Below are 72,089 nucleotides of genomic sequence, written 5' to 3' on the forward strand. Positions count from 1 at the left end.
TAAGTTGGCCCTAGGATTATTTGACTACTGGCCAAAATGTACCTAAAGGTCAAAATATTTTTCTATAGACAAAGTATGCCCAAGAGGTATAGGGCAAGTTAGGTAGAAAATAACCTCTCCGATCACCTCAATGGAACATTCCTTCAGAAGAAAAAAAAAACTAATCTTTCCTGATATACTGATTAATAAGGTTGTTAATGCAGCTGTTCCCAAATATATAAAAAGAAAACCCAAGATTATAAAGAGGGAACAAAAAAAATCTGATGGCATAATTTTTCAATAGTACTTCTGTAATAATTGAAGTTATATTGGTATACTGAAAGAATACGACTTCCATGAGTTCATCTATTCCAATCTATGTCTATGGAATTTACTTTATAAACTCTCAATAAACTGGTTTTTAGGAATTTACTTTTCACAATAAATCTCTTTTTAGAAGACAGTTATTCCCAAACCAACTTTACTCTGATTAAACAAAACATATGATCCCTAAAAATGTTTAAAGTACAAAAACAAAAACAAAAATTGTATAATAGGCAAACAAGAAAAATGGCACTAGCAGTCTTACTGCTATATAGCCCTCAATTATATCTAATTTTACACTATTATCTATGTTGTCTTTTACTTCAGTCTAAAACTTTAAATTATGTATCCTCAAAAGAGCTAGTCTTCTGAGATATAGCTTATAAACTGAAATAACAATTTATATTATAAACTGAAATGTTATGACCTACAACCACATATACATATATAAAAATAGTCCCACTGAACGTTTGACATGTTTAGATTATGCAGCTCAAATAATTTGTTATAAAATATTTTAAAGCTTAGTTTCATGTAATTAAGACAAAACTCTCTATTTTTATCACTTCTCCCCACACAAGTATGTGTGTCCTTTACTATGACACGAGCAGGCTTTCCAAAATGAGGTGTCCAAAGGTGCTGCTTTAGAAAAGATAAGTGAAGGGCTCAGTCATTATTTCACAAATTATAGGAACACTCACACAGAGTGGAGCAATGAGGACACAGAGAAAGCTGTCTCAAGAAAACTAATTCTATTAAGCATTGCTTTTCAAAAAACCAGTAGTATTTCTTCCAATACAAAACTTTCAATGAGAATTTTGACTTTTTGAGCATATACAATGTTTATCAACAAAATTCCAAATGAAGCACACAAAAACTTGAAAAATTCTATGAAAAAATTTTCATAGTTTAGTATAACAAAAATAAATCTCTTTCAGCAATTAAACCATAGTTGTAAAAGGGAATGTAATTACGAATTTAAAATAACCTACATTAGCACTACATATAAACAGATGTATTTTCTCATACATTCAGAACCCAAGCAATAGCAACTATTTTTAAAGCTCAAAACTGATAACAGCTAACATCAGGTCAGACATGACTTACGTGTGAAGCTGAACCCAGAGTTAGTTCAAGTTAAGATTTCACAAATTTTCTAAAACATGATGTTGAGCCTTGGCCGTGTGTCTTTAAAATGGAAGACCAAGAATATTTCACTTATTTGCCCAAATCTTAGCCTAACTAGGGCTAGGAAGTCATATGTAAGCAATTGAAGAGAAGCACCACTGGAGTAGATATAAAGCCTCTCATAGGTCTTTGACCGAGATCCCATCTCGGTCTTTATTAGCAAAATGACAACGATGGGGAAAATAACAAAAATGTTATTGTTATTTTCTTTAAAGCAAGAAAGCACATATATACTATGCTCAATAAGGTATCAGATAAAAGAATGACTGGCTAACTGAATGCCTAGTTTTCAAAAATAAAATTATTAAAAACAGTTTTAATGTAGAAAACATTTACCTATGTGTATGGAAAGCAAAATATCATATTTTATTTTTAGAAACTGAAAGAAAATGATAGAACATCTGATAAAAATTTGTGTAACATACCCAAAAACGTTGTGGACTTGATTTCCAAAATCCTATGCCAATATTTTTCTTTTTCATAAACTACCTGTGTATTTGACTAAATCTTAAATGCCTTCAGTTTGGGACTTTTTAAACCAACTTTTATTTTGTAGTTGTCTAACTGCGAACAAAACCATAAAAACAATTCTTCACATTTCCATGATTTCAATCTTCCATCTTTATGTTCAGTGATGACAGCAGCAAAAAAAAACCCAAAACAAAAAATTAAACAAACAAAAAAGTGTAACAAAGATTTATACAACAGCCATAGAGAAGGCATTACAATATTGCACTGACATTCTAAAGATCTGGCATGTTTTGCCAGTGTAGTTTTCTAGTCTGCATATACATAGACTTTTATTTGCTCAGGAGAAAATGGCACCCATTTGAATGATCCACTCCCCTATCATTCTTAATTTGTCTATATTTTTCCTTTCCTGTTGAAACAGTTGAAAGGTACAGTAAATCCTAAAAACACTTATTAAAAATGCTTTTTAAACTGCCCTTTTTGATCCATTCTTAACTTTGGGGTTACCCTCCTTCATACTTGTAGGTCTCAGTAAATGAAACAAAAGCTGAGGGTTTTATACCCCTAGTGCCACTAAGTATTTTGTACTAAACAAGTAGGTATGACCAGTTAAGATTATAATTTTATTCTTTACTTGTATGTCAAAACTGAGCTCAAATTTTCATGAATTGCTACTTTCCATTCAATAACAGATGCAGCAGCCTTATTGAATGTAAAGAATGGAGTTGCACTTACTTTCAAGGGGCCTTTTAAGGGGTCTGATATTACCTAAATTCTCTTTAAAAGTGCTTGCACGCTGCAGGGCCAGGGCTTGTCATATACCATTCCAATTCTCACTAAGAACAGGGTAACATTAAACAAATTGCAAAGAAAAACATTTTCAAAAACATAAAATCAATAAGGAACACTAATGTTTACATTTGAAAATAAAATATAAAATGTTAGTTTTCATTCATTTCAGGAATATAGGGAATTCACATATTACTGAATTCGGTATGGACTGAAGACAGGCTTTGATACCAAATGAGGACTCCAGTTATTTTAACTTTCTAAAAACGTTAACACATGAAACATTACATCTAAAATTCAACAAGTATGGCAAACTGTGTGTGCAAGTGCACTAGCTTAAAAATATAGAATCCTAACCACGAAAAGGGGATGTGCCTTATATATTTATAAGATGTATGCAAGTATGGATATGCTTTCACTAACACAATGCAGATTAAGAGAAGGCAGCTTAGAAATAGTGTTCTGAATATAAAAAAGTTACCTTTGTAGAAAATTTATATTTTTGCATTTTCAGCAAAAGCCATGCAAAAAAGGTAAAGAATTTTAAACTTAATAAAATCAAAAGGTCTAACAGACTGAACTATATTGAAGTCTTCAAAAAGATTTCAGATAGAGATAGGAACTGAAACCGCATCCCAGGTCTTCTCTCAGAAGATGCGTACCTCCTACACTGATCTGAAAGAAATGTTTAAAGCATAAAATCAACTTCCCAGGTAAGTGGATAATTCTATTAAACTGCTTCTGGAAGTAGATTCAAGAGCTAGTGCTTAGAATTAACTTATTGCATGAATTTGAGGCCACTAAAAAGAAAAAAAGAATGCTAGCACAGAATGAAAATTTATGATATAAGACCAATGGCTTTGATAGTAAAACTGGTGAGGTTTTTCTTTTATGTTTTCAACTACTTTGTCACAAACAAATGTTTTTGTTTGGCTTCTTTTTTAAGTGAGAAAGATGTTTAGTTGCAACGTCTGACCTCATCCAGTATATATTCTGGGAAATGCAGGTTGCATACTTGTAAACCATCCAGCTTGCAGGGCATCCGTGGATACTCATCTTCCTTCCATTTGTTTTCATCAGGATCAAAAGTGAGAATGGAATCACTGTAATGACCGTTGTAGCAAAGGCCTCCAAGAACCATTATTTGTTTGTCCAGCACAGTCACACCATGACCACTTCTACCAATTGGCATGGATGCCAATATGGTCCACTGATCAGTCTCTGGGTTATACACTTCGGTGGATGGGCATCCCTGAGATTCAAAAGAGGCTCTCAAGATTACACAGACACCACCAAAGACATAAAGCTTGCCGTTGTAAGAAATCATTTTGTGAAAGCATCTTGCATAGTTCATTTTGCTCCTATTCTCCCAACAGTTGGTAACTACTTGAGTTCTTCGGGTTCGTTGCTCGATGGTTCCTTCTTTACTGGGGTCAAAAACACACACTTGCTTGGAGGTGGAAGATGAGGTGATTCCACCAGTGATAAACAGCTTGTTATTGAGCACTGTCCCTTCATGTCCATATTTGTTCACAGGGTAAGGATCCACAAATTCCCATTGGTCGTTGGTGATGTCGTATCTCTCAGTAGAATAGAAAGTCTCATCTCTTGTTCTGCCTGCTACCGCATAGATGAACTTTCCAATGACACCAACTGCAAATTCTGATCTTGGTACAGACATGTCTGCCATTCGGAGCCAAGAATTTTGTCTCGGGTCATATCTGAATACTTTGGAGGAAGCATGAAATTCTCCATCTGGGCCTAGTTCTTCTCCGCCCAATAGGAACACAAAGTTATTGACAATGGCAAGGCAGTCTGGGCGCAGAGGAACTTGTGGACCCTCCAGCTCCCACCAGACTCTGGGTTTCTTTAAGAGAAGTATTTTACTGTTAACCATGCTATGTCCAATCATTCCTCGGAATACTGTAGTCTGGGGTTTGGCAGATCGAATACGGCTTGACTTCATATCCAATAAAGGTTGCTGGTGAACGTTCTGAAAGTAATTCAATGCCTGGTCAACTTCATAGCGTAGCTGTCGGGAGTATCTGTAAAATTCTGATGTTTTAACCTAAGAATACAAATTTAAAAAGAATACAAAAATTATTAAACCAAGAAGACCAGTAGTGGCAAACAAAATATCAAAGTTCAATAAGGCAATTTATGTTTAGACAACCTTTACAAAATTTTTTTTCTTAAATTAACTTGAGGGGGGGGGGGCACAACCAGCGGCGCTCGGGTTATTACTCCTTGCTTTGTGCTCAGAAATCACTCTTGGTACCCTCAGGGGACCATTTGGGATGCCAGGGAACAAACCTGGGTTGGGAAATACCCTATTCACTGTGCTATTGCTCCGGACCCTCTGTTATTTTCTATAAAAAATGTTATGCTTTTTATATTTCTAAGCTTTTAAAAGCAAACAATTTATCTCCCAGGAAAAAGCTAAATTCCTCTAACTAAATGTACTCACTAATCACCTTATCAGGGCTTCTCTATAGACAAATTTCACAGTAGAGGGGAAGTCATGATGGTTTTCTTTTTTTGTTTTGGGGTCACACCTGTCAGTGTTCAGGAATTCTTGGCTCTGCTCTCAGAAATTACTCCTGGCAGTGTTCAGGGGACCATATAGAATGTCAAGGATCAAAGCTAGCTCAGCTGCATGCAAAGCAAACACCCTACTCACTGTACTATCTCTTCAGACCCTAGTAATGGTTCTCTTAAACACAAAGAAAAGTTGTAAAAATAACCACCACTGAATAATTTAGGGGTTTTGTTAGTGAGTTAGTAAAACATTGAATATATAAAATATTGATTTTAAAATGATCAAATATCATAGTACAGTAACAATTCAGATGATAAGAAAAAAGCATATCTTTTTAAAGCGTTTACACTTTTTCCTTGTTTTAACAGTTGAAACTACCTAATTATGGCAACAAGATCTTATGATATACCTTTAAATTTTATGTCAAATACCATGAGATTAAAAAATAAGTAGATGGTCCCTCAAAGACATGTCTTCTCAAAGAAATTTGAATATATTTGGAGAAGTGAATAATACATTTACCAAAAAGTAAATGTGTAAGGACAGGTATGAAGCTGCAGAGTCCATTTAAAAATGCAGTAAAATTCAGCTATATAACTCTAAAAGGAACTCTGTGAAAGAGGATTAGGTTATCCACTGATTTCCTACCATAGTCCTAAAAAATAATTTGAAACGGGAAGTACCAAATTAAGTATTTTATATATATTTTAATAACTGCATTTCAAAATTAATTTTGCTACCTATCCTCTATCAATCACATCCTTGAAGGCATTTAAATTTATTCTGAGAAATAACTTTGTGATAGTATTAACAATGAAAAAAAGAAAAAGGCCTTACTCTTTTTATTTCCATTCTCAGCTAAAAAATGTTTTATTCTTTCAAAGACCAAATACTATGAAATTTTCTATAAAACAGGTAAATGGCACAAAAAAACAGAAAGAAAACTTGGGGCTGAAGCGATAGAACAGAGGATAGGACGCTTGCCTTGCACAAAACTGACCCAGGTTTGATCCCCAGCATTTCATATGGAGTGAGCCCTTAACACCAGAGTGGCCCAAAAACAAAAACAAAAAAATCAAGAGCCTTTCTACATGAAAGAGAAAACTGACATTATTGCACCAGTTGCTTTATATATACAGCTCATGTTATTCTTTCCTTCAAAGACTAATAATTGTTCCTACTTTCCTAATGAAAAAAGTTAGGAGACCTGGAAAGATAGTACAGCTGGTAGGGCACTTGCATTGCAAGCGGCCAACCCGGGTTTAATCCATGGCAACCCTTATAGTTACCCAAGAACTGCCAGGAGTATTCCTGAATACAGAGCCAGAAGTAACCTCTGAGCATTGCCGTATATGGCCCAAACCCCCAAAAAAGAATTGGGATTTTTAAGTGATTCACCCAAATTACAAAACTGAAACTAGTAGAGTTGAGATCTAAACCTACAAGTTGAAGTGTGTTGGAATACAGCTCCTTTAGAAAGCTTTTTAGAAAAGCTCTTTACAAAGGTTTAACATCATCATTCAAAAACTTCAGAATACTATATACACTCATTAATAATCACTGAGCATTTATTAACACAGAATGGCGCTCACAATATATTCAAGGGTTTGGGGGATTTTTGTTTTCCTTTTTTTTTGATGCTGGGGATCAAACCCAGGGCCTACACACCCAGTTTTGCAAAACCGGGATTTGAAAAAGCAACAGTAGAGAGACAGATATGGTTAAGTGGAAGAGCTCATGCCTTACATGTGTGAGGATCTGGGTTCAATCCCGGCACTAAGGAGAAAAAAGCAGCATTACTCCTGTATCTTTATTAAATTTTGTATACATTTGCTTTGTTATTGATTATCTCTGGGATAATATTATCTCTGTATCCCCACAAACATCTAGTGCATTTTTCTAGTATCATTCATAGGCAATTTTATTATGGAAAATTTTTATTATGAAATTATTTGTTTATATAATTTTATAAATAAGATCTAAATAAATTATATATCTTTGTAAATTTATAAAACTCTATAAATAAAAACAAAATTTTATTATGGAAATATTTATGTTATATAAATCTACATGCTATCACCCTCAACATACCTGGAATATATGTAGGGAGTATAGTTCACCACTGACCCAAATATCATTATGTGGCATGTGAATGAATGAATGAAATTCTATAAATAAAAACAAAATTTTATTATGGAAATATTTATGTTATATAAATCTACATGCTATCACCCTCAGCATACCTGGAATATATGTAGGGAGTATAGTTCACCACTGACCCAAATATCATTATGTGGCATGTGAATGAATGAATGAAAACTCATAAACATGAGTTTTCCCAGTGAAAATGGGTCTAAAATAATATTTAATTAATAAAACATACCTGATTATTTAAAAACATTTTCATATTTTCACTTTCTATTAATTTCTAATGAATTGCCTAATAATGTGAGTCACTCATTTTGTTCTTCTCAAGAGCTAAAAGGCAAAACCCTGAAAATCAGCAAGAAATATAAACCTCAAATTAAATAGTTAAGTGCCTACTGTGCACAGCCAGTTGTCTGTGAGCTACACAGGTTTTGAAATAATAGAATCTTGTCCAGCATAGTAATTAAGCACCACATCTAGCAGCCCAGTATGGTGATTAAGAATCTGATTTAGAAAATATTCAGCTTTGGAACTCACAAGCTACGCAATCTTGGGTAAATAACTCAACATCTTTCAGCCCATTTCCTCATCTGTGCTGTTGGGAAAATAGGAGGAGTATCAACACCCTTATGAACCAAAAGTAGGAGACGTGTAAAATAATCTATGTGGAAAGGAGAGCGTGTAGTGCCTATCATGTGGCAGTGTGCAAAAAATGCTCTTACTTTTATTACAGTCAGGGAACATCTGAGCAAATATACTCTGCTTCAGTCAATGCAGCTAACTGTGTGCTTTTGGCCTGTGTAAAACAAGGTAGGCTCTTTTGTACCTTAGTCCTTAGCAGTAAAACATGACTGGTGACACGAGTAGGAGGAAGCTTTAGAGAAAGCAGCAGTGTTATCTGGAAATCAAGAACGGAAGGAGATTGTTGCACATACTGGATAGGCAGCTTTTAGGATAGGTTCCTATCCTAATCCAAGATCAGAAACTATAAAGAAGCTTGGAGACTCTCAAAAGCATGATAAATGTAAAATTGCAAAACACACTGATGAGAGGGGAAAAAGGGGAGATGTATCTAAGAAAACCCTCTTGCTGCAGAGAGCATTCTGGGATTAGTATGGGCTTTAAAAAAATTTTTTTTTCTTAATGGTAAAAAGACCCCAGAAAATAAAACAAGTATAATAAAAAATAAAATGATGAGTTTCATTTTATATATGAATATTATGAATTGGGATGGAGAGATATTACAGTAGGTAGAAAGCTTGCCTTGCATGCAATTGATCCAGGATTGATCCTCTGGGATACCATATGGTTTCCCTGAGCACTGACAGGATTAATTCCTGAGTGCAGAACCAGAAGTGTGGCCCTATTTAAAAAAAAAATTAACAGGGCTGGAGTGATAGTGCAGCGGTAGGGCGTTTGCTTTGCACGCGGCTGATCCAGGATGGACCTCGGTTTGATCCCCGGTATCCCATATGGTGTCCCAAGCCAGGAGCGATTTCTGAGTGCATAGCCAGGAGTAACTCTTAAGCGTCACCAGGTGTGGTCCAAAAACAAAACAAAACAAATTAACACACTAAAGCCACAATATTAAACTGTGACTTTACAATGTGCCAGCTACTGAACAAATAACATAGAAAAGGATAAATATAGGAAAGTGTATGATAGTTTTAACAAGGAGAAAAAAGAAAAAAGAGCCTTACTCCTATTTTATTTCCATTCTCAGTTAAGAATGTTTTTCATCTTCCAAAGATTAAATACAGTGACTAACAAGAAACTTAAATCCAAGACAGCTCAGGGGGGAAAAAAAGAAACAAAAGGAAAAATAAGCTAGATATTTTGAGTTCAACTCACTTAATCCCACAAATCATGTCCTGGGATTCTGAGGGGCCTATGAGAGAAATACTGTTTAATTGACTTGTGGAATACTTGTGGAATCATAAAGAATGGAATGGAAACAGCCAGACTGACCAAGTGGAAGCAAAGATAAGTAAAATGGGACTACAGTAAACTGAGAAGTTTCTGCATGACAAAGGAAACTGACTAATATACAAATTCTACCGACAGAATGGGAGAAACTATTCACCTAATAAATATCCATCAGATAAGGCTGAGAGCATTCTTAATATCTAAGATATTGAGATATTATACCTAATATATATATTACGTAATATCTAAGGTACTGACAGAACTTAGTAAGAAAAAACATCTAGGAGCCGGTGAGATAGCATGGAGATAAGGCGTTTGCCTTTCATGCAGAAGGTCATCAGTTCGAATCCCGGCGTCCCAGATGGTCCCCCGTGCCTGCCGGGAGCAATTTCTGAGCATGGAGCCAGGAGTGGCCCCTGAGCACTGCCGGGTGTGACCCAAAAACCACAAAAAAAAAAAAAAAGAAAAAAGAAAAAACATCTAACCCCATCGAAAAATGGGGAAAAGAAATGAACAGACATTACCTCAAAGGAGAAATACAGATGGCCAAAAGGCCATGTGAAAAATGCTCCACATCGGGGTCTGGGGAGGTGGGGTGGACAAAAGAAATGCTCCACATCACTAATCACCAGGAAGATGCAAATCAGAGCAACAAAAAGGTATCTCACGAGGCCAGAGTGATGGCGCAGCAGTAGGACGTTTGCCTTGCACACGGCTGACCCAGGACAAACGGAGGTTTGATCCCCCGGCATCCCATATGGTCCCACAAGCCAGGAGCAATTTCTGAGCAAGGAGTAACCCTTGAGCATCACTGTGTGTGGCCCAAAAACAAAAACAAAACAGAATTTGTTTTGCTACATGTTCTCCCAATTTCAGTACAAGAGCATGGCCTTTCAAGCATTCAAGTCTAAAGCTGCATAAATAGTCCAGCAGGTAAGGAGCTTGTCTTGCACATGGCCAACTGAGGTTTGACCACAAAGCCACATATGGTCCTCTGAGCACACAAAAGAGTGATCCATGAGTCACACAACAGGATTAAGTCTTTAATATGGTTCAGTATGCCCCAAACCCAAAATAATTAGTGTACAAGTCTGAGAGAAAACAATCTTTAAGAAAAATCTTTTAGGGGTCGGGCGGTGGCGCTAGAGGTAAGGTGCCTGCCTTGCCTGTGCTAGCCTTGGACGGACTGCAGTTCGATCCCCTGGCATACCATATGGTCCCCCAAGCCAGGAGCAACTTCTGAGCGCATAGCCAGGAGTAACCCCTGAGCGTTACCGGGTGTGGCCCAAAAACCAAAAAAAACAAAAAAAACACAAAAAAAAAAACAACAGACTTTTAGGCCTTAGGGATAGAACAGCAGAAGAGCAGCCAACCCAGGTTCAATTCCCAACACTCACATATGGTCCCGGAAAAGCCCCCCAATAAGAGTGATCCCTGAGAACAGAACCAGGAATAAGTCCTGAGCACAACCAAGTATGCTTTGACAAGTTCTTTTGATTTTCCCAACGTCAAGAAAAAGATCTTGAAAAAGAAATGCTACTCCACTTATTAAGGTCATTCACACTAACTGTACACAACATTTCTAAATTCAAAAGATGGGGGCCTGGCGAGGTGGCGCTAGAGGTAAGGTGTCAGCCTTGCAAGCGCTAGCCTAGGAAGGACCGCAGTTTGATCCCCGGGCGTCCCATATGGTCCCCCCAAGCCAGGGGCAATTTCTGAGTGCTTAGTCAGGAGTAACCCCTGAGCATCAAACAGGTGTGGCCCGAAAAACCAAAAATAAATAAATAAATAAACAAATAAATAAAATAAAAAATAAATTCAAAAGATGGGTTAAACATGTGACCATGGGGGGCCAGAGAGATAGCATGGAGGTAAGGTGTTTTCCTCGCATGCAGAAGGTCGATGGTTCGAATCCCGGTGTCCCATATGGTCCCCTGAGCCTGCCAGGAGCGATTTCTGAGCGTAGAGCCAGGAGTAACCCCTGAGTGCTGCCAGGTGTGACCCCTCCAAAAAAAAAAAACATGTGACTATGGGCTGTTGATTATGAGCATATTCAACTCCCTTCCTGAACTTCTAGAGTGGCACTATGCAACATAAATATAATCCAAGTCATCACAAATGAGAGTCAAAGAGAGATTGCCTTTTTAGAAGCCACATTTTTTAAAAAGTAGAACTGGGCCCGGAGAGATAGCACAGCGGTGTTTGCCTTGCAAGCAGCCGATCCAGGACCTAAGGTGGTTGGTTCGAATCCCGGTGTCCCATATGGTCCCCGTGCCTGCCAGGAGCTATTTCTGAGCAGACAGCCAGGAGTAACCCCTGAGCACTGCTGGGTGTGGCCCAAAAACCAAAAAAAAAAAAGTAGAACTATTTTTACATTGGGAGCAAGCCCTTATGTACCAAACTATGAGTAGACTCTGAGCACTGTCAGGTGTGAGCCCCCTTCCCAAAACATAAAATTGATTTTAATGTACTTTATTTAACCCAATATACCCAATTATTTCAACATATAAAAGTTATGAAATAACTTAACATTCTTGGGAAGGGGCACACACAATATTGCTTAGGGCTTACTCCTGGCTCTGTGCTCAGGAGTCACTCCTGGCAGGGATCAGGGGATCATATGGGTGTGAGGGGTCAAAATGGGCAAGGCAGGGGCCGGAGTGGTGGTACAAAAAGTAGGGTTTATGACTTGCATTCACTAACTTAGGATGGACCAAGGTTCGATCCCCTGGCATCCCATATGGTCCCCCAAGCCAGGAGTGATTTCTGAGTGCATAACCACGAGTAACCTCTGACCGTCACCGGGTGTAGCCCAAAAACAAAAACAAATAAAAGGGGACAAGGCAAATGCCCTACCTACTGTACTATTGCTCCAGTCCCCCTGGTAACTTAAATTGTTAGTTGAGCTTTTAAATTTTTTTGTTTTTTGTTTTTGGGTCACAACCAGCAGTGCTCAGGGGTTACTCCTGGCTCCACACTCAGAAATTGCTCGTGGCAGGTACAGGGGACCATATGGGATGCTGGGATTTGAACCAATGACCTTCTGCATGAAAGGCAAACGCCCCACCTCCATGCTATCTCTCCGGCCCCGAACTTTTAAATTCTAAATTCAGATTTAATACATTTCAAGATTTCAATAGCAATAAACTGAAACCATCTAAAGTGACATTTTAGAGTCATAAATACTTTTGGGGAGTGAGGGTGGAGGTTGAATTACACCTGGAAATGTTTAGGGAACCATATATGGTGCTAGGTAGGGATTAAAACTGTGGGTGACCACAAGGAAAGCTAGTGCTGTATGTCCTGACTATCTCTCTAGTCAACCCTACACATTGTGCTGAGTATTCCCCCGTGCTCAGTCAAGTTGTGACTCCAAAACAAAACCCCCCAAAAGGATAATTTTTTAAATTTTGACTTTTATTAATTTGAATCCCAATAAAGTGAGTGTGAGGGCCATAATTTTTTATTTATTTTGGGTTTGGAACTATATCCAGGGATGCTCAGGGTTACTCCTGACTCTGCATTCAAGAATCACTCTTGCTAGTAATGAGGACCATAGAGGATATGGGGAATCGAGCCTGAGTCAGCTATAAGCAAGTCAAGTGCTGTGCCCACTGTAAATTCAGCAACCCCCATATAACTTTTATTTTTAAGAAAAAAAATTTCATGAATCATATTCAGAATTTAGATTTTATGTGGCATATTACCTGACAGACACTGGTCGTTTTCTTTGAACAACCTAATTCAGCTTTATATGACACAGAACCTGTATTAAGAGGTAACACCTTGGTGTTCTGGATAGACTGGTATAATAAATATCCTACTGCATTTCAGGAGAAGTCTCGGCATGAAGTGAAAAAAATATTTGCCAAGACTCCTGAAGGGCTGGAGAAGGAAAGCAAAGACAATTTACATAGAGCACTAAACTGGACCAGGACTGAGTATCTTGTCACAGTTTGTAAGTTGTACAACTATAAATTCACTTAAGGAGCAGACTGGACAAGTATTTGCCAAGTATAATAAAACATTATCATGGTAATTAGAGTATTAAGTAAAAGTATCTGTATGCTTGAAAAAATAAAAAAGCCTACCACATAAAATTGTGAATAAAATTTTTTTCACTATTTTAGTTGTGAGATTGGGCATTATACTGAGTACAGGAAAAATAGGCCGATTTTTCAAGAATTTGGTTTCTAAAGCTTGATTTCTAGAAAGTGAGTCTCAAAGATGCCTAACATAGTAATTCTAAACATCCTGGAAGCCATAGATTCCTTCAATAAACACTGACTCTAACCACTGTAAAAATCACTGACTTCCTTCCATTTACTGTAACACTATTGCTAAAATAAAACAGTATTTTATTTTAGTAAGTTTTCCTATAAAATGAACTCATAAAGGAAGCCTTAACAAATTATTCTCGGGCCCGGAGAGATAGCACAGCAGCGTTTGCCTTGCAAGCAACCGATCCAGGACCAAAGGTGGTTGGTTCGAATCCCGGTGTCCCATATGGTCCCCCCTGCCTGCCAGGAGCTATTTCTGAGCAGACAGCCAGGAGTAACCCCTGAGCACTGCCGGGCGTGACCCCCCCCAAAAAAAATTATTCTCAAAAGATTCCCAATACCAAATGATTACGTAAACTCCTACAATGTATATGCAAACTGAATCCCTTAGATCAGGGGTCTCAAACTGGCAGCCTGCGAGCCATTTGCGGCCCTCCGTACAACATTTTGTGGCCCTGCCCTAGAGGAATCTTTTTTTGTTTTGTTTTGTTTTAGTTGTTTGGGTCACACCCCCTAATGTTCAAGGCTTACTACTGACTTTGCACTCAAGGATCACCCCGACTTTGCCTCCTGCAGCCCCCAGGTAAATTGAGTTTGAGACCCCTGCCTTAGATAGTACAACTCACATTTGCAGAAAGAAGAGGACAGGTATTCAGGTGAACAAGGACCCCACCTGCAGTTCTGTGCCAACTAATCTGGCAGTTCAATGCTGCAATTGCAAGGACCTGAGGATGTGGTGCTGCTCAGGCTGGCCCTATAGGGCCAAACCTGGCCTGGGAGCCTCCAAGGTCACACCTGGCGAGGCATGTACTATTTCCTAGCCCCTACAACTCATGATTTATCCAATCTATAAAATTACCTTATGGAAATTCTTAGTCACTCACTAGTAATCATGAACTGATCACTGATTAGAAAGGCTTAGAAAAGGGGACAGAGAGATAGCACAGCGGTAGGGCGTTTGCCTTGCATGCGGCCGACCTGGGAGGTTTGATTCCCAGCATCCCATATGGTCCCCCAGCCTTCCAGGGCTGATTTCTGAGTACAGAGCCAAGAGTAACCCCTCAGTGCTTCTAGGTTTGCCCCAGAAACCAATCAATATTTAAAAAAAAAGAAAAGGCTTAGGCTAGCTCAGCACCAAATGTCACTTACTGCTATTAATTATTCCATCTCATAGAAAATCCTATTTTTATATCATAATTATTTCCATCTATACTGAAGTAAATTATATTATTTTAGTAGTGAGAAAACAGTCGCATTTAAAGACAAAACAGGATTCCCCAGGGAAAGAGCAAGAAAAAAATAAAGGGAAAAATCAAGAGAAATAATTTACAGTTTATGTGGGGTTGAGTTATCACTGAAAAATAATTATGAGGGCCCAGACAGATAGCACAGCGGCCTTTGCCTTGCAAGCAGCCGATCCAGGACCAAAGGTGGTTGGTTCGAATCCTGGTGTCCCATATGGTCCCCCATGCCTGACAGGAGCTATTTCTGAGCAGACAGCCAGGAGTAACCTCTGAGCATTGCCGGGTGTGGCCCAAAAACCAAAAAAAAAAATTATGAAATATACTTTCTATTATTATTTGTAATAATAGTATAAGATTCCATAAAACTGACTTGCTATTAGAAGTTAATGGCATTTCACAGCATTCTGAAGGGGGGAAAGCATGCCAAGTTGCTGAGTATCATTCAGAGGTGCAAATTTGTTTATTTTCAAATGGTGTAAACAACCTCCTTTGCAAATATTATATAATCACCAGATCTGAAAACTAAAGCTGAGAAAATATTTAACATGAAGGGTGTCGATCAAAGATTTAAGTGTGCTTTCTAGAAAGAAAAAAAAGATGCAAGAGGTAAACAGAGCCCCAGAGGTAATCATGTGATTAGAAACCAATTAAGTTAAGCAATTACTGAAACTGCTTTCTCTCCTTTGGGCAACAAGGGATCACAAATGAGGCTGATATAAAAATGAAAATGCTAACACACATAAATGACTATGGCTATTTTATTGGAGAAAAGACTATTTTAAGATAGCAGAATATGGTATATGTGCTGAGATGCTTAATCTATGTTGACAGGGCTTAGTCTATTGTTTAGAAATGGCAAAATGATGGTTTTTAAACATAAACAAGTTTTTTTTCAAGGCTAAACTTAGTATTTAATGAAATAAAGGAAGAGCTAGGAAAGAAGTTTCTTAGAGCTATTTTGTGTATCCTTATAGTTTAGAGTAATACAAAACTGTTACTGTACATTATTCAAAACTATAAAACTAATGTCAACTAATTTAAACAATCAATTTTTAAAAAGCTAGTCCGGGGGCCGGTGAGATGGCGTTAGAGGTAAGGTGTCTGCCCTGCAAGCGCTAGTCAAGGAAGGACCCCATTTCGATCCCCCAGCGTCCCATATGGTCCCCCCAAGCCAGGGGTGATTTCTGAGCGCTTAACCAGGAGTAACCCCTGAGCATCAAATGGGTGTGGCCCGAAAAACCAAAAAAAAAAGGAAGGAAGGAAGGAAGGAAGGAAGGAAGGAAGGAAGGAAGGAAGGAAGGAAGGAAGGAAGGAAGGAAGGAAGGAAGGAAGGAAGGAAGGAAGGAAGGAAGGAAGGAAGGAAAAGCTAGTCCGATCTACTTCAGATTTACTTTATTTCTGAAATGAAAAGCTAAAGCAAATGTACTATTTTGTATTAGAGGTTACTATGCTCCACCATTAAAAGTAACTTTATAAATGAATCTACTTTACTATCTCCCTAGTTCATCTTTCATCCACAAGATCGGTTTCAGGTTATTTGGTTTGTTTTGGGGCCACACCCAGCGATATTCAGGGGTTCCTCTACTCCTGGCTCTGCACTCAGGAATTACTCTGGTAAGGTTTGGGGGAACTATATAGGATACTGGGGATCAAACAAGGAGTGGCCATGTGCAAGGCAAGCACTCCACCTGGTTACTATTACCCCAGCCCCACAAGTTTTGTTTCTAAAAACCTAAAGGCATAAGCTATAACCAATTTTATGTAGGCATGAACTATTATTATAGCCTAATCATTCTCTTTGTGATACCTGACCAAAACTTCTAATCTTATCTGTCAAGACTTTTGTATTAACTAAATACTGAGTTTTGTCAATGCTCTCAAATATACTAACCTTCTCAAAAACGCTGGATGGAGTCATCAAACAAAACCTGACGTTCTGAATGATGGTATCAGTGTGTCGCCAGCGTCTTCTGTCATGTCGAAGCCATGACTGTACAGCCTCGTACAACTCTATTTCTGGAAACCTGCTCAGATGGTCGTTATCCAAATAAGACATGAGCTTCTCAAAGCTCAGATAGGAGAGAAAGTCGGGCCTGGACATGAGAGGAACAAAATTGTCTAGGAGAAAGGTGTCCAATTTCTCCCTTACTCCTTCGATGTTAACACCAAAATCATCTAGCAACCTCATTATTTCTGCGCAATTTTCTAGGCAGATTTTTGCTAACAAAAATGAACAGCAAAATTTCACCACCTCTATAAGCTGAACATACATAGCTGCCTGAAGAATCTCGTGAACGGTATTCATGCTCAGTTCTATAGTGCCATAGTACATAAACTGAAGGACATGGCTGAAACCAGTAGCAGTTAGACCTTTTAAGTGAATTTTGTCTTGATCTCGCTCTCTCATATCTGCAGTGAACATAATTCTGAAGTAGTCACTCTGGGTGGCCAAGAGTGCTTTATGGGCCTGGAACTGATGATCTTCAATAACCAGAGTGACATCAAGAAGCAATCCCTCCTCATACAGTGCTCTGAACCCAGCAGAGACACTGGTGTCATGGATGGAAGAACAGAATCCTTCCACGTCCCCTGCCATGAATCACCTGGAAAAAAGTAATCAAAAATAACATGTTAACTGTGGAAAATACATCTTAAAATTTTACATAAAAAGAATCGTTATTCATTTTCATGCACTCAAAAGACATTAACATAGAATTTAAACACACTTTAATGACCTAAACTCTACTATCTAAGTCCTAAAATGTGCAAGTCCTTTGGGGAAAGACAATTTAAAGGTTAACTTTCCTGGCTCCCTTGCCTGGAAACAATCTTTTAAGTATCTACCAAACCATAGTAAAGAGTTAACTTACAATATATGCCTATACATGCCATTAATTTTATACTGTTCACAAACATATTTAAACATACCTCTGTATTATCAACACAGAATTTCTTAGCAAAATGTTAAATCAGTAAAGAAATTAACCAAAAGCAAAATTGAACTCGAAGACTCTTAAACTTATCCAAAGAAAGTAAACAGGTAAATATGCCAAGTTGTATACAGTTTTTCTTTCTAGCCTTTATTTTAAAATAATTAGAAAGAAAGGTGCCTTTTTAGAATGATTACCGTCACAACTGAAAGAACAACAGTAAAAATCTTATTTAGTCAGACTAAAGCATTGTCATATAGAAAACTGAATTCAAATGAGAAAACGTCTGGAGAATTATATACCAAAACTGATGTCCCGGAATATTGAGCTTTCAAGATATTTGCAAGCTTATCTTTTTCGTATAATTTACCTTATTTTTAAGAAAAATACCAACTATCATGTATTGCTTATAAACACATAACTATAAAGAAATAAAACTTATTTTTACATATCATAGAAATGAAGCCAACAGTAGAATTATAATTAGGTCTCCTAAGCATGCGGAATAAATTTGAGTTTATTAAGACTATTTATGAAGTAAAGCAGCTTCCTCCTTTTCACAAAAGCCTCTTTTCCAGGCCATCTATCCTCTCCTAAACACTCTTCCTCACACAGATCCAAGCTTCCTCCCTAACAAGGCACCCTCCCTTGTTTGAATTCCCTCCCAACCCACCCACTGTACCCTGTGGAGCCTTGTTGGATATAAAAAAAAAAAAACTTCCCGGGCCCGGAGAGATAGCACAGTGGCGTTTGCCTTGCAAGCAGCCGACCCAGGACCAAAGGTGGTTGGTTCGAATCCCGGTGTCCCATATGGTCCCCCGTGCCTGCCAGGAGCTATTTCTGAGCAGACAGCCAGGAGTAAACCCCTGAGCACCGCCAGGTGTGGCCCAAAATCCAAAAAAAAAAAAAAAAAACCAAAAAACAAAAAAAAAACTTCCCTACAGGCGTGTGCTATACACAAAAAGTTCTCTGAAGTCTGATCCTTATTTTATTAAAAAAAAGTCTATTTTACAATCTTACCTCCTCTCAGCTACCCTAGTTTTCTAACTATCCTTTTTCTAAGCTATAGCCTTTTGTTCAAACAGAACTCCATCTTCTTTTGCTTCTAATCATTTAACATATATGAATAGCAGTCACCCTCTTATATTCATCAGTAACTTTGGGACCCTGTCTAGAGTCATGTCCTCCTCTCAAATATCCACAATGAGATCCTTTAAAAAATAATCTGGGCCAGAGAGATCATGGAGGTAAGCTGTTTGCCTTTCATGCAGAAGATCATCGGTTCAAATCCTGGCGTCCCATATGGTCCCCCATGCCTGCCAGGAGCAATTTCTGAGCATGGAGTCAGGAGTATCCCCTGAGCACTGCCAGGTGTGATCCAAAAACAAAAACAAAAACAAAAAAAAAACAAAAGAACAAAAAAAAATCTAATAATCAAGGCTGGAGCAATAGCAAAGTGAGTAGGGTACTTGCCATGCACCAGGCAAACCGGGTTTCGATTCCCAGCATCCTATATGGTCCCCTGAGCCTTCCAGATGTGATTCCTGAGTGCAGAGTCAAGATTAAGTCCTAAGCATCACCAAGTGTGGGGGAAAAACCTAATAATCAAAATTCTTCTATCATCCTCAATTCCTACAAACATCCCCCTGCCCACCCTCCTACATTTCAAAACTTGATTCCCAAATCCCTGGGCCTTGTTACAACCCAGAAGTGGCCCGTTATCTAAAAGCTTTGATTTTAGTTTGGGCATCACACCCAGTGGTGCACAGATATCACTCCTAGTGGTATGCAGATGACAATGAGGTGCCAATGATTGAATCCAGACCTCCAGCATACAAAGCATGTATTTAGCCCATTGAGCTATCCAGTCTATATCTGAAATACTAACTAACAACTTGCCAATCTCCAGCTTAACCTTTTTTAGTCTATCTTGCTCACTGAGTTAAGGACATTTTACATTATGGGAAGCCTGGGCTTAATTTCTGACAATGGCTGATCCTAAGCACTGCCAGCAGCAGCACCTGAGCACCATCTTCTCCTATATTGTGGTATCAGAAAAGCCCTCTCTCCCAAATTCTTCTATTCCCTTAGGTGAGCTCCTCTGTAATATATAATGGTATCAAAGGCAATTTGAGTTACTTCATTTCCTCTGTCAGGGCATCAATCAGTGCCATCTCACCATTTTATTACCAATGCTTCCCCTTTAGTTACTAGAATGAAAAGCACCTCTGCGACAGGCATTATGTGAGGTATAAACATCTGCTTTTCAGGAATCCACCTCTTACCCTATTTAGGTTTTGTTTGAGGCGGCACAACAGCGGTGGCCAGGAATTGCTCCTAGCTTAACAGCCAGAAAGCATTCCTGTTGATATCCGGGGAACCATGAGATGCCAGGAATCAAACCTGAGTTATCCTCCCCTCTGTGCTATCACTCCAGCCCCCATGGTACCCCGATTAAAGTAAAAGAGCTGTTACTATGAAAATTAAGGCGGGGCCGGAGAGATAGCATGGAGGTAAGGCGTTTGCCTTTCATGCAGGAGGTCATCAGTTAGAATCCCGGCGCCCCATATGGTCCCCCATGCCTGCCAGGAGCAATTTCTGAGCCTGGAGCCAGGAATAACCCCTAAGCACTGCCGGGTGTGACCCAAAAACCACACACACACACAAAAATAAGGCACCACTCTTATGAGTAGGCTATCACCAGATTTTACTACTTTTTCTTATCAGTGTCATTTATGACTTAATTTCTTCACATACTAATTTGTTTATTCAGTAGTTACCCAAGCCTGAGGCCATACACACACATATGAAGATGGAGCAAAGGGTTTGAGCAAATGTTTTGCGTTATGAAGATCCATTCAACCTCAGGGTTCATCACATTATTAGGCATCCCTAAGACTATGTGATATAGCCCCAAAATGTAAAAAGAATGTAAAACAGAGAAGTTTAGTTAAGAAATAAATATGAATAGATAATATACCAAAATATTAAAAATGGTTTTCTTAAGAATATTAAAGAGCTCACTTTTCCTTTTTGCTAACTTGTTTTCTAATCTTATCTACAGTGAAAATTTACTGTTTTTCCAAAGTTCATTTAGGGGGCTGAGAGGTAAGTTCAAAGGGCCGAGTGCAAACTTTGTATACAGAAGATCAAGGTTCCATCTCTAGTGCTACCTGGTTGCTCAAATTCTGCCTGCGAGTAAGCCATGGGCTTAGAGCAGTGCTTCTCAAATAGTGGGGCACGAGGCTCCTAAAGGGGGGCACGTTTGACCTCGGCAAACACTGTCCTAACAAGCTTAGCCCCGTGTTTATGTCTCTGTATGTCTCTGGAGCTGAAAGTTGCTGTGTCCTGCTTCAAACCCCGCTTCAAAAAGCTATGCATTGCAAAACGTGCTCATTGTAGCCATTAATCCAGACATCACCTCTGATTAAAAAATCAGCTTAAATTATTCTATATATGTTTTGCAGGTTAAAGATTATTAATAAAGACACTACAGTCGCAAAGGGGGGCATAAAAATGTTTTCTTTTTCCTGGGGGGGGGGCTTGACAGAAAATAATTGAGAATCACTGGCTTAGAGCTAGACGCATCCTCCCTCATGCAAGGAGAGGCTCCAAAACCAAAAACTGAACCCCAATGGTTACAGCTTATTTCCAAATTTCTCAGGATCCTTTTGCAGCATTGACATCACTCTGCCAGCTTCAAGACACTCCTTTCCTGATAATCTTCTGACCCTTGGTTGGCTATTCAATCTCCTACCTAGGATCATTTTTAAAAACTATCTCTTGAGGCCAGAGTGATAGCAGAGGTAAGGCATTTGCCTTGCACGGGGCTGACTAGAGACGGACCTGGTTTCGATCCCCAGTATCCCATATGATCCCCTGAGCCTGCCAGGAGTGACTTCTGAGTGCAGAGCCAGGAGTAATCCACGTAGCACCAGATGTAGCGAAAAAACAAAAATAAATAAAAACTATCTCTTAAATTGTGATGTTCCCCCAAGATTCTGTTCTCATCCTTATTACTGTGTCTTTCTTTTACATGATAACATCTAAAAGCCTTTCTTTTAAATCGTTTGAGGGAAGGAGGGTTGGACTGTATGTGATAGTGTTCAGAGACCATTCCTGGTACTATGCTTACGGTTCACAGTTTTGGATGTGCTCAAGGGACCTCATGTGGTGCTAGGATCAAACTTGGGTCAGCTACATGCAAGCACCTCACTTCTGCATCTCCAACCCCCAAAAGCTATCATTTTACCTATAGTTTTTATTAAACACCCCTTCTCCGAATACTCCAAAAGGAATCTTTAAATCATGTCTAAACAACAGTACCTGACCCTCCAGTTTTCTTGTGTATTAACCCCATCTTTTATCAAGAAGTATTCTTGGTGCCTCTTTCTACCATTTGTTCCTAACTTACCTTTAAATTTTTTTTGTGGTTTTTGAGTCACACCCGGCAGTGCTCAGGGGATACTCCTGGCTCCATGCTCAGAAATTGCTCCTGGTAGGCACGGGGGACCATATGGGGCACCGGGATTCGAATTGATGACCTTCTGCATGAAAGGCAAATGCCTTACCTCCATGCTATCTCTCTGGCCCCTTTACCTTTAAATCTTACTGATTATACCACATATGTTCACTTATGTAGGCTAAGTACATGCAAGATGAAAGCATATCAATTTTAATTTGTAGTCCTTTTTTTTTTTTTTTTTTTTTTTTTTTGGTTTTTGGGTCTCACCCGGCAGTGCTCAGGGGTTACTCCTGGCTCCAGGCTCAGAAGTCGCTCCTGGCAAGCATGGGGGACCATATGGGACGCCGGGATTCGAACCGATGACCTTCTGCATGAGAGGCAAACGCCTTACCTCCATGCTATCTCTCCGGCCCCAATTTGTAGTCCTTTAATATAAAAGCCATATACCTTTATTTTTGTTACAGTCTAACACAAGAGGACTATATGTAATTTAGAAAATAGACATATTTTACAGTATTCAAAGATTTGGCAGTGGGGCCGAAGAGATAGCACAGCAGAAGGGTGTTTGTCCTGTAAGCAGCTGACCCAGGACCAATGGTGGTTCGAATCCCAGCATCCCGTATGGTTCCCCGTGCCTGCCAGGAACGATTTCTGAGCAGAGAGCCAGGAGTAACCCCTGGCCCAAACACACACACACACACACACACACACACACACACACACACACACACTTTGGCAGTAATATTTTACTAACAGGTTCAAGATTAAAGACTTTTCCTGAATTGAACTTAAGTGTTGAATCAAATAATTAATAATGGGGCTGGATGAAAGTGGATGGCATCCCAGGCCAAGTGGCTCCGCAACCCCCATCAGTCGGCGGGTCCCAGGTTAGGTGAACAGTTGAATCAGAATCAGACTCATCCAGAGACAGGCATCAAGAAGCATCAGCTTTATTCATCCCTATTCACCACATGTGTGGTTTCTATCATAACCTTTCAAGCACAGCCATTCTTTGCTAGCCCTGCCTCTTAACTCCTTACAGCCATCTTCCCTTTGGGCTTCATGCTGGTCAAAGACCAGAATGCAGAGACCCAAAAACCAGAGAGCCCAGCAGGGCAAACGCCTAATCCCCTGGCTCAAAGGCTTATCTACCTTTTCCAAGACCCCTCCCAGGAATGGGCGGGGTCTTGCAGGTAAGGTCACACATAATATCTGGTTCCCAAGACCCCTCCCAGAAATGGGTGGGTCTCAGGTAGCTACACCTAAATCCAGGGTGGAGTTACATTTCCCCCTTCTGTGAAATATAAAAGAGCCTTTTGTAATTCTGACTCCACCTTTAGCCAAAGGTGGGTTAATATTTTCATACAACAACGTAATAGAGTGAAAATTAACATACCAGCCCTTTTCAAAAACATAACATTTTTGCAAAATATACTATACACCTGTAACTTAAAATTCTCTTAATGCTTTCTACCAAGCACGATTCCGGAACTTTCATGTTCCTATACTTTTAAACTATATTGGGGGAACTTTCTGTTCCTATTAACCTTCTCTACACACAAGTACTACAGCATAAATGCATAACATACATTTTAAAAACAGGCTAAGTACATTAAAATACACACAGTAAAACATTTTGCAATTGAAAATATTAACTGGAAAACAAAACACATTTAAATTATGAAGAAAATGTCTAATCAAGACAAAGATGCAGGCGGTTAGAAATCAGATTTTTAAATGGGCTAAGCTGTTATTACTCCTTTTTTTTAAAACCACTAACTAAAACTTATCCCATCACCAACTATGAGTAAAATATATGACTACCCACTTAGTCCCTACACCAAAAGTCCAGATGATTAATTTGTCCCACGCTGTTCTCACCACGTGGATTACTTCCATAGTCCCAGGCCCCGCAGATGGCTTGCTCACTGCTGTTGGCCATGTGGTCCCAGGTTCCGCAGCCGGATCGTGCTGTTTCACCTTTCAGATTTGGAGGGCGGATCCCAGGCTCGCCTCGCCACTTTTCTCCCCTCCGGGCAGCAATTTGCAAACAGGTTCCAGCTTTTTTGCAGGGGGCTTTTGGATGTTCAGAGTTCAAAGTTATTTAAACTAAAAGTCCAGTCCGAAATTTTCAAAGTCGAAATCCAAATTCAAGCCAAAGGTTGCTCTCAGAAAATCAGTCCACTTTAAATACAGTCTTTTTTCTCCTCCGTTTCCAATCTAGGCTTTTAATTAGTCTTTGAGGAGGCCGAGGTTTTTGTTTATTGTAACAAAGTTTCAGTCCTGGGCCTGGGCCTGGGATGGAGGTGATACAAGCTTTCATCACCTTTGTTTCAATGGCCTTTGAGCCCCCAGATGGGGTGTCGGCCATCTTTGAAAATTGTGGCACGTGGCCCAGGGTTTTGGGCTTAGTGCATCCGAAAAGAGCCAAAATGAAACTGAAAAGCAGAATTCTCACCATCATCGCTGTTTTCTTGGGTCCAGGATTCGGGCGCCAGATGTTGAATCAAATAATTAAAGATGGGGCTGGATGGAAGTGGATGCCATCCCAGGCCACGTGGCTCCGCAACCCCCATCCAGCTGGCAGGTCCCAGGTTTAGGTGAACAGCGGAATCACTCATCCAGAGACAGGCATCAGGAAGCATCATCTTTATTCATGCCCTATTCACCACATGTGTGTGGCCTACTCATAACCTTTCAAGCACTAGTTATTCTTGGCCCTGCATCTTAACTCCTTTCAGCCATCTTCCTTTGACCTCCATGCTGGTCAAAGACCAAAAGAGGCAAAGACCCAAAAGCCAGAGAGCCCAGCAGGGCAAAAGCTTATTATCATTCATTTATATTAAGGGAGTTTTTCTTTACATTTTCCTGTGATGCGCTAATGCAAACAGCCGCTCTTTTATTATTGACTAGTTTTTCCTTTAATAATTGTAGACAATATTGTTTGTTTACTAAAAACAAACTGGGGAATTGTTGTGTATGTAAATATTTTAGGGGATTATTATGTTACTGACCCTACTCTGATCCAGTGATTGTGCCCTACCCTAGGGTGTGACCTGGCATTCTGCCCCCACCCTAGGGTAATACCTGAGTCTGCTCCCACCATTGGGTGGTCTCTGATTCTGGAGGATAAAAACAAGGGTCTGTGGAAGGCGGGGGGCTTTTTGCTGGAACTAAGGTTGAGTCTTTGGGCTTCAGTCTTGTCCACCGAATAAAGCTAATATTTCCACAAGCCTGACTGTCTGCGAGCTGTTTACCCGATGTTTCACCTCAGAACCGTCGGCTAGACAGGGTGGCAGACTCGTGATCTGAGCTGAAGGGGAAAGACCTCATCCTCCATCCCTCCATCAGTCAACCTCTTCAGGGACTGACTTGCAACACTTAAAGAGTTTTCCAAGTGATATAAATAGGGATATGCACACAAATACCTACTGTGAACAAATGGAATATTACTTTGTAGTGTCTAAATAAAATATTCTCTTTAATATGAGGCTAGCAATATCATACTAATTATCAATTTTCAAATTTAGACTATAAAAGCAAATTAAATGATAAATAAGACATACTTCATTCTACTTCTGAGGATCATGTGGATACCAATTATCACCGCAACTCAACAAATGTATTGGCCAAATTTAATGAAGGTTAATAACAGGTTGAGTGTCAATGTTCATATACTTGAGAGTACTGTTTTGTCTCACTGAACTGTTATTCTGCCAATGCCTAAAGCACCACTTTTTTCACTTATTGTCAAAGTAACCATCTCAGACAAGTCTAGTAAGATTTCTATTACCTAATATTTACCTTCTGTAAAAGGATGCATCTAAATAAAACCTGTAGGGGCCGAAGAGATAGCACAGTGGTAAGGCATTTGCCTTGCACGTGGACAACCCGGGACAGACCCAGGTTCAATCTCCAGCATCCCAATAGGTCCCCTGAGCCTGCCAGGAGTGATTTCTAAGTGCAAAGCCAGGAGTAACCTCTAAGTGCTGCCAGGTGGCCCAAAAACCAAACAAAAAAAAGGAAAGGAAGGGAGGGAGGGAGGGAAAGATGGGGGAGTGAGGGAGGGGAGTAGAGGGAAGAGGAAGGGAGGGGAGAGAGGGGAGGGGAAGGGAGGGGAGGAGAGCAGAGCAGAGGAGAGGAGAGGAGGAGGGGAAGAGGAGAGGGGAGGGAAGGGGAGGAGAGCAGAGCAGAGGAGAGAGAGGAGGGGAGGGGAAGAGAGGGGAAGGGAGGGGAGGAGAGCAGAGGAGAGGAGAGGAGAGGAGGTGAGGAGGGGAATAGGGGAGGGGAGGGGAGTGGAGGGGAGGGGAGAGGAAAGGAAAGAAAAAAAGAAAAGGAAACCTTTAAAAAATAAATCCTATGCTTTTAAAAAGTATTCTAAATTCAATTTACAAAAGCAGTGAGTGGGGATAGGGGAAAGGATTGGTAAAGCGTAAGTCAAAAGATGATCAAGATTTCAGTGCAGCACCAGCCCGAGGGAGATTCCAAGCAGGCCTCCACAGTGGTTCTGTTCCTATCACATATGACCATACTAGGGAGGGGTGGAAGTAAGAATTATGATGGACACACTCTTTTGCCAAGAATTTTAAAGAGATAAAGAGATAAAGGGAATACGTGCACTGACTGACTAGAACTGGAATATGTTTAAAAAAAAGCAGCCATAGGCATCAACTTCTACCTTGTGGGGCTGAGTTACCAGAGAAACTCAAGCCAACAGAGAGAATGAAGTCAAAACAGGACAGGGAGCATTCCCTACTGCCGACTCCTCCCTCCCATGTTTCTAGGTCTATTCCTGACCTTTGGGTATGAAAGAAATTCTTAGATTCTTAGTACAACTCCCCCCACCCACCCCTTACTATCTAGGTGGGGTTTTCCTATAAAGTTGTTAACTAATATAGTTTTAGCACATGACAGCTATGTTTTAAAAAGACTACATTTTAAGTTATTCAAGCTTATCTTGGTCTTTTCTCTGCCTTTGCTAGCAGCCAACCCAGGACTTAAGGTGGTTGGTTCGAATCCTGGTGTCCCATATGGCCCCCTGTGCCTGCCAAAAGCTATTTCTGAGCAGATAGCCAGGAGTAACCCTTGAGCACTGCCAGATGTGGCCCAAAAAACAAAAAAATGGGGCTGGAGGGGCCAGAGAGATAGCATGGAGGTAAGGCATTTGCCTTTCATGCAGGATGGTGGTTTGAATCCTGGCATCCCATATGGTCCCCTGTGCCTGCCAGTGGCGATTTCTGAGCATAGAGCCAGGAGGAACCCCTCAGCGCTGTCGGGTGTGACCCAAAAACCAAAAACAAATGGGGCTGGAATGATCTTGCATGCAGCCAAACCAGGATCTGTCCCCAGCATCAATATGGTCCCCCAAGGCCCATCAGGAGTGATCGCAGGATGCAAAGCCAGAAGTAAGTCCTGAGAAAGCAGTCAAGTGTGGCCTAAAAACCAAAAAATATGTAAAGATATTAAAGCCTCAGCTTTAATTTTTTTTTTGGTTTTTTGGGTCACACTCTGCAGCACTCAGGGGTTACTCCTGGCTCTACACTCAGAAATCGCTCCTGGCAGGCTCAGGGGACCATATGGGATGCCAGGATACCAGCATCCTTCTGCATGCAAGGCAAATACCCTATCCATGCTATCTCTCTGGCCCCTTTTTCTTTCTTTCTTTTCTTTTTTTTAGGGGGGGGGGGGCCACACCGGTGACACTCAGGGGTTACTCCTGGTTGGTTCAGAAGTCGCTCCTGGCTTGGGGGACCATATGGGACACCAGAGGATTGAACCACGGTCCTAGGTCAGTAGCGTGCAAGGTAAATGCCCTACCACTGCACCACCGCTCTGGCCCCCTCAGCTTTAATTTCTAAGGAATAGTACATTTTACAGTTGCATGCATCACAATTCAGGGTATAAATTTCTCTTTATTCAGGAGCCCCAGATCAGATATACAGCATCCTATAGTTACATACCTGCCAAGTGTGTCCCCAACTAAACACACTTCTAGATCCAAATTTGAAGGGTTGTTGAAGATTGATTCCAGAATGTCGAATGCACTCAACCACTGAGCTACATCCCTGGGTCCTAAATCCTAACTTTAGAGGGGTATATTGGGGGGGGGGCGACAAATGACAGTGCTTTTTTACTGGTAGTGCAGGGTTTACTCCTAACTCTGCTCTCAGGGATGATTACTGGCAGAACTCAGAGATGAAACCAAAGTGGCTGAATGGAAAGCAAGTTCTTAATCCCCTGGCACTATCTCTCCAGCTCTTAGACAACAATTTTTAAGAATCTTAAAAAATGGGGCGCGAGAGATAGCATGGAGGTAAGGCGTTTGCCTTTCATGCAGAAGTACGGTGGTTCGAATCCCGGCGTCCCATGTGTCTGCCAGGGGCGATTTCTGAGCAGAGAGCCAGGAATAATCCCTGAGCATTGCCGGGGCCGGAGAGATAGCATGGAGGTGAGACATTTGCCTTGCATGCAGAAGGATGGTGGTTCAAATCATGGCATCCCATATGGTCCCCTGAGCATGCCAGGAGTAACCCCTGAGCACTGCCTGGTGAGACCCAAAAAACAAACAAACAAAAAAAGAATCTTAAAAATGCCTAAAAGGTTTGAGTACCACTGAGTATTAAGATGAATAAGCAAAAGACACATCTGGAAAACTATTACTGTTATTTATACATAGAAATTTCTAGGGCCGGAGAGATAGCATGGAGGTAAGGCATTTGCCTTTCATGCAGGAGGTCATTGGTTCGAATCCCGGCGCCCCATATGGTCCCTCGTGCCTGCCAGGAGCAATTTCTGAGCCTGGAGCCAGGAATAACCCCTGAGCACTGCCGGGTGTGACCCAAAAACCACAAAAAAAAAAAAAAAAAGAAATTTCTAACAATTCCAACTCTAATGGCTAGTAAAGAAGTCTAGTGGAGGGAAAGTGAACAAGAAATTAAGGCAAATGGGGAGCCTGAGCAATAATACAGTACACTTGCTGCTGGGTGTGGCCCAAAGACAAAACAAAAAAATACACTCATAATTTCTGTTAACCTATAAATTTAAATTCAGCGCTTCAAAGAAAATGTCTCCATTTGAGGCAGGGACGCACACCCAGACGCGCTGGGGAATCCTGCCAGCAAAGGATGCACACTTCAGGCTTCTGGGCCATCTCCAGTTGTTTTCTCATTTTTTTAAATTTTATTAAAGGAGGCTGATATAACTAAAGTTCTTCCTAGTTGGATTTTAGACATACAATGTTCCAGCACCAATCCCACTATCAGTGTCAACACCCCAAGATCTCCACCAGGGTTCCTAGGTTCCCTCTCCTCTCCACTCTTTGCCTGACAACACAAACTTTTACCTTAAAGAAAAATCTGAGGACTGAAGTGATAATATATTGGTAGGGTGCTTGCCTTAGATGCAGCAGAACAAGTTTTGATCCCTGGCACCTCATTGGTCCCCCAAGCACCACCAGGAGTAAGCCCTAAATGCAGAGTTAGGATAAGCCCTGATCACTATCAAATGTGGTCCCAAAACAAACAAAAATCTGAGTGGTCTGAGGAGATATTAAAATACTTGCTTTGCATGCAAGTGACTCAGGTTTGATCCCTTGCATCTCATATGGTCCCTCAAACACCACCAGGAATAATTTGAGTGCAGAGCCAGGAGTAGTAACACTTGACAGGAGTAAAACATCACACACACACACACACACACACACACACACACACACACAGAAAAAAAAGAAAAAAAATTGAAAACAGACTTAATTAACTTTATTACCAATCATTTTACTTTATACCCTACAACACACAATTCAAATTAAGAAACTCAATTGAATATGCTGCGTAAGTTAATTTAATACTTGCAAACAACCATTCAAGTTAAACTTTCAAGAAAGCTTTGGGTTCTTCAAGAGTCTAGCAGGGGTCTCAAACTCAATTTACCCAGGGGCCGCAGGAGGCAGAGGCAAAGTTGGGGTGATCCTTGAGTGCAAAGTCAGTAGTAAGCCTTGAAAATTGGGGGGTGTGACCCAAACAACTAAAACAAAACAAAACAAAACAAAAAAAAAGATTCCTCTAGGGCAGGGCCACAAAATGTTGTACGGAGGGCCGTTTGCTGCCCACGGGCCGCGAGTTTGAGACCCCTGCCTAGGGTTAGTTACCTACTATATTATACTATAAAATTGCTTCACTTTGGGGCCGGCGAGATGGTCCTAGAGGTAAGGTGCCTGCCTTGCAAGCACTAGCCAAGGAAGGACCGCGGTTCGATCCCCCGGCGTCCCATATAGTCCCCCCAAGCCAGAGGCAATTTCTGAGCGCTTAGCCAGGAGTAACCCCTGAGCATCAAATGGGTGTGGCCAAAAAAAAAAACAAAAAAAAATTACTTCACTTTTCAGGTATGTTTACCATTTATAGTAACCATAGTATAAGAAAGCGTATATGAAAAACACAAGTGGTAGAACATTTGGCCTTGCAGGAGACCATCAGTTTTTAACCCCAGATGGCCCCTCAGCACAGCCAGGTGTGAGAGAACTGAACACTGCTGGGTTTGGCCCATCCCCCCCAAAAAAAGCAGAAACCTCTTCTGCTTCAATGGTGCTTATAATGAGAGTTTAATTTTATGGTCCTCTGCTTATTCCTCACACTAAGTAGCCCAAGAGTGATGTCATGGAAAGCAGCTTCCCTAGCCTTTAGAGACTGGATCCAGTGAGAATTCTAGGAAAAGCCTCTACTGGGAAATAAAACCTCAATTCCTCTAAGTTACATCCTAACATTTACCTTAATGTTAGCATTTTAATCCACAGGAATTATACCACTAAAATAAATATTTTTCAGTATCTAAATATTATGATCCAGAACTCCAACAAATCTTTAAATGGCACAAATTCATTAAGTTTAATTTTTGTTGTTGTTTAAGGGGCGAAGTTGTTCAGCTACACACACTATGCTCAAGGGCTAGGCTCTATGTTCAGAGATCACTCTTGGTGAGGCTAACAATACAACAGGGGTCAGCTGCAGGAAAAGCAAGAGCCCAACCCACTATGCTATAGTCTCTCTCTGGCCCCAAATTATATGTCCTTATTTAGAGACAAACACTATCTGTTCTTATTTGTTTCAACAATGTAGTCAAACGGGACTTTCATGGATCTTAAATGCAGAAAATCTGGGGGCAAGAGTTTAACACAGCTGGTAGGGCGTTTGCCTTCCACCTGGCCAACCCGTTAGAGCTACAGTTTCCATAAAGTCCATCAAGCCTACTAGGAGTATTTTCTGAGTGCAAAGCCAGGAGTAACCCGAGCGCCACTGGGTGTCGCCAAAAACAACCACCACCAGGGGCTGGAGCAGTGGCACAGGGGATAGGGCATTTGCCTTGCACGCGCTAACCTAAGATGGACCATGGTTCGATCCCCCAGTGTCCCATATGGTCCCCCAAGCCAGGGGCAATTTCTGAGTACATAGCCAGGAGTAATCCCTGAGCATCATGAGTGTGGCCCCAAAACCAAAATACCAACAGGGCCGAGCAGTGGCGTGCAAGCAGTAAAGGTGTTTGCCTTGCATGCAATGGACTGCAGCTCAATCCCCCAGGGTCCCCAAATATGGCCCCCAATAACCCCTGAGCGTCATGGGTGTGGCCCAAAAACAAAAACAAAAACAGGGCCTGAGCGATGGTGTGCAAGCGGTAAGGCGTTTGCCTTGTGTGCACTAACGTAGGATGGACCGCAGTTCAATCCCCTGGTGTCCCCATATATGGTCCCCCAAGCCAGGAGTGATTTCTGAGCGCATAGCCAGGAGTAACCCCTGAGCGTCACTGAGTGTGGCCCAAAACAAACAAGCAACAAAAACCAACACCAACCAGAAAACCTGGGGCCAGGGAGATAGTAGAGGGGTGTAGGTGGCTGGCTTGCATGCCTTAGACTGGGTTAGTTCCCAAGCCCTACAGAGGATCCAGAGCTCCCAGGAATGAACCCTGAGCACCTCCGTATGCACACCCAAGAAAATTTGAGTCTAAGCAAAATATTTTTTTTGTTTTTTTAGGTCACACCCCACAGCGCTCAGGAGTTACTCCTGACTCTATGCCCAGAAGTCACTCCTCGCTGGCACGGGGGACCATATGGGAGGCCAGGATTCAAACTACCATCTGTTCGAATCAGCTGCATGCAAAACTAACGCCCTACCGCTGTACTATCTCTCCGGCTCCGCAAGTGAAAATTTCTAATTCTGAAAAAGCCTTCTGCTTCTACACTAACCGCAATACTAACCGCACGCAGAGCAAAATATTGAACTCCACGTGCCTGCCCAGGGTTCCTAAAATGGTGTTAGCACTATTACTCTCTCCCTTTTTCACCCTACCCCACCCCACACCCCAAAAATGCTGGCCCCTCAAACAGCAGCACACCTACCTTGAGGCCGCTGCACTAGCGGGGTTTTTTTCTCTGCTGAAAATATGAATGGCTGCCTTAAAGCTGGAGGCAGGAAGGATCCTGGAGCACTGCGGTGCAGGTTCTCCGAGCAAGTGATGCCAATGGAAAGGCAGGCTCGAAGTGAGTCCGCGCAATGGCAGGCAGTTTGCTACTACATTTCCCACCCAAGCCCATTCACTGGCTACATGTCTAGATAAGGCGCGCCCTCCATCCCGAGTGCTGCTCCCCTTCCCCAAACACCACAGAAAAGCAAAAAATTAAAAAAAAGAAAGCCTGAAAGTCCGACTGTGGTTCAGAGGCAGAGTGCACTCACTGAGCACCGACTACCGGCGGTTTGCTACATCTCTTGGCTAAACCAACTCAAGGAGGGTGGGCACCAGACAGCTAGCAATTTGCTGTATCTCCTGGTTTGCTACATCTCCTGCATCTAAACTCACTAGCTGACTGCATGTCATATATGGGGTGCACCCTCAATCCCGGTTGCTGCTCCCCTTCCCCAAACCACCATAGAAAGGCAAAAAATTTTAAAAAAAGTAAAAAAAAAAAAAGAAATCCCACTGCAAGTCCTCGGACTGTGGCTCCCAGACAGTTGAGGGTTTTCTACATCTCCCAGCTTCTTACATCTCCCGCTAAACCAGGTCAAGGAAGGAGGGCCCCAGACAGCTGGCGGTTAGCAGGTAGCTACATCTCCCATCACTCGGGGGTGGGGTCCCCAATTGTAGCCAACTGCATATCTATATCAGGCACACCCTCCATCCCAAATGTTGTTCCCCTCCTCCCAACAACCAAAGAAAGGGGGGTCAATATAAAGCCCACTGCAAGTCCGAGCTGTGGCAGGTGGTGGTTTGCTACACATCACCTTAAACTGACTTTGAAGGCGGGCACAAGACCGTTGACCTTTGGCGCTTTGCTCCATCCCCCAGCTCCTTACATCTCCCGCCTAAACCAGCTCAAGGAAGGCGAGCTCCAGACAGCTGGTGGTTGGCAGGTCACTACATCTCCCACCAAACTCACTAAGGGAGTGGGGTCCCCAACTGTAGCCGACTACATGTCTATATCAGGCGCACCCTCCATCCCAATTGCTGCTCCCCTTCTCCCAAACAAAGGATGGGGGGAAATATAAAGCCTGTTGCAAGTCAGAGCTGTGGCAGCTGGCGGTTTGCTACATCTCCTACTTAAACCAAGTTCAAGGGCGGGCACCAAAGGTTTGACCTTTGGCGATTTGCTCCATCCCTCAGCTCCTTACATCTCCCGCCTAAACCAGCTCAAGGAAGACCAGACAGCTGGCGGTTGGCAGTTTGCTACATCTCCCTCTAAACTCAGAGGGTGGGGTCCCCAATCCATCCCAATTGCTGCTCACCTCCCCCAAAGGCGAAAAATTAAAAATTAAAAAAGCCCGCTGCAGGCCCGAGCTGTGGTTCAGAGGCAGAGTGCAGGCTTCTAGGCATTCGCTGGCATTCAAGCCAATGCCATATTTAAAAATAATAATAAAATGGTATGAAAATAATAAAACAGGGGCTGAAGAGATAGCGCAGTGGTAGGGCGTTTGCCTGGCACACAGCCAATCCAGGACGGACAGTAGTCAAATCCCGGATGCCAGGAGAGATTTCTAAGCGCATAGCCAGGAATAACCCGAGGGTCACCGGGTGTGGCCCAACCTGCCCCCCCCTCCAAAAAAGAAAGAACAAAAAGTTCAGAGGCTAGGTAAGACAGACAAGGATAGTACTATGGGCCAGAAAGATATTACAGAATGCTTGCCTTGCATTCAGCCAACCTGGATTCAATCCCTGTCATCTCACATGGTCCACCAAGCCGACCAGGAGTGCTTCCTGAGTGTCTAGCAAAAAGTAACCCCTAGGGGCCGGGCGGTGGCGCTAGAGGTAAGGTGCCTGCCTTGCCTGCGCTAGCCTAGGACGGACCGCGGTTCGATCCCCCGGCGTCCCATATGGTCCTCCCAAGCCAGGGGCGATTTCTGAGCGCATAGCCAGGAATAACCCTTGAGCGTCACTGGGTGTGGCCCAAAAACCAAAAAAAAAAAAAAAAGTAACCCCTGACCACTGCTGGGTATAGCTTTTCCCCACAAAAATAGACAGTTACTAAGCACTGGCTTAGGGGACTGCTGGACTCCAGAGCTTTTTCCAGGGAAACTGCCTCCCCCACTTGGCCCCACTGCTGTTCTGTTTTTGTTTTTGGGCCTCGGTGATGCTCAGGGGTTACTCCTGGCTTGGGGGACCATATGGGACGCCGGGGATTGAAACGAGGTCCATCCTGGGTCAGCCACCTGCAAGGCAAATGCACTACTGATGTGCTATCACTCTGGCCCCTACTATTCTTGCTGTTCAACCCTCCACCCCTACCCTCCCACCCCCACCCCCATCTCCATCCGTGTTCCACGTCTATGCAATTCACACTCAGAAGGGGCCCAAGTCCTCAGAAGCTGAAGATCCCTTTTGTGTGCAGAGGGAAGGCTCACTGCATACCTACTACAGACATTCTGGAGGACCCCACACAAAATCAAAACACAGGCACCACTGTTCAAAAGTGGGGTGGGAGGAGCTGGAGCGGTGGCACAAGCTGTAGGGCATTTGCCTTGCCCCACTAATCTAGGACATCATGTCCTATATGATCCCCCAAACTAGGAGCGATTTCTGAGCGCATAGCCAGAAGTAACTCCTGAGCATCAGCAGGTGCAGCCCAAGAAGCAAAAAAAAAAAAAAAAGTGGGGTGGGAGGGGCTGGAGCGGTGGCACAAGCTGTAGGGCATTTGCCTTGCCCCACTAATCTAGGACATCATGTCCTATATGATCCCCCAAACCAGGAGTGATTTCTGAGCGCATAGCCAGAAGTAACTCCTGAGCATCAGCAGGTGCAGCCCAAGAAGCAAAAAAAAAGTGGGGTGGGGGGACTTACTAAAAAGACCAAGTTTTCTCCTTTTCAATGTATAGCTTGGGGTTGGGGTTGGGGTTGGGGTTGGAGAGCTAGTAGAGCAGGTAAGGCCTTGCATGCTGCCAACCTAGGTTCAATCCCCCAAAATTCCCTGTGGCCCCCAGAGTACCACCAGGAGTAATTCCTGAATGCAGAGCCTAAACATCACAGGTTGTGCCCCCCTCAAAAAAAAAACTCTGCTATTTAACAACTTCTAAGGGGGAAATTCCCATTAAAATTATTGTTATGACTTTTTAACGCTTTTCCCTTTATGTTGTTCAATTCCAGTTTTACACCAGATGACCCTTTAAATCATCCACGGAAGCCAAGACAACCCGGTTCCAAGATTTTAACCCCAGAACACCAAATCAAGGTAGAGAGGTCAAACCTTGAAATTCCCAGTAGAGCAATGATTTGCCAAAAATTTATCTTCAAGAGAAGCTGAAATCCAATGTGTAAAAACAGCTAATACATTAGACTTCTGCTAACCTAATCTTTCCAGTCTTACTCTACTTTTTTTCACAAAGTACAAAGCATATGAAAGACAATTGGTACTGGATTACATATTTAATAATGTATTCCGGGAAAGAAAACTCCGAAAAACCATTTCTTAAGCTAAAAATAATCATTTTAAAATGCTTCCCTCTTACTTCTTGTGGAACCGTCTTTTTAAAGCCAAACCATACATTTCTGCTGTGGGAAAAAATGGTTCTGTGTTGATCTGCTAAATTTATGAATCAACAAATTCTGACAAAGTTCCGTTTTTAAACCATATATATTTACTATCCCCTTAACATACTATTTCCTTCTTTGCCCCAGGATAACCATCTTCCAAGAAGCCAACTGTCACCCCTTCAACACTGGAAAACCTGGCTCTAAGAATCTAGGAAGTGTTCTTATGCAGATTAAGATGTGAATGAAATCACGTTTTATATTACTGTATTACCAAGAAGTCGGAATGTCCTACCCATGCCTTTATTAAGATTAACAGAAATATGAATACATGTCTCAGCTGTTCACAACCCTTTTAAAATTATTTGATACAAATTTAGGCATCGTGTTACCTAGAAGTGAGGGGGAAAAGGCATTAAAATAAGGGAATCAGTCTTCGAGGCATCTTCTCGTTGATCAATCCAGCAGATGAATGCAATCAATTCCAAGACTATCTGGAAAGTAGGGAATACGAGCTAAACAGAAGGTGTTAAATAAATATTCCGAGTTGGGGGGCGGGGTGGGCGAAAAGAAGCTTGAAGCGGCCTAGAAAACTGAAAAGCAAGGCACTCCAGTAACGTTCGATTGGAATTAAAGAATACCGTTATTTTAAATAAGCAGTTAGCATTTCGGGGGAAGAAGAGCAAGCAACGTGACTGCTCCCTCTCTAGTCCATGTCTTCGCTATGGCACACTTATTTCGTAGACTTAAAATACAGAAATCAAAGAGGCAGCAACAGTTAGCCACGACAGCGTTAACCTAGCTCCGGCGAGGGAAGACTGCAAAAGAGAAAAAAAGGCTCGCCGGGCGATTCCCCAGCACTTTACGCCTCTAGATGATATTCACGTATGACCTCATGTAGTCCTCACTCACTACCCGGGGATGTGGCGATTCGGCGCCGACCCGATCTCTGAGATCTGCCAGCGCAGACTGGCCTAGCCATTTGCTCGGGTACCCACCCGCAGGAGCCCCGATCTTCCACTTGCACGGTTTGTCTTCCTCGGCGTTTCGCATGGGCGATTCGGGGCATAAATAAGAGCATTGGGGAAAAGGAAAGGAAAGGGACGGGTTTGGGGTTGGGGGGGGTGGCGAGAGTAATCATGGTACCTGCAGCTATGCACTGCAAAAAATGGCTGAATTATGCTTCTTCCCCCCTCCGCCCTGCCATCCTGGGCCAAAAATCTCATCTGCCACAATCGAAGTGCATGCACTCGGGGCGAAATGCAAAGGTGCAGCCGGGTCGGGGCAGCGAAGGCTGGCGTGGCCCTGCGGGCGCGGGGCGGCTACGTACCTCGGACCTCGGGGGTCGGTACGGCTCTAGTGGACGGCAGTCTGCATGAGGGCCAGGCGGGCCGGCGGGCCGATCGAGGGGCGATCGAGCGGCGGCCGGGAGCGGCCCGGGCCGGGCAGCTCCGGCGGGCCCCTCGCAGTCAGTCCTGGGAAAGAAGAGCGCGCTGAGCCGCGAGCCCGGCGTCGGGGCCGGCCTTCCGAACGCCAGGAGCCTCGCGGCGCCAATCGGGACCCGGCGCGGCGCGGCGCAGGGATACCAACCCGCACTCGCAGCGGGGCCCAGCACCTGGGGCCCGCGGGCAGCGGCAGAAGCGCCGGCGGCGGCGACAGCGACGGCGGCGGCGCGGCGTCGACGACGACGGCGTCTCCGGGCTTCTACCCCAAGCGCGCCGAGCCTCAGGATCACCCACGCCGGGGGTGGAGGCAAGCGGGAAAGGGGCGGGGCCGGGGGCGGGGCTTGAGGGGCCACGAGCCCGGGGCCGCTCCGGGCCGCGCGCCCCCTGGGGGCCGCGGGAGCCGCCCGGGGCCCGCCCAGGGAGGCGGGGCTGGCCAGTAGGGGGCTCCGTGCGCCGTCGTCGCCACGCGGAAGTGGCCCCCGCGCGCGGGTTCGGGGGGCGGGGACGGGCCGACGGAGAGCGGCCGAGCCGGCCCACCGGGGGGGCCCCTCGGCCCCCCACTCACGCCTCCAGGGGGCCGGCCCGAGGCCGGCGGCCCAGAGGGTGTTTAACCTTCCCCCTGGTCGAGCGCCAAGGCCGCCATCTTTCGGCCAGCCGCGTCACTTCCGGCGCCGGAGGGGCGGGAGCGGGGGTGGGAGCGGAGTGGGGGCAGGGCCGCCCCACGCCCGCGGAGCCCCACGTTCGCTCTGGCCCCGCCGAGGGACGGAGGCAACCTGGTGCGGGGACTGCTAGCCCGATCCTCCGCGCCGTCGGGGCTCAAGGCCGGACTGCGTTGGTCCCCTGGCGGGTGCCACTTAGCAACTGTGGGTTCGAGCCCCTGCGGCGCACCGATCATCCACCAAATTGTTAGGAAGCCCGGAAAATGCTTTTTGCTGTATTTTACTTGATTTCACACGCGACGAGCGGAAAACCGGGACGACGTGAAGGAGCAGCGTTGCCACGCCCCGCCGTGGTGGAAAAGTGTCTCAATGTGCACTAAATGACATCATTTGTGCATGGCAACTTGCAGAAGGCGGTTGCGTCAGAGCTCCCTGGGTTGATTGCACAACGGTTGCATTTCAGAAATCCGTCTCCCACAGGGGTGGGGGGAAATTCATAGAAAACGGCATGTCTGCACCACCCCGACAAATGGCCCGCTCGAAAACGCGCTTCGCTTTCTATTTGTGTCAAATACGAGGGCAAGGACAAACACTTCCGAAGGCACTGATTAGGGGGGCGGGTTTGTTTTTGACAAATCGGCAAGACCCTCCTTCTAGCCACTGCTTTTTGGGTGGAAGAATATAAAATGACAATGTAGGACTGTGAATGTCTTGCAAAACCGTTGTGAGGAAAAGTGTACGTGATAGAAATCCACCATTGGAAACGAGGGCTTAAATGAAGTCTTGCGTGGCTCATTTCTGATCTAAAACTAAGCGAGTTCTGCCCCACATCCCCAACGCCACAAGTACCCCCACCCCTACTCCACCCCCTGCCGCCATTTTCTCTCTAGACCAATATCCCTCTGAACTTCCAGTGAGACGTGTGGCGAAAAGCGATCATTATCTCTTTCTAGCAAAAGTTGAACATGTCATGTTTCCCAAGAGGCCAAAATAGCACACGGTGTACTGTTTTGCTGAAGTAGACTACTTCGTGCGAAAATAGAGAATCACCTTAATCTTTTGAAATTGAGAGGAATAAGCTGTCCTTTTCTGAATCCTGTAAAACACGCTTTTAAAATCTCTATTGCCATACACTTGAAAATGCACACGTTCAAACTTCAGACATTTGGATTTTGGTGTTATTCCTGAACATCGAAATGTGCTAGATTTTTATTTTAGTACATTAGTTGACATGCATTTTAAGCTATACATTATACAGTATGGCACAACCTTTTCAGAAATGGGTTCTTCAACCAATCAAGAAACAAAATGTGTCCGGTATTTCTGTACAGTATAAATTAATGAGTGATGTAATGAACCACTGTGATCACAGCACTTATGAGAGGTGGTGAATGTGACATTTCATTTTGGACAGTAAATTGCTTTTCTGACTTTTTTTTTTAGGTTTCCAAAATTACTTTCACCGATCTCTATATTTACTAAGTAGATTCCACTCCTGGAAAATGGTTAACTTTAATTAGTGATGTTCTTTTCACTCTTGTTTAAATAAAAAAAATACCTTTATAAATTTAGTACTGTAAAAGATGTTTTGCTTCTCAAAGACCAAGAAAAGTAAAATCAGGTCATTTAAATAAACTCACACCTTCAGATAATTACTGTCTTCAATTACTTTTCCCACCAATTACTGGAAAGTCATGGGAGCTCCTAAATATCTTGAAGGGAACCTTTCACACTGGTAGAGCCCCTTGAGGCAAGCCTAAGCATTTAAGATCAATACTCATCCTGTGGTTAACAAAGGGACTGGGCAGCTGTCCTGAGGCTGGGGAGGTAAGGGGTGCTTGCAGGAAGTAAGTTCCTAACGGAGGATTTAGGATACTGTAAATCCTCTCCCACCTTGCCCCTCCCTTCTTTTCTTTATTTTTCTTGTTTTGTATACATTGAATCTGTTCAGAAATCCAGGGCCTGCAGTAGTTATCTTGCAGATCATTTCCCCTGTAACTAGTCCTCATCTAATCTTTGGGATTCAAAGAAAAACCTTCAGCAAACTCTAGTAAAGCTGTGTGTACATTCTCTTTCTGTTTACAAACTTTGTTCATAGCCAGGAGCTCTCTATAACTGTTCAAGGTGTTTAAGACATCTTGTGGTGTGCTCTCCATTCCAGCATCCCTCCATATCAATACCAACTTCTGGGGACCCACAAGATTTGTACATGGACACATTCTAATGGTCACAGCATGTCTTCCTAAACCTTATTTCCCAACCCAGCTGAACTTTTTTCAGAATAAAATCTGAGAGTTCCCAGATTCCGCAACCTTTTAAGTACATTTCTTTTCCACAGCCAATACCAGTAAACTTGAACCCTCGTATTTCAAAACTGGAAATCGGTGTCTTAAAGAATGTCAGAGGAGAAAAATAAATGAATGTCAGAGGAATCCTGGCTAATGCTTTCCACATCTTGGTCATGGCTGTTCACCTGTCACTTGGACTGGCTGCTCTTCGTTTCTCTCCTGTTACTTTCTAATCTAGAATCTGACTCTCTCCACTTCCTAAGTAAGCAAAAAAAATAAATCTATGACAAGGAAACCTAAATCTCCTTACACAGGACACACACAGGTTCTAGAAATCCCTACAGAGAGATTACTTCACTGATTATCTCTAAAACATATTTTCTGTCATTTGGTGGGAACCTTTCTTAAACAGCACTGTTGCCCAATTCCTCTCTTCCCCCAGTTCATGAGATCCCCTCAATACGTCCCCTAAGCCAAACACCAAATTTTAAACATCCCAGGCAGAGGAATCTATATTCTAGACCCTGTCCTATGACCTGCGCCAATACCAAGATCACTAGTTATAGTGGCCTGATTCTCTCACCCACAACTGAGAGGAAAGTTTCCTGGCACCACAAAAAAAAGCCCTTGGGATGGGGTAATGAGTATCTATGGAGCCAGAGGTTGATCCCATGATGGTGTGCTTCAAGGATGGAGAAACCCTGAATCTCTTAGGCCACGGGAATTCCCTTTCTTCCCCAATGCTTACTGTGCCTATGCAAAAAAAAAAAAAAAAGTGGGGGGAATGCCAAACCCTGCCACTACAGCACCCCCTTCTTTTTCTTGTCTTGTTTTTTTTTTTTTTTTTTTTTTTTTTTTTTGGTTTTTGGGCCACAGCCTGTGATGCTCAGGGGTTACTCCTGGCTATGCGCTCAGAAGTTGCTCCTGGCTTCTTGGGGGACCATATGGGACGCCGGGGGATCGAACCGTGATCCGTCCTAGGCTAGCGCAGGCACCTTACCTCCAGCGCCACCGCCCGGCCCCTCTTGTCTTGTTTTGATTTGTTAGTTTTTTACTTTATTTTCCTTCTCTTTTTTCTTCCACTTTTTCCTTTCTTTTTCACTCTTATGGTTATTATTTGGAGATTTTTTTCTTTGCTGGGTGCATTTTTTTCTTCCCTCTTTTTTCTACCCTCTTTCTTCTTTTTTCTCTTCTTTCTTTTTTGGTAGTTGCTACCAAATTTTTCTTCCCTTTTTCTTATCCTTTTTATCTACAATGACAACAGAATAGATACCCAATCTACAACAAGCTGTAAAGTGGAGACCAGATACACTAGTATTCTGGGGGGTAAAGGAGGGAGATATGGGAGACATGCTGGGAACAGGGGTGGAGGGAGGAGAACACTGGTGGTGGGAATGCCCCTCATTCATTGTCACTATGTACCATAAATAATTCTGTGAAAGATTTATGATGCACTTTGGTCACAATAAAAATTTATCTTAAAAAAATATACACAGTTAAAATGGTACCAAAAGCCAAAACAAAAAAAGAATTTGATGATGTTATGAAAATGATAAAAAAGATTAAAATTTACTATAAGTCCAGGAGGAGGAGTGCTCCAATTTTAACTGAAATTTAACTCTTTTGGTTTTTGGATTTTGGGGGTGGGGACTCTCCAGTGATGCCAGGGCCACTAGTACTAAACCAAGTAGAGCCCAGGAGGCCATGCAGTGCCAGGAATCAGACCTAGGGCCTTGTTTATGTGAGGTATGTTCTCCAGTCCTTTTGTTTGTTTGTTTGTTTGTTTCGGGTCACATCCAGCTGTACTCAGTCTCTATGTTCTGCTGGCTTCTGTGTTCAGAGATCACTCCTAGCAGGGCTTGGGGGTCTATGTGTGGTGCCAGGGAATGAAACTGGATTGGCCAGATGCAGGCACCCTAGCCACTATACAATTGCTCTGAACCGTTATTCAGTTCTTTGAACTATTTCCCTGACATGAGCTTTAACTTGAAGATGAAGGATGAGACTACACAAATCCTTACCGTCCATTGTAAGGACTTTGGCCTTTGAAAAATTATGACCCACTGGGAGCTTTTGAGATGAGTAATATGATTAACACTTTAGTAACTGTAAAAATAATATAGAATTAAATATAGAGGTTGGAGAGATAATGCAGTGGGTAGAGCACCTGCCTGCCTTGCGCTTGACCAACCTATGTTTGATCCATTGTCAGAAGTGATTCCTAAGCATAGAGCCAAGAATAAGCCCTGAGCACAGCTGGTTGTGCCCCCCCCCAAAAAAAGAGAAAAGAACAAAAGAGAGAAAAAAGAGTAAAGAAAGAAAATACATAATTCATCACAAAGAAGACATTTCTTGGGGCCGGAGAGACAGCATGGAGGTAAAGCGTTTGCCTTTCATGCAGGAGGTCATCGGTTCGAATCCCGGCGTCCCATATGGTCCCCCGTGCCTGCCAGGAGCAATTTCTGAGCCTGGAGCCAGGAATAACCCCTGAGCACTGCCGGGTGTGACCCAAAAAAAAAAAAAAAAGAAAAAGAAGACATTTCTTGTGTCTGTATGATGGGATAAACATTAGCTGAACTTAATATAATTGTTTCATAACATAAATAAGTCAAGTCACATGCTATACACCTTAATCTTATACAGTACTGAGATTATAGAAATAGCCCAAAGGGCTGAGCAAATGCTTTATATGAGGGAGGCCCCAGGTCTGATCCCTGGTACAAAATAGTCCTCCAAGCATCACTGGCAGTAACCCCCAAGAATGGAGCTGTGAGTGGTGAGTGAACACTAAAATTGCCCAAACAAACAGGAAAAAAAAGATAACTGTGAAAGCAGGGGGCTTTGATGAGACTGTTCCAACAATGGAATAGATGCTAAGATGTAGGCATGAGAAGCTGCCAGATTTCTGCAAACATTCTGCAGACAGAATTAACACGATGTTCTAGGGAGGAATGAAGGAAATAAAAAAGAGTCATTGTCTCCAAGATTTCTGGCTTAAAAGGTTGGAAGAAAGAAAATTGTCCTTTCTTGATAGGGAGACTTCCAAAAGAACAGATTTATTAAAGGGGATGGGGAAAGAGATATTGTGCAAAAACTGAGCCTTAAAAAATAAAAATATGAATAGGACCTTGGACCTTTCCAGTATAGAGAATTAATCCAAAAGACCACAATGCCATACTTTCCAAGCTGGATAAACAGGCCGTGTAAGTTGCTGAACATCCACCACCAGTAAAAGTTACAATAAATGTTCCCATTATAACAAACATTCATGTTGACATACTCTTAAAATATGCCTTTTTGAAAACAAAAACATTAAAAGAGCACATTTTTATTTACTTGGAGGGCACACCTGGTTGTGTTTGGGGCCTACCCCCTATCAGTGTTTGAGGGTCCCCCCATCGTGTCTAGGCTAGGGGATCATATGGTATCAGGGCCCCACCCATACAAGGCAAGTGTTCAAATCACTGAGCCACTCTCTAGCCAAGAACACTTTTAAATTTTACTTATTTGGTTTTTGGCCACACTCAGTGATGCTCAAGGCTAACTCATGATTCTGCACTCAGGGATCACTCTTTGGGGGACCATGAGAGGTTGTGGAGGGGGTACGTAGGATACTAGGGATCAGATAGAACCCAGGTTGGCAACGTGCAAAGTAAATGACCTAGGTGCTGTACTATCACTTTGACCCCAATTTATTTATTTGTTTGTTTGTTTATTGGCTATACCTGACTGTGCTAAGGACTTATTCCTGGCATGTGCTCAGGGATCATTCCTGGCAGTGCTCAAGGAACCATCTGTGGTAACATGTCTGGGTCAGCCTAGTGGAAGGCAAGTGCCTTACCCGCTGTATTAAGTCTTTGCACCTCATTTCTCTTATTTTTTATTATTTTTATTTTTATTTTATTATTATTATTTTTTGTTTTGTTTTTGGGTCACACCCAGCAGCGCTCAGGGGTTACTCCTGGCTATATGGCTATCTTTCCGGCCCCTCATTTTTTTTTTATTTTTAAGAACACATTTTCTTTTTCTTTTTCTTTTTCTTTTTCTTTTTGTTTTGGTTTTTGGTTTTTGGGCCACACCCGGCAGTGCTCAGGGGTTACTCCTGGCTGTCTGCTCAGAAATAGCTCCTGGCAGGCACGGGGGACCATATGGGACACCAGGATTCGAACCAACCACCTTTGGTCCTGGATCGGCTGTTTGCAAGGCAAACGCCGCTGAAGAACACATTTTCAATCAATGAATAGTCCCATTATGCTTCAGAAACTTTATCATGCAAAGAATGAGTTCCTGAAGTGTTTGTGAGATCTTCCAAGGCAAATTATAAATGAAGCAAGAACTGGATGCTGAGAAATACCAACATTTGGGAGATATCCTGGAGAAGATGGCAAAGAGCTAGGAGGAATTAACCAGTGAAATAAGAATGAAACATGGGGCCGGAGCGGTGGTGCAAGCAGTAGGGTTTTTGCCTTGCATGCGCTAACCTAGGACGGACCGCGGTTCAATCCCCTGGCATCCCATATCATCCTCCAAGCTAGGAGTGATTTCTGAGCGCATAGCCAGGAGTAACCCCTGAGTGTCACCGGGTGTGGCCCAAAAACAAAAAAAAAGAAAAGAAAAAGAAGGAAGGAAGGAAGGAAGGAAGGAAGGAAGGAAGGAAGGAAGGAAGGAAGGAAGGAAGGAAGGAAGGAAGGAAAGAAGGAAGGAAAGGTGGTTTAGATAGAAACAGTGTTAGTTGTTCTGAATCTGCTATCAATAAAAAATTAAATTAATGTGATAATTTAAATATGCTACATTTATTTTGAAATGCAAACTAGACAATGTCCTTTTGTAAATGAAATGTTTTTAAATTAACTAGTTCCCACCAGAGTTAATCATCTTTATGTCCTTTAGGAAGCAATGAAAGCAACACTATACTTTAGAAGCCTCAAGATACAAGCCACATATTTATAAGCACTGCATTTCAGAAGGTGTGCAGGCAAACACACACATGTGCAGTGTGAATGCCAGAGTTGAGGTGAGCAGGAGCAGTGAGGAACTGCTATATGGTGTTTGCTCCATTAAAGAAGTAAAAAAGCCTTCAGTATTTACCCTTGCCAGAAACACAGCTTTAAGGTTTGGGGTCTGTGGTTAAGGATAGAGACAGGATTGAATCTGGGCTCTGAGGTTATTTATTGGTTCTAAAATGAAGTTGTTTTTTTTAAAAATACCGTGATCATATAGCTCACTTAGAACAAAATGTCTTTCGATACAGGTCAGAGAGGCATTTTATGTAATTCAGTTCAGGCTGCCTCCGCTTGGAGTGGGGTTAGCTGAACTGGAAATAGAGGAAACCCACATGAACAATAAGGGTCAGTCTAGGCTGAAAGTACCCCCCAAGCCTTAAGCTGACCAGTGACTTAGGAAAGAAAGACAGCACTGTCCTGGGAGAGGAGTTAGAATAGTTCACATAGGTAAGGAAGAATGCCCTAAGATCAAAAGTGGCAAGACTATCAGAATGGTAATTCAAAACAAACCCTATCAGAACTACAGCAGAATGTTTTACAGATACCGACAAACTAATTCTACTATTTATATAGTAATATAAAGACTTAGAAGTGCCAAAACAGGGCCAGAGAGATAGCATGGAGGTAAAGCATTTGCCTTTCATGCAGAAGGTCATTGGTTCGAATCCCAGCATCCCATATGGTCCCCTAAGCCTGCCAGGAGCAATTTCTGAGCGTGGAGCCAGGAGTAACCCCTGAGCATCATTGGGTGTGCCCCCCCCAAAAAAATAAAACAAAAAAAATGAAGAGGACTGAGCAGTGGCACAGGCAGTAGGGCATTTGCCTTGCACGTGCTAACCTAGGACGGACCACGGTTAGATCCCCCAGCATCCCATATGGTCCCCCAAGCCAGGAGTGATTTCTGAGTGCACAGCCAGGAGTAACCCATGAGCATCACAGGGTGTGGCCCAACCCCCCCAAAATAAAAAAAAATAAATATACAGGAATACAGTATAGTACAGGCACAAGGATAAACATATAAATCAATGGGACAGGACTGCAGAAATAGAACCATTTTGTGGTGAATATTTGGCCAATTTATATTATTTATGTTTTGGGGGCCACAGGTGGTCCTATTCAGGGTTTACTCCTGAGTCTGTGTTCAGGAATCACTCCTGGTAGTGTTTGGGAGATCATATGGAGTTCTGTCACACCAGGAACAGCCATGTGCAACACGAGAGCCTTAATTCCTGTGCTGCCTCTCTGGCCATGGGTCAGTTTATTTCTTACAGAGGTTCCAAGGCAATTCAGTAGGGAAATAATTTGTCTTTCAATAAATAGTGCTGAGTGAGAGAAAGAGAGAGAGGGACTAGATAGGGTGAAAGTGATCACCTTGCACGCAACTGACCCCATTTCAATCTCCACCACTGTCTTGCATATCTGAGAATGGTCTCTGACCGAGCACAGAGCCAGAGCACCACTGGGTTTGGAACAAAGACTTCCCTCTTCCCCAGAAGCCAACCAAATCAAAAAGCAAATATTGCTGGAACAACCAAATATCTATTTGCCAAAAAAAAAAAAAGGCATTAAACTCTAACCTCATGAGCTGGAGCAATAGCACAGTGGGTAGGGCATTTGCCTTGCACAGGCCCGACCAGGGTTTGACCCCAGCATCCCATATGGTTCCCATAGCCTGCCAGGAGCGATTTCTGAGCACAGAACCAGGAGTAACCCTGGGTGCCATCAGGTGTGGCCCAAAAAATACAAAATAAATAACCTTACACTACACACAAAACAAATTCAAAATGACATAGATCTAAATAGAAAAGTTAAGATGATAAACCTTTAAGAAAATAGGACTTTGTGAACTTGTTAGAGGCAATGTTCTTTTTTTTTTATTGTGGGCAAAGTGAATATCAAATGTTTCACAGTAATATTTAAGGCACATAGTAGTAATGAATGAGAGGCATTTCCTCCCTCCACTCCTGTTCCCAGCATGCATCCCTCTTCCCCCTCCTCTACCCCCCGTAATGCTAGTGCAGCTGTTCCCCGCATGCACAGCTTGATGTAGATTGGGTATCGTTTCTGTTGTTGACTTTGGATTTTGTATTCAAGTCTGATCATTTTTTGTTTCCACCAAATGGACATACGACTGTCTGGTCTTGGTACCATCCATTTTTCTCCCTCCAAATATGATGCTGATCAGGATGATTCCAGTGATGTGGCTCTATTTGAGATATAAGAAGGGTTATGGGCGGAATCTGTCTAGGTGCTGTAAGTATCCCTTTGGAAGAAGAAAGGGGAAAGAAGAAAAAAAAGAAGAAAGTGAGGCCAGAGAGATAGCATGGAGGTAAGGCATTTGCCTTGCATGCAGAAGGACAGTGGATCGAATCTCGGCATCCCATATGGTCCCCCAAGCCTGCCAGGAGCGATTTCTGAGCATTAAGCCAGGAGTAACCCCTGAGCGCTGCTGGGTGTGATCCAAAAGCAAACAAACAAACAAACAAAACAAAAAAGAAGAAGAAAGTAACAAAACAAAATAAAACTAGACAAGACAAAAACAAGACAAAATGAAAGCAAAAACCAAAAGGGAGTAACAAAAAAAGTACAAAAATATTTAAAAGAAAAGAAAAGAGTAAACCAAAAACCAAAACCCTCTGCTATGAAGAAACAAGCAAACAAAAAAATAAAAAACAAAAACGAGAGCAAAACAAGAAAAGAGAAACAAACAAACAAACAAAACCAACACCAGACCAGCAACTTCTTTTTTTTTTTTTTTTGTTTTTTTTGTTTTTGGGTCACACCCGGCAGTGCTCAGGGGTTATTCCTTGTTGTCTGCTCAGAAGTGCTCCTGGCAGGCATGGGAGACCATATGGGACACCGGGATTCGAACCAACCACCTTTGGTCCTGGATCTGCTGCTTGCAAGGCAAACGCCGCTGTGCTATCTCTCCGGGCCCAGACCAGCAACTTCTTAAAAAAGGGTTGTATTTGTTTGTTTCTTTCTTTCTTTTCTTTTCTTTTCTTTTTTTTCTTTTATTTATTTATTTTTTTTGCATAGGCACAGTAAATATTTGGGGAAATTAGAACGGGAATTCCCTTGGCCTAAGAGATACAGGGTTTCTCCTCCCTTGAAGCATACTGCCATGGGAACAACTACAGGCTTCATACAGGCTCATTTTCACACCCCAAGGTTTTTTTTATGGTGCCAGAAGACATTCCGCTCAGGTGTGGGCAATGATATCCAGCCTCTGTAGCTGAAGACCTTGCTATTAGCATAGGTCATAGGGCGAAGGCTAGGAAAGAGGTTGTTTGTTTGTTTCCTTGTTTGGTTTGTTTTTTTTTTTTTTAATGGTTCTAGGATTTCTGTTTCATCCCTGTTGTTGTAGTCAGTCTTCTGTGGTTAGTGGACTGGTTTTTGCTCAGATCCTAGGTCAGAGCCTAGATTTTCAGCATGGTTCCAAATGTTCTGCTCAGTTGCAGTTGTCAAAATCAGACCGCTGGGATTAGAGATCTTGGTTTTTGTGAGAATCCGAAGCTGAGGCCTAGTCAAGGAACTTCCTCATTGATCCCTTGTTAGGTTCTGTCTAGTCCGTATTTGTCAAGGTCAGTCTTCTGTAAATAGCAATTTGTTTTTTTGCTTAGGGCAAAAGAAGACGTGTCTCCCAATTGTATCATACTGCTAGATGGTGAGATAGGTCGGCCCTCTCCTAGAGAGGCAATGTTCTTAAGCATGACATCAAAAGCACAATTCATAAGATAAGAAGTTAATAGACCCTCAAACTTAAAAAATGTTTGCTTTTCAGAGACTCCACTAAAAAGAGGGGGCTGGTGCATTAGCACTGAGGGTAGGGTGCACTGAAGGTGGGGTGTTTGCCTTGCATGTGTCCAACCTGAGTTTGATCTCCAGCACCCCATATGTTCCCCCTGAGTCTGCCAGAAGTGATCTCTGAGCACACAGCCATGAATAAGCCCTGAGCACCACTGGCTGTGATCCAAAAACAATGAAAAAAGTAAAATAAAAGGATGGCTGGGTGGTGGTGGAGATGCATAACTTTCTATGTGAAAAGCTAGTTAAAATATACAAATAAAAAGTAAACGGACACAGAGGGAGAGAACAGAGAGCACAGGGGTTAAGATGCTTACCGTGCATCCCACTAACCCTAGTTTGAATCCCTGGTACCACATATGGCCCAGAACACTCACCACAGATCACTTCTGAGCACAGAGCCAGGACTAGGCTCTGAGCATCATCAGATATGGCACAGTTCCCCATCCAATAAATAAATAGTAAATACGAAGTAAGTAACATACTTTTTTTTTGGTTTCTGGGTCACACCCGGCAGCGCTTAGGGGCTACTCCTGGCTTTACGCTCAGAAATCACCCCCAGCAGGCTCAGGGGACCATATGGGATGCTGGGATTTGAACCACCATTCTTTTACATGCAAAGCAAATGCCTTACTGCTGTGCTATCTCTCTGGCCCCAACAACATACTTTTAAATAAAGCCTGGGAGAAACATTTATGAATGAATTATCTTATAATAAAGACTTGTTTTCAGGGCCAAAGCGGGCAAGGTGTTTGGATTGCATGTGACCCTCTGGGGTTAAATCCCTGGCATGCATATAATTTCTCAAGCTCCTTCCAGGAATAAGCCCTGAGCAATGCTAGGTGTAGCCCAATAACTGAGAGAGAGGGAGAGAGAGAGAGACAGAGACAGAGACAGAGTCAGAGAGACAGATAGACACAGGCACAAACACAGAGAAAATATACAATGAAGTGTTTTCTTCTTTTTCTTTTTTTTGGGGGTGGGTGGGTTAGGCCACTCCCAGTGGTTCTCAGAGGTCACTCCTGGCTATGTGTTCAGAAATCGCTCCTGGCTTGGGGGAACATATAGGACGCTGGGAGATCGAACCATGGCTGGTCCTAGGTTAGCACATGCAAGGCAAATGCCCTACTACTTGCGCCACAGCTCCGGTCCCTTCTTTTTCTTCTTGTTAGTTTTTTTTTTTCGTTTAAATCTGCCCCTTTCCATCAAAAGTATCATTTTTTTTTCCTGAGGGGCTTTGGGAAATAGCCAGTTGTGCTCAGAGCTTACTCCTGCTTCTGTACTCAGTGATCCCTTCAAGGACTGTATGTGATGCTGGAGATCATATCCAGGTCAGCTGGGTGTGGCCCCTAAACAAACACTTTAATGAAAAATTTAAAAAATCTATCTTCACATACACATAATTAAATCTTTTATTTATCTAAAGAACTGTGATTACAAAGTTATTGGTAGCTGAATTTTAGACATAAAATGTTGTAGAACCAATCCCAACACCAAATAAGATGATTTTGTTTTGTTTGCGGGGTCACATCTGGCAGTAATCGGGGGATAATCTTGGGTCTATAAACTCAGGAATTACTCCTGGTAGTCTCAGGGGACCATATGAAATTCCAAGGATGGAATCTGGGTTGGCTATGTACAAGGCACATGCCCTACCTGCTGTGCAATTGTTCCTGCCTCAAGTAAGAAAGATAGCTTTTTATTAAGAAATTATTTAGGGAGCCGGAGAGATAGCATGGAGATAAGGCGTTTGCCTTTCATGCAGAAGGACGGTGGTGAATACTGGCATCCCATATGGTCCCCTATGCCTGCCAGGGGCGATTTCTGAGCATAGAGCCAAGAGTAACCCCTGAGCGCTGCCGAGTGTGACCCACAAACCAAAACCAAAAAAGAAAAAAAGAAAAGAAATTATTTAGAAGGAGGAAACATCACTGTCCAAAAAAGTGGAAGTAGAAATAAACAAATGGGACTATATTAAGCTGAGAAGCTTCTGCACCTCAAAGGAAATAGTGACTAGGATACAAAGGCCACCCACAGAATGGGAGAAACTATTCACCCAATACCCATCAGATAAGCGGCTAATATCTAAGATATACAAGGTACTGTCAGAACTTAACAAGAAAAAACATCTAACACCATTAAAAATGGGGAAAAGAAATGAACAGACACTTTGATAAAGAAGAAATACAAATGGCCAAAAGGCACATGAAAAATGCTCCACATTACTAATCATCAGGGAGATGCAAATCAAAACAACAATGAGGTACATGAGGTACCATCTCATTGCCACAGAGACTGGCACACAACACTAAAAACAAGATCAGTGCTGGTAGGGATTTGGGGAGAAAGGAACTCTCATTCACTGCTGCCTAGTCCAGCTTTTATGGAAATCAATATGGAAATTCCTCAAAAAACTGGAAATTGAGATCCCATATGATCCAGCAATACCACTCCTAGGGATATATTCTAGGAATACAAAAATGCAATACAAAAATGCCTTCTGCACACCTATATTCATTGCAGCACTATTTACAATAGCCAGAATCTGGAAACAACCCAGATGCCCAACAACAGATGAGTAGCTAAAGAAACTCTGGAACATATACACAATGTAATACTATGCAGTCATCAGGAAAAATTAAGTCATGAAAATTGCCTATACATGAATGGACATGGGAACTATTATGTTGAGTAAAATAAGTCAGAGGGAGAGAAATAGACACAAAATAGTTTCAATCATCTGAGGTATTTGTGAAAAATAAAAGACACTATTGTAATAATATCCAGACAATAGAAATGAGTGCTGGAAGGTGTGGCCCATGATATGAAGCTTACCACAAGAGTGGTGAGTGTAGTTAGAGAAATAACTACACTGACAACTATTATGACAATGGTAGTGAGAGAAGTAGAATGTCTGTATAGAATACAGGCAGGGGGTGGGGAGGAGGAATATTGGGCATTGGTGGTAGGAATGTTGCACTGGTGAAGGGGGGTGTTCTTTTTATGACTGAAACCCAACTACAAACCTGTTTGTAATCATGGTGCTTAAATAAAATATTATAAAAATAAATTATTTATTATTAAGAATATTTAGAAAGATGTAAGGGAGACAGAAATGGAGGAAATACGTTCTCAAGAGACAACATGGGCAATAAAATAAGATAAAACGTGGGTGGGGCAGAAGCAGTGGCACAGCAGTAGGGCGTTTGCCTTGCAAGCTGCTGGCCTAGGACAGATTGTGGTTCGATCTCCCCATGTCCCATATGGTCCCCCAAGCCAGGAGCGATTTCTGAGCGAATAGCCAGGAGTAACCCCTGAGCATCACCGGGTGTGGCGAAAGGAAGGAAGGAAGGAAGGAAGGAAGGAAGGAAGGAAGGAAGGAAGGAAGGAAGGAAGGAAGGAAGGAAAAGAGAAAGAAAGAAAAAGAAAGAGAAAGGAAGGAAAGAGGGAAAGGAAAGGAAAGGAAAGGAAAGGAAAGGAAAGGAAAGGAAAGGAAAGGAAAGGAAAGGAAAGGAAAGGAAAGGAAAGGAAAGGAAAGGAAAGGAAAGGAAAGGAAAAGAAAGGAAAGGAAAGGAAAAGAAAGGAAAAAGGAGAGGAGAGGAGAGGAGAGGAGAGGAGAGGAGAAAGGAAAGGAAAGGAAAACATTGGCTTCTCCAGAGTAAAAAAAATAGTAATCAAAGGAACAGAGAGAGAAAAGTAACCGAGATATGAGAACATGGCCTGAGAGAACAAGGCCTCACAGTAAGAGACAAGGAGATAAGGCAACAAGATAGGTATTCAAGAAAGAACACAACTGAGTGAGCAAGCCTCCACACACATTTTAAAAAGTAAAACTGCAGTCTATGGCTGGGAGTGGGACTTGGTTGTAGAGCCCTTGCATTGCAATACGTGAGGCCTGAGTCTGATTCCCTGCAGTGCATGATTCCCCAAGAATCACTGGGAGTAATCCCCAAGTACAGCTGAATGTAATCCAAAAACAAAAACAAAAAATTAAGGTCAAGTCCTTACAGTGTATCTAATGTTTATTTTTTGCATAAATTTATTTCATTCACACAAAAAATCCTAATGATATAGTATTGCTGATGAGATTAAAGTCTTAAAGACTTAAAATTTTAAGGTCAGATATTTATTTTTATTTATTTATTTTTGGGCCACACTCAGTGATGTCAGGGGTTACTCCTGGCTCTGTGTTCAGAAATCGCTCTTGGCTGGGGAGACCATATGGGACGCCTGGGATCGAACCCAGGTTTGTCCTGGGTTAGCCGTGTGAAAGGCAAATGCACTACCGCCGTGCTATCGCTCTGGCCCGTGTCACTTTTTTGTGATGTTCCTCCTTCCAGAAAGTTTCTGACAGAAAATCATATTGTGTTCTATTTATTATCAGTAAATTTTATTTTATATTAATGTTTTCACATAAGATTCACCCTTTTAAAGTACACAATTCAGTTTTTATAGTTTAATCACAAAGATGTGCAACTATAATTATTTAATTCCAATACATTTTATCACCTTATAATAAAATGATTTTAATTAAATTTATTCTCATTTATACATTCCCATATTTAAGAACTAAATGCCAACACCAAAATACAATATATTTTATAGTTTGTTTTTTTGGGAGGACCACCACTTGTCAGCACTCAGAACTTACTCCTAACTTTGTGCTCAGTTGCCTGTAGTGGTGCTAAGGATCAAACTGGGGTTCACCAGAGCTTGTAAGGCCTTAACTCCTAATAATTTCTCCAGCTCCTATTTTGTATAGTTTTGACCATTACTTAAATAATGAATTTTATTGAAATATCAATTTCTATTTTAGTTAGCCTGTAATATGTAAAGTGTATGTGATACAAAACAATTTTAATGTTAAGGGGCCAGAGCATTAGCAGGTAGAGTGCTTGCCTTGTATGCAACCAACCTGGGTTTGATCCCTAACACTCCATATGGTCTCAGGGGCCCTCCCAGGAGTTATCCCTGAACACAGATCTAGGAGTCAGCCCTGAGCACCACAAATGTGAGCCAAAAACCAAATAAAAGGCCGAAGAGATAGCACAGCGGTAGGGCGTTTGCCTTGCACGCAGCTGATCCAGGACGGACAGTGGTTCGAATCTCTGCATCTCATATAGTCCCCTGAGTGCAGAGCCAGGATTAACACCTGAGCGCCTCTGGGTGAGACAAAAAAACAAATAAACAAAATTATGATGTTAAGTACAGTATTCAATTAACACACATAAGCCAATTTTTTTGTTTTGGTTTTTGGGTCACATCCAGCAGTGCTCAGGGGTCACTCCTGGCTTTACGCTCAGAAATCGCCCCTGGCAGGCTCGGGGGACCATATGGGATGCCGGGATTCGAACCACCGTCCTTCTGGACACAAGGCAAACACCTTACCTCTATGCTATCTCTCCGGCCCCAAGCTAAATTCTTATTTGTACTGCCTCACTTTTTATTTCTGGTTAGAAATTAATAGCTGAGGGGGCCGGGTAGGTGGCGCTGGAGGTAAGGTGTCTGCCTTGCAAGCGCTAGCCAAGGAAGGACCACGGTTCGATCCCCCGGCGTCCCATATGGTCCCCCCCAAGCCAGGGGCGATTTCTGAGCACATAGCCAGGAGTAACCCCTGAGCATCAAACGGGTGTGGCCCAAAAACCAAAAAAAAAAAAAAAAAAAAAGAAATTAATAGCTGAGTGATAATATAATGGGTATGGTGTTTATTTGCCTTTTATATGGCTGGCCCTGGATTTTTTATTTTTGTTTTTGCTTGTTTTCTTTTTTCTTTCGGGTTTTTTTTTTTTTGGCCCTAGATTTTTTTTTTTTTTTTGGTTTTTGGGCCACACCCGGTAACGCTCAGGGGTTACTCCTGGCTATGTGCTCAGAAGTTGCTCCTGGCTTGGGGGACCATATGGGACACCGGGGGATCGAACCGCAGTCCGTCCAAGGCTATCGCAGGCAAGGCAGGCACCTTACCTTTAGCGCCACCGCCCGACCCTTTGGCCCTAGATTTGATCCCTGGCACCCCATATGGTTCCCTGAACACTTCTAGGAATGGCCCTTGAGCATCTAGCCAGGATTCAGACCTGAGTGAGCACTTCCAGTTGTGACTCAAAGACCAACCAAAAAATTAATACTATTTATGCTACAAGAACCTTATAGAAGTGCATTAAAAACACAAAATTGGGGGCTGGAGAGATAGCATGGAGGTAAGGCATTTACCTTTCATGCAGAAGGTCATTGGTTCGAATCCCGGCATCCCATATGGTCCCCCGTGCTTGCCAGGAGCAATTTCTGAGCGCGGAGCCAGGAAAAACCCCTGAGCACTGCCGGGTGTGACCCAAAAAAAAAAAAGAATTTTAATGGGGCCGGGTGGTGGCGCTAAAGGTAAGGTGCCTGCCTTGCCTGTGCTAGCCTTGGATGGACAGCGGTTCGATCCCCTGGTGTCCCATATGGTCCCCCAAGCCAGGAGCAACTTCTGAGCACATAGCCAGGAGTAACCCCTGAGCATTACCGGGTGTGGCCCAAAAACCAAAAAAAAAAACAAAAAACAAAAAACAAAAAAAACCACAAAATTGTTTTTTCTTTCCTTTAGTCCACATCCAGTGACATTCAGGGTTTACTCCTGGCATTGGGGACCATATGGGATGCCAGGGGATCAAACCACGGTCCATCCTAGGCTAGCGCCACAGCTCTGGTCCCACAAAATGGTTTTTTGTTTGTATGTTTGTTTGGTTTTGGGTCACTTGGCAGCACTCAGGGATTACTCCTGGCTCTATGCTCAGAAATCGCTCCTGGCAGGCAAGAGGGACCATATGGGATGCCAGGATTCGAACCATCGTTCTTCTACATGCAAGGCAAATGCCCTGCCTCCATGCTATCTGGCCCCACAAAATTGTTTTTAATTGGATTTTGTTGTTGTTGTTGTTGTTGGCTCTCCACTCAGAAATTACTCCTGGCAGTGCTTCCGGGACCATAAGGGATGCCCAGGATAGTACTGGGGTTGATTGCATGCAAGTACCTGCTGTGCTATCTCTCCAACCCAAAGTATTATTAATATTCAGGCCATACTGTTGACTGCAGGATCTCATATAAGCAAGCAAGCCTCTAAGCTGAGCTACAACCTCTGCCTCCAATTTATTAATTTTTGCATTGCTGGTATCAAACTCATGGTGTCAGGCATGCAAGTCAAGAGTTCTGTCGCTGGGCTATTTATATCCCTGTCCTCTAAGCTTTAAGAAATAATTGGGCTGGTGAGAGAGTACTGAAGGTAGGAGCTCACTTTGCTTGTGCTGAACTCAATACTGCTAAGAGTCATCTCTGAGTACAAGCAAGGAATAAGTCCTGAGTGTGGCCCACAAAGCAAAAAAAGAAATCAACATGTTATTTTAGGTATACAAGATAACCATCCAATATTTGCATATGTTGCAAACTATTCATATAAATCTAGTATCTGTATTTCGTTATTGGAGAGAGAGAGAGAGAGAGAGAGAGAGAGAGAGAGAGAGAGAGAGAGAGAGAGAGAGAGAGAGAGAGAGAGAGAGAGAGAGAGAGAGAGAGAGATTCCTGTGCTGGTCGGGAGAATCATACATTTCTGGAATTTTAACTGGAGTTCTAGCCTGTTCCAGCCCTTTAAATCATCACCAGTATTTTTCTTTATAAGAACTTTCAAATTTATTAATCGCTAATTTAAAAATATTTGGGGGGTGGAGCCCGAGCGGTGGCGCAGCGGTAAAGCATTTGCCTTGCATGCTCTAAAAGACAACGTGGTTCGATAGATCTTCCAGCGTCGCATATGGTCGGTCTCCCAAACCAGGAGCAACTTCTGAGCACATAGCCAGGAGTAAACCCTGAGCGTCACCGGGTGTGGCCCCAAAACCAACCAAAGAGACAAAGTATTTGAGGGAGGGGAGCTTTTTATTGAGACACACCACAGTTCTCAGGGATCAGTCTTGGTGCTGCTCCAGGGACCATGTGGTGCTGGGAATGGAACTTAGGTTGGCCTTGTGCAAGGTCAGCCAGCACCTTACCCACTGTACTATCTCTCCAGCTCTAATTTATAATTTAGCACATGGTGAAAACGAGGTTTAAAAGGTCCCCCCCCCAAAAAAAAACCTTTACATTTTAGGATATCGACTTTTTGGTGGTAATCTTTTCACTAAATAAATGGAGCTTCAGGGCAAAAGACAGTAGGAAAGGCGCTTGCCTTGCAAGAGGAAGACGCTATGGTCCACCAAATACTGTCAGCAATAATCCCTTAGTTTAGAGAGAAAGGAGTAAACCTTGAGCAACGCTGGCTGTGGCCCAAAACCAAAGAAAGGGGGAAAAGTAAGTGGGGGTTTCAGGCACTAGCTTTAAAAGCAAACAACACACCACCAGGTGTTAAGATAACCCCGTGTGTTATCTAACTAAGGTAGTAAGTAAAGCAACTCAAGTTTGTGTCCAGAGGGGGCTACTTGAGACTGGAAAGCTCGACTTGACTTTTACTATTCGCGGGCACCCGAGAGTTCCCTATAAACGCGAGGGGGCGCTCTCACCAGGGACCCCACCCCCAACCCCCCCACTCCGGGGATGCACTGTGCAAAGCGGGTGGCCAGCTCCCCGCGCCCAGCTCTCGCCAGGAAAAAGGCCCTTTAACCCGCCGGATTCTCAAGATCCAAGCCGACTCCGCTTTGTGAAATCATGGGAAAGTAGAGAGAACATCCCACTTTCTAGTCTAACAAATTAGATGGCAGCAAAATTTTCCCAGCAACGCCACTGGGAGCGGAAGTGACTTCTCCCAGGCCGGCACAAGCATTGCCCGCCTAGCTACACTGGGGGCCTGTACTCTTGTCCGACTGTTCGCAACACTGCCTGCACAAATATTCAACAATTTCCCCACAATCTCCGAAAATTGTCATGATATTTAACAAATAGGCAGGTCTTAAGGCACTTTAAAAATCACGCTAAAGAATGCAAAAGTAGAGCTTCAGTCAGGCTTGTTTTTCTGGACAGGCATACGCCGGGCTGCCCGCCGCCACTTGCCCCGCCTCCCTTGAGAAGACCTGAGAGCAGTCAGGCAGTAGACAAGGAGACTTCCTTCCTCTCTGGGCAAGATGGCTGGGGGAGAGGGCGGCGTGACTTTGGGGCAGCCACATCTTTCTCGCCAGGATCTCTCCACGTTGGTAAGTTTCGCCGGAAGAGAGGGCAAAGGAAGATCGGGAGTGGGGAGGTGATCGATCCTTGCTAGCGATTTTCAGATCGTGCCGTCGGGCCATGCTGGGCTGTCGGGAACGTAGGGGACCCCGATTCCCTAAGCCGCGCGCACGTTTCACCGCTGGAACCTCTGGAAAGCCACGTACGAATGAGGAGGAACTACCTTGCACCCTCTTCTCGATCCGCCCAGGTTTCGGCTAGAAACTCACGGTGTTGATTATATTTGGGTTTTTTTTTTTGGAACCTCTAAAGACCTGGGGACTGTATTACTGTCTGTAATACTAGTGTCATACAAGTGAATGGATGTAGTGATAAGTGTTACAATGAAGGACTCTCGCTTCTCAGTCATCAAAACGCACTCTTGCTTGTCCGGGGAAAGCATTTTAGGAGAAGAGATCGAAACAGGCCAGATTGTAAATAAATGTAAAGTCAAAGGAAAAGTTGTGATTTGATCTCATTTATGAGAAAGAGACCGAAACAGCCCAGATTATAGATTTATTAAATGTAAACTCAAAAGAAGATTTGTGATTTGATCTCATGTATGACTTAAAATATGTGTTTGCTTGCAGGACGTAACTAAACTGACACCACTTTCACATGAAGTTATCAGTAGACAAGCTACCATAAATATAGGTAAGATTGAGCCAAACTTGGAGAGCTGACTTGATCTCCAGCGTGTGTTGTCTTTGTGTGGTTACCTTAATTATGAGATGATGCAGATGTTCAAGAGTAGGATTTGACCCTGCTTCTGCTGAGCAAAGCACTCACTAGGGTTTTTTGAATAGCATGGTGAGAAGAAAAGACAAATATGGAATGCTTAATGAAAAGGTGATATGCAGAAGTTAAAGGAAGAGGTGAACATGTGAATATCTACCATTTAGGGGTATTATTACAAGGGCAGAGTTTGGAAAGTTTAATGTGATATATTAGCTACTACTAAGTAGAATTGTTTTATTTTTAATTGGCACTTAGATCTTTAGAGAAGTTAGGTTGACTGAGTGTAAATTTTGGGAAAGTTAAAAGTCTATAGGAACAGAGGCCGGAGCAGTAGCGCAGTGGTAGGGTGTTTGCCATGCGTTTGATCCAGGATGGACCTCAGTTTGATCCCTGGCGTCCCATATGGTCTCCCAAGCCAGGAGCGATTTCTGAGCACATGGCCAGGAGTTAGCCCTGACTGTCACCGGGTGTGGCCCCCAAAAAAGAGTGTAGGAACAGCATAGTAAAAACCTAGTTAAAAGTAAGTCTTGCCATGAGGCCAATAAAATGTTAGGATGATAGTACCTTTGACGGCATTACTATAATTAACCCAGTTCTTGCCTAGTTTTCATAGATTCCTTTTGGTTGTATTGTGACTTATACCTACTTACTTCATTCTGGAAATGTTGGAAATTTTTCTTGTTTGCTTGTTTTGGTTTTGGGTCACATTTTGCATTGCTCAGGGTAACTCCTGGCTCTGCACTCAGGAAATTCTTCAGGTGGTGCTGAGGGGACCATATGAGATGCTGGGGATAGAACTTATCCACTGTACCCCATGGAAAATATCTTTTGGGGGTTGGGCCATACCCAGTAACACTCGGGTTACTCCTGGCTATGCGCTCAGAAATCACTCCTGGCTTATGCCACCGTTCCGGCCCGAAAATTTTCTTTTTTTTTTTTTTTTTTTTTTTTTGGTTTTTGGGCCACACCTGTTTGACGCTCAGGGGTTACTCCTGGCTATGTGCTCAGAAATCGCCCCTGGCTTGGGGGGACCATATGGGACGCCGGGGGATCGAACCGCGGTCCTTCCTTGGCTAGCGCTTGCAAGGCAGACACCTTACCTCTAGCGCCACCTTCCCGGACCATCGAAAATTTTCTTAATAAACAAGGTTTTATATGATTTATGCTAATTTTTATTAAGATCTCATAATTTAGGGGGCCAGAGTAGTGGTGCAGCTGTAGGGCATTAGCCTTGCACATGGCTGACCTAGGACAGACCTCGATTTGATCCCTTGGCATCCCATATGGTCCTCAGGAGTGACCCCTGAGCATCACGGGTGTGGCCCCCCCCCCAAAAAAATCCAATGATTTAGAGTTACTCTTTGGGGTTTTTTTTTTTTTTTTTTTTTTTTTTTGGTTTTTGGGTCACACCCAGCGATGCTCAGGGGTTACTCCTGGCTGTCTGCTCAGAAATAGCTCCTGGCAGACACTAGGGACCATATGGGACACCGGGATTCGAACCAACCACCTTTGGTCCTGGATCGGCTGCTTACAAGGCAAATGCCCGCTGTGCTATCTCTCTGGGCCCTAGAGTTACTCTTTTGAATTTCAAGCAGTGTTCCAACACCAGTACTGATGTCATCTTCTACCTGCAACAAGATCTTGTTATTTTATTTAATTTATTTATTTTTGGGGGGGTCACACCCGGCAGTGCTCAGGGGTTATTCCTGGCTCTATGCTCAGAAATCGCTTCTGGCAGGTTCAGGGGACCATATGGGATGCCAGGATTCAAATCACCATCCTGTGTTTAAGGCAAATGCCTTACCCCTGTGCTATCTCTCTGGCCCCAGATTTTGTTATTTTAGCCACTTCCAGCAATGCTCAGGATTTACTCCTCTCTCTGCACTGAGATCACTCTTGTTGGAGCTAGGGGCATCATATGGGGTACTGGTGATTGAACCCAGGTTTGCTTGCAAAGCAAGTGCTTAACCTTCTGTACTATTTCTTCAGTCTCCCAAAACAACATTTTTTTGGGGGGGTCACACCCGGCAGTGCTTAGGGGCTACTCCTGGTTCTATGCTCAGACATCGCCCCCAGCAGGCTCGGGACCATATGGGATGCCGGAATTTGAACCACCGTCTTTCAGCATGCAAGGCAAACACCTTAAACTCCATGCTATCTCTCCGGCCCCAAAACAACAATTTTAAGCAAGGTTTTCAGTTATATAGAAAGCTCTTTTCAGTTCTGTATCAGAATGTTTCACATATAAAAGGATGTATAGGAGGAACAAAATTGAAGTTACTGTTGGGTTTATGTGAATATTTACAATGAATTATAGCTTTGTGTTTTCTATGCTAACTCTACTTGAAAAATGGTGCTCATTAGATGTACGTTACATTAACGTTTTTCACATTATCTAGGTACAATTGGTCATGTAGCCCATGGGAAATCCACAGTTGTAAAAGCTATTTCTGGAGTTCACACTGTCAGATTCAAAAATGAACTTGAAAGAAATATTACCATCAAACTTGGATATGCTAATGCTAAGGTGAGCTGTATATTGTGAAACTAGAAGCTAACTCATTGTTGCATATGAGGGGAACAAATCTGAGTTTCCTTTTTTTTATTAAAACCTTAGATTTATAAACTTGATGACCCAAGCTGTCCTCGTCCAGAATGCTATAGATCCTGTGGAAGTAGTACACCTGATGAATTTCCAACGGACATTCCAGGAACTAAAGGGAACTTCAAATTAGTCAGGTAATCTCTTTTATGCTAAGATGCTTAATATTTTCCTATTTTGTTGTGCTTACATATCCAAGATATTAAAAAGCTGAAAACCGGGCCCGGAGAGATAGCACAGCGGTGTTTGCCTTAAAAGCAGCCGATCCAGGACCAAAGGTGGTTGGTTCGAATCCCAGTGTCCCATATGGTCCCCCGTGCCTGCCAGGAGCTCCTGAGCACCGCCGGGTGTGGCCCAAAAACAAAAACAAAAAAAGCTGAAAACCAAGTATTTAACTGTTGAATGGTCACACAAAAATTCTCCAAAGGGAATTTAAACAGAATGGAATGAAAGGGAACACAGCTCATCAGTTTAAAGGACTCTTTCCCCAGACTCCTTATTTTCTTTTGAATAGCCCTGTTTCTGTTTCCTGGATAGGGGAAAGTCTTTTTCTTTTTTCTTCTTTTTTTTTTGACCACACCTGGTGACGCTCAGGGGTTACTCCTGGCTATGCACTCAGAAATCACTTGGAGGACCATATGGCACGCCGGGGGATTGAACTGTGGTCTGTCCTAGGCTAGCGCGGGCAAGGCAGATGCCTTACTTCTTGCGCCACTGCTCTGGCCCCAACAAAAGTCATTTTTAATTACTACTCTTGTAGGATTGTCCTACAAAGATATTTATTTTTATTTTGAGTGAAGTTGGAACTAGGGAAAGATAGTGAGGCCTTTTGATTTTTTTTTTTGTTGTTTTTTTTTTTTTTTTTGGGCCACACCCTGTGACGCTCAGGGTTACTCCTGGCTATGCGCTCAGAAGTTGCTCCTGGCCTCTTGGGGGACCATATGGGACTCCAGGGGATCGAACCGCGGTCCGTCCTAGGCTAGCGCAGGCAAGGCAGGCACCTTACCTCCAGCGCCACCGCCCGGCCCCAATAATTGATTTTTTTAATTATAAAAAGTATATACATTTTAAATTATAAAAATAACTGACCAGAATAAATAGTATTTTTGTTTGGTTGTTTTCTTGATATTTGATCTGTGATCAAGACTTATTCCTGGCTCTATCTTCTGGGATCATTTCTGCAGGGCTTGGGGAGGCCTGGGGGGGTGGGGGGGTGGACGGGACTAGAGTGCCAGGGTTAAAATCTGGGTCTACCACATGCAAGCCAAGTACCTTAACTGCTGTACTCTCTCCAGTCTCCAAGGTCAGTTTTTGTTTTGGGGGCACACTCAGTGTTGCTCAGGGGTTACTCCTGGCAAAGCTCAGGGATGCTGTGGATCAAATCTAATCCAGGTTGGCCGTAAACCCCATGGTCCGTTTTTAAAGTGTTTTAACTTTAGGGGCTTCAGTTAGCATGTTGAGAAATATTGACTCATCTGAGAACTTGATTGTTTTTTCTCCATTGTTAGACATGTTTCCTTTGTTGACTGTCCGGGTCATGATATTTTGATGGCAACTATGCTTAATGGTGCAGCAGTGATGGATGCAGCTCTTCTATTGATAGGTAAATATATAAGAATTGGTTTGGACAAATCAGTGTGGAACAAATCATGTGTGGAAGATTTAAATGAGGGTTAAGTCGTTAAGGACCATATTCATTACATAAGGGTACTAGGAGTAGGAGCTAGTAGGCAGGACTGCACCCCTACCTAGCAGCTGTCACAAAATACTAAACATGATGGACTTGGTACTATCTTGTGAGAATTCTTACAGTAGAGTTAAGTAAAGAAGATAAAACTAGCCAATGGTACTTGTCCCCTCTTGACTGGAATTATTTGCTAATATTTTTGTGGTGGGCCTCACACACATGAGGCATATGCTCTACCGCTGAGCTATATCTGGACCCTTGGTTTTGTTTGTTTTAAAGATACATGTGTTCTTGTTTTTTAGTCCCTGAACTATCTACTTTCTCTTAACGCTTTTTTAGAGATGCGGATCTGATAAGTATTGAAATCTAGTGCTGAATTGGGGCTTTCAGTACCACACTTGTGCTGTCTTCCTTCTTTGATCCCGTGAAATTTTAGTGTGGGGTATAATTTTTGTTTTGGTTCACCCTGGACAGTATATTTGAATGATATTGGTGTTATGTTATGGAACGGAACCAGGGATTGAAATTGGGCCTTTTGCATGCAAAACCCCATCTCTCTGAGCTATATCCTGACCTGTGTGCTTTTTTTTTTTTTTGTGGGGGTGGGGTGGGTGTGGTTTTTGGGTCGTACCCAATGGCGCTCGGGTCACTCCTGGCTCTGCACAGAAATTGCCCCTGGCAGGCTTGGAGGACCATATGGGATGCCAGGAATCAAACCACCATCCGTCCTGAGTTGGCTGCATGCAAGACTAACACCCTACCGATGTGCTATTTCTTTGGGGAGGGGTTTGCTAGGCAGTGCTGGGGCCCTTGGGGCCACTCCTGATAATATTTGACCTGGATGTGCAGGTTGGGTGACTCAGTGCTAAGGTCTAGTAATGAGGTGGGGGTGAAAAATACAGTGCTGGGGATAAAACCCAAACCCTTCTAAGTCAGGCAAACTTTTCAGCCTTTTGAATTATCTTTCTGACCCTAGGATATAATTCAGGGCTGAGGGGACTCCTTGTGGTTCTTGGGGGCTACTTCTGACAGTGCTCTGTGGCCCTTGCAGTGGTTTGGATTTAACCTGGGACTCTCGAGTCCATGGCTTCCTGCCCTTTGAATGACCTCTTTGTGTCCAGGCACATAGTTTTTAAAACTGCCCTACTGAATATAGTACAGGCCACCTTCATGGCATTGGGGAAAAGTGAATGGTGTCTTGCTCAGCGGAGCATGACTATTCTTTATGATAACCTATAGATAGTTCGTATTCTCTTCTCCCTTTGTACAGAAGTAGTAGCCTCTAAAAGTAGTTGAAATCCCATAGATTGTATTGCCTTCCCTTCTAATTACTATCTTAGTCTTAGGAATACATCTCTAAGGGCTGGAGTGATAGCACAGCTGTTAGGGCATTTGCCTTGCACTCGCCCAACCTGGATTCGGTCCCCGGCACTCCGTCTGGTCACCTGAGCCCACCAATAGTGATATATTGCATGTAGAGGCAGGAGTAACCCGAGTACTGATAGATGCGATCCAAAACAAACGAAAAAAAGAAGACTCTAAAATTGTTAGATCCAGAGTACAATACCTGTGGACCAATTTATTGATTCCAAGCTTCTTGCTTAGGACCAAGGATGGGAACCAAAAGCGCAGGAGGCTCTAGTGAGGAAAAATGAACAGGTGAATACATGTCAGGAGTCTGTAGGCATTTTACCTTCAGAGTGCTGAGCCATTTAAGGGTTTTCTTTATGGGGCCCCGGAGTTAGTTCATAGGGCTTGAGTATGTATGTGCTTTGCGTACAGAGGAGTTTTGGATTTGAAAAATAGTATGGCATGGCTCCTCAGCACCGCAGGCTGTGGCTTAACACACATTTCCTTTACTAGTTGCCAGTTTTGGAGAGTTTTTTTGGTTAGTTTTTGAGCTACCCCCAGCGATGCTCACAGGTTAGTCCTGGCTCTACACTTAGGAATCACTCCTGAGTGCTCAGGGGGCCATATGAGATGCTGGGGATCCAACCCAGGTCAGCGGCCAACAAGGAAAGCACCTTACCCACAGTACTATTGCTTTAGTCCCTAGTTGCCAGATTTTATTACTAGTAAAATAACATGAACTTTATCAGTCATTCATGCAATCAAGTGTATAATTTACTGGCTCTGTATACTCAAAACAAATTACTGCAGGTATCTTGGGTCCCTAGTTTAAGAACTTCACCCCTTGAAAGGCACCTCCCTGCCCATTCGGCAGTCAGTGTGTAGTCCCCCTTCCCCCAGCCCGTGGCAACCATGAATCTTTATTCTGTCTGATAGATTTGTTTGTTCTGATGATTTTCTTCTAAATTCATTTATCTTTTATTCTTCATCTAGCTGGCAATGAATCTTGTCCCCAGCCTCAAACATCTGAACACCTGGCTGCCATAGAAATCATGAAACTGAAGCATATTTTGATTCTACAAAATAAAATTGATTTGGTAAAAGAAAGCCAAGCTAAGGAACAGTACGAACAGATTCTTGCATTTGTACAAGGTTAGAAGCCATAATAGCTAATCTGAATCATTGTGACACATTTAATCTGGATACCAGATTTTTTTTTTGTTTGTTTGTTTGTTTTTTTGGGGGGTTACACCTGGCAGCGCTCAGGGGTTATTCCTGGCTCTACGCTCAGAAATTGCTCCTGGCAGGCTTGGGGGACCATATATATGGGTGCCGGGATTCGAACCAATGACCTTCTGCATGAAAGGCAAACGCCTTACCTCCATGCTATCTCTCTGACCCCTGGATACCAGATATTATTAGAATCATGTTATTTGTTCTCATTTGAGACAAAAGAGTTTGAAGTTACACCTGGATGATTATTCCTGATGGTGCTCAGGGGACTGTATACCGTATTTTCTGGCGTATAAGACAACTTTTGAAACAAAAAAAAAGTCAACCAAAAGTCGGGGGTCACCTTATACGCCGAGTATATCCCAAAAAGGTTTCAATATGCCGCTAAATGAAAGTTGTCTGAATATTGCCACAAAACAAATTTTCCAACTCGATCCTGCACCAATCACTGCAAGGCTGCTCGGACCGCCTAACTCAGCCAATCCAAGCAGGCTTTTTATGCATGCAAATTAGACAATCTTCTGGACCCGAATCTACACTGTAAAGAGCCTGCTCAGATTGGCCAGAGTCAGAGAGGAAGTCTGTTACATTATGACCTTTGAATCTTTGCTTGTTGTGATTGGCTCACTGTGGTATATACAGTTGCAGCACAGGAATGTTCTGTCTGATACAGCGAATATAGGCCTAAACCTATGTCTTAACTGCAAAATTAGGAGGTCGTCTTATACGCCGGAAAATACGATACATAGTGCCAGGGATCAAACTAGGATCAGCTACATGCAAGTATAGTCTTAACCCTTATACTGGCCCCTACATTAACTCACACCCAGTGGCGCTTAGGGGCTACTCCTGGCTCTGCGCTCAGAAGTTGCCCCTGGCAGGCTCAGGGGTGCCAGGATTTGAACTGGGGTCCGTCCTGTGTTTGCCTAACCACTGTGCTATCTCTCCGGCCCCTAGATTAACTCTTACTGTAATAATTAAAACAGGTTCAACTTGTTGATCTTGGGGAAGGGCACATTCCTTGCATGTGGCTGACCCAGGTTTGATCCTGGCATCTCATAGTACCCCCAAGCCTACCAAGAATAACTTCTTGAGTGCAGAGCCAGGTATGACACAACAACAAAAACCATAATTTTTTTTATCTTAAGTATTATTCTGCCTACTACTTAATAGTCACCTGATATAGCTAGTGAAATTTGCTGCTAAATTTGATAAGCTAAAATATATGTTTGTTTTGTTCTGACCCAGTGATGCTTAAAGGTGGTTTCTGGCAGTTCTTGAGGGCCATTCTATCTCTATGGTCCCAAAACTTAAGTTTTTTCTGGGGTAAGGGTTTGGGGCCACACCCACTTATGCTCAGGACTTAGTCCTGGCTGTTTTTATTAAGAAAAAGACTTCGTATGGGCCTAGTCCTATAGTAACAATGAAGCAGTAACTCATTTTCACCAGACTTTTAGATACTTAAGGAGCAAATATGTTCCATCTTAAGTTTTTCCAGCTCACAAGTCCTGCCTGTGTTAGAGTCTATAATTTATCTTGGTGTTTATTGGGATATTAATCACATGTTACCAGAAATCTTGCAAGTTGTAAAATGTTCTTTCCCAGGAGTGATAGTGTTCTCAAACAGTTTTTATTGTTTTAGTATATTGACTATAACAGTATAATTTTGAGGTTTTTTTCTTAAAAGGAATAGTATTCCTTTTCAGGAATAAACACAGACAGAAATATATACCACTTACTATAAGTTGCTGGCATTTGTGTGGGAATGGTTAGTCATCTATTTGGTAATATTAGGCATCATGTTAGAATATTAGATACTGTATATACTTGAGTATAAACCGATACCCCCCAATTTTACCCTAAAAACTGGGAAAACTTAGTGACTCAAGTATAAGCTGAGGTGGAAAATGCAACAGCCACTGGTAAATTTCAAAAATAAAAATATATACCGAAAAAATTACAATAATTGAGGAATCAGTAGGTTAAATGTTTTTCAATATTTATTGCTAAAGAAACACTACATTAGCAACAGTAACTTTAAAACTTTAAATGAAGTGCAGAAAACTGTACCTTAACAGGTAATCAAGCTAAATCCCAAAGGTTAAAATCCTTCAAAACTGGATTCCTCCTCCTCCTCATTTGTGTGTCTAAACAGAGCTTCAGCTGTATCTGGTGTGAGGGTATCAGCATAGACATTGTCAAAATCACTGAGTTCGTAGATACTACCATCAGTGCTGTCAGTCTCATACAAAGCACAGAATATTGTGAGTTCTGTAGTTCAGTGGCATCCAGTTCAATTCAGCCGCCTACCTCTTCAGCTTAGCCTCGACTTGTGGACAAAGCTGAGGCACCGCCCCCTCCAGCAGACGGCAGAAGACGACCAGAGAATACGTGCATAACCTGTATGACCCGAGTATGAGCTGATTTTGGGTTTTTCAGCACAAATTTTGTGCCAAAAAACTCAGCTTATACTCAAGTATATACAGTATTTTCTTTGACTTGAGGCTGGAGCGATAGTACAATGGGTATGGCTCTTGTACTTGGCCTCCCCAGATTTGATCCCCAGCATCCCACTCCTGAATACCCCTGAATGCTCCCTGAGTGCAGAGTGAAACAAGAACAATAACAAAATTTCCTTTGGCATGTACAGAACAAGGTCTGAGAAATTATGAAGAATTTGTATCATGTCTAATTTTATCCTTTAGGTACAGTAGCTGAAGGAGCCCCTATTATTCCAATTTCTGCTCAGTTAAAATACAATATTGAAGTTGTCTGTGAGTACATCGTGAAGAAAATTCCAGTGCCTCCAAGAGACTTCACTTCAGAGCCCCGGCTTATTGGTAAATGATAGAATTGGTCTTAGATTTGATTTTGTCTATTTTGATGATTTCCTTTAGAAGTATTTGTTAATACATAGTTTATTTGGATGGAGTAGGGCAAGGCCTCAAATCCCAATCATTTCATGATGTCACAAGGACTATAGGAATGCATAGACCCAAGCATGCTAGAAGCAGCCCCCACTGCCTTTTCTTTTTGATCTTTTTGGGCCACACCCAGAAGTACACAGGGCATACACCTGATTCTGCACTCCAGGCTCAGGGGAGCCATATGTGGTGCCAGGGATTGAATTCAGGTCAGCCATGTGCAAGGCAAACACCCTACTCTCTGTACTATCATTCAGGCTCATTATTACATCTTTGTAAAGGTGATAACAAATTAGTCTCCATATATATTTGTTTCTGAGACCACACCCTGTGGTATTCAGGGTTATTCTACTTTCAGGTGGGGCTTGGAGGACTAGATGAGGCCTCAGGATTGAACTCTAGCCCAGGAAAGAACTTGTAAAAACTTGCCCTTACTGTGCTGTATGCTATGTGAAGATGCAATCACAGCATTCTCTAGAGCAGTGGTTTTCAGCCTTCAAGAAACCGGTTTGAATCCAATGGTATATAAAATTGTATACCACCTTCAGCTGGAGCCTCTTGTGCTGCAGGCAGTATTGAAGTACAAATCATGTAATCCTAGGTTTGGTTTTGGTTTTTGTTTTTTATGAAAAAAAAAATAGGTTTTTTAGGGGGGCAGAGTGATAGTGCAGTAGTAGGGCATTTGCCTTGTACGCAGCTGATCCAGGACGGACCGCAGTTTGATCCCCCGGCATCCCATATGGTACCCCAAGCCAGGAGTCATTTCTGAGCGCATAGCTAGGAGTAACTCCTGAGCGTCACCGGGTATGTTCCCCCAAAAAAAGTTGTTTGTGTTTTGACACAACTGACTGGGCTCATGATTTAACTTCTGACTATGTACTTAGGGATCACTCCTGGAAGGACTTGGGCAACCATATAGAGCATTGAGGATTGGACCCAGATGGTCCACATGCAAGATAAGTGCCCTATCTACTGTGGACCCTGAAAAAATAGTTTTCTTGTTTGTTTGTTTTTGGGCCACACCCAGTGATGCTCAGGGTTTACTCCTGGCTATACACTCAGAAATTGCGCCTGGCTTGGGGGACCATATGGGACCCCACGGTGGGGGTTTGGGGAGCTGGAGTTGAACCATGTTCTGTCCTAGGCTAGCATCGACAAAGCAGACACTTGCGCCACCACTCTGGCTCTGAAAAAAATAGTTTTTAAAACTTTGTTTTTGTTTTTTGGGCCAAACCCGTTTGATGCTCAGGGGTTACTCCTGGCTAAGCTCAGAAATCGCCCCTGGCTTGGGGGGACCATATGGGATGCCGGGGATCGAACTGCAGTCCTTCCTTGGCTAGCGCTTGCAAGGCAGACACCTTACCTCTAGCGCCACCTCGCCGGTCGCATAAAACTTATTTTATTTCTATATATAGTCTGGAAAGATAGTACAGACCACTATGTGCAAGGCCCACCTTAATTAGCTTCAGTTCCTTTTTGCCATGTTATTTTTTTTTGGGGGGGGGTCACACCCGGCAGTGCTCAGGGGATACTCCTGGCTCAGCACTCAGAAACCGCTCCTGACAGGCACAGTGAACCATATGGGAGCCGGGATTCGAACCAATGACCTTCTGCATGAAAGGCAAATGCCTTACCTCCATACTATCTCTCCGGACCCCCTTTTTGCCATGTTATAACTAATTTTTTTGGGTTTTTTGTTGGAGGGGGCAGACGTGTTGATGCTTGGTAACACCTGCACTCAGAAATCACTCCTAGCAGGCTTGGAGGACCATATGGGATGCTGGAGAATTGAACCTGGGGTTGCTTGGCTGCATGCAAAGCAAGTGCCCTATCTGCTAAGCTATCGCTTCGGCCTCTAAAACTAAATTTTTATTACGGAAATTGTAAAATAGAGTTTTTGTAAAGATTCTCAATCCTGGATAGATAGTACAGGCACTTGGTGACCCCGTTTTGATGTCTACCTATTATGGTTCCCTGAGCACAACCGGTTTGACCCCAGAGCATAGCCAGGTGGCCCCAAACTACAAAACATAGGCATATCTCCCTGCCTTTCAGTTTTAGCTCTTTAGCCATGAAGTGACCAAAGTTAACAGTTTGTTCTTACCATGTATACTTGTTTATTTTGTTTTCTTTGTGGAACTAGGTTAATAGTTGCACGGTAATTGATAGTATGATGTGCCATAGTATGTCTGATTTTTAAGTTATTTCAACTTCTTTTATCACAAATAAGGCATCAGTAAACTCAGTTCTGTATAAGATACTACTGTTTCTGAAAAGTTAACTTAGAAATGAATACTTCTAAAGTGAAATGTCAGAACTTTAATTTTTTGTTTCTTTTAGTTATTAGATCCTTTGATGTCAACAAACCTGGCTGTGAAGTTGATGACCTTAAAGGAGGTGTGGCTGGTGGTAGTATTCTAAAAGGAGTATTAAAGGTATACTGAATTTTCATTGTTTCATTTTTCTATTGTTTTAAATGGGAAACTAGCATGAACACTCTGGATTTTAAAGTTAGTTTTTGTGCTTTATTTTTTATATAAATTTATTGGTATGTCTTTTGAATGTGACTTAGAGGCTTCTTTTTTGTTTTTGTTATTTTTTGGGCCACTCCCAGCAGTGCTCAAGGTGCTCCTGGTTCTGCACTGAGGAATCACTCCTGGTGGTGCTTGGGGACCATATGGGATGCTGGGGATCGAACCTGGATTGGCTGTGTGTAAGGCACATGCCCCTTATAGGCTTCTTGAGTATGAAACATAATAATAGGCTTGTGTGGTGGGCAGTTAAATGGTTCTCATTTTGAAGATAGTTATGCTTGGAAGAGAAAAAGAGAATTGCCTTTTCTGCTTTTTTAGTTTTATGGTCTTGTTAGGATTATTTTTCCATGTATTGTTTCCTATTGTTTTCTAGTGA

The 72,089-nt window shown here is 42.7% G+C and overlaps 2 protein-coding genes across 3 annotated transcripts in view; one reads left to right on the forward strand and one right to left on the reverse strand.

Moving 5' to 3' along the window:
• Positions 1-3,586: 3,586 nt before the first annotated feature.
• KLHL15 (kelch like family member 15) lies at positions 3,587-37,643 on the reverse strand. 2 transcript variants are annotated; one of them, XM_049766746.1, is made up of 3 exons: positions 37,615-37,643; positions 16,780-17,491; positions 3,587-4,819 (listed from the first exon to the last, which is right to left on the reverse strand). In XM_049766746.1, exons 2-3 carry the CDS (start codon positions 17,482-17,484, stop codon positions 3,710-3,712), a joined length of 1,815 nt encoding a protein of 604 aa, XP_049622703.1. In that variant the 5' UTR covers positions 17,485-17,491; positions 37,615-37,643; the 3' UTR covers positions 3,587-3,709. The 2 variants fall into 2 exon arrangements, with proteins under 2 accessions (XP_049622703.1, XP_049622702.1); XM_049766745.1 differs by lacking the exon at positions 37,615-37,643 and having other exon boundaries at positions 16,780-17,546.
• Positions 37,644-58,551: 20,908 nt separating this feature from the next.
• EIF2S3 (eukaryotic translation initiation factor 2 subunit gamma) overlaps positions 58,552-72,089 on the forward strand; it is a 23,683-nt gene continuing 10,145 nt past the window's right edge. Inside the window, exons 1-8 of the mRNA XM_049766754.1 lie at positions 58,552-58,635; positions 59,236-59,299; positions 61,783-61,910; positions 62,001-62,122; positions 63,494-63,588; positions 66,016-66,174; positions 68,961-69,095; positions 71,520-71,614. Coding sequence (XP_049622711.1) covers positions 58,567-58,635; positions 59,236-59,299; positions 61,783-61,910; positions 62,001-62,122; positions 63,494-63,588; positions 66,016-66,174; positions 68,961-69,095; positions 71,520-71,614 — 867 coding nt within the window. The 5' untranslated portion in view covers positions 58,552-58,566. The remainder of the gene's footprint in view (positions 58,636-59,235; positions 59,300-61,782; positions 61,911-62,000; positions 62,123-63,493; positions 63,589-66,015; positions 66,175-68,960; positions 69,096-71,519; positions 71,615-72,089) is intronic.

Source organism: Suncus etruscus, chromosome X (genome assembly GCF_024139225.1).
Source record: "Suncus etruscus isolate mSunEtr1 chromosome X, mSunEtr1.pri.cur, whole genome shotgun sequence".
Taxonomy (NCBI): Eukaryota; Metazoa; Chordata; class Mammalia; order Eulipotyphla; family Soricidae; genus Suncus; species Suncus etruscus.

Excerpts from the sequence above, each read along its gene's own strand:
- KLHL15 (XM_049766746.1), bottom strand. The coding sequence starts at position 17,484 with ATGGCAGGGGACGTGGAAGGATTCTGTTCTTCCATCCATGACACCAGT. Across the intron at positions 4,820-16,779 it reads CATCCAGCGTTTTTGAGAAG|GTTAAAACATCAGAATTTTA; the intron begins GTTAGTATATTT and ends TTGTATTCTTAG.